This window comes from Rhinolophus sinicus, chromosome X (assembly GCF_036562045.2).
Source record: "Rhinolophus sinicus isolate RSC01 chromosome X, ASM3656204v1, whole genome shotgun sequence".
Taxonomy (NCBI): domain Eukaryota; kingdom Metazoa; phylum Chordata; class Mammalia; order Chiroptera; family Rhinolophidae; genus Rhinolophus; species Rhinolophus sinicus.
Genome location: NC_133768.1, coordinates 18,746,144 through 18,818,232, shown reverse-complemented (window position 1 = coordinate 18,818,232; position 72,089 = coordinate 18,746,144). Strand labels below are relative to the sequence as shown.

The 72,089-nt window shown below is 38.1% G+C and overlaps 1 protein-coding gene across 6 annotated transcripts; it reads right to left on the bottom strand.

Annotated features, from left to right (window-relative positions):
• Positions 1–22,179: 22,179 nt before the first annotated feature.
• Positions 22,180–66,250, bottom strand: ZFX (zinc finger protein X-linked). Of its 6 annotated transcripts, XM_074324329.1 has the most exons (9): positions 65,602–66,112; positions 60,941–61,043; positions 48,378–48,466; positions 44,880–45,431; positions 30,096–30,245; positions 29,751–29,894; positions 29,233–29,385; positions 28,555–28,695; positions 22,180–27,766 (listed from the first exon to the last, which is right to left on the bottom strand). In XM_074324329.1, the coding sequence occupies exons 3-9, from the start codon at positions 48,436–48,438 to the stop codon at positions 26,583–26,585; spliced, it is 2,385 nt and encodes a 794-aa protein (XP_074180430.1). In that variant the 5' UTR covers positions 48,439–48,466; positions 60,941–61,043; positions 65,602–66,112; the 3' UTR covers positions 22,180–26,582. The 6 variants fall into 6 exon arrangements, with proteins under 6 accessions (XP_074180430.1, XP_019569364.2, XP_074180429.1 ...); XM_019713805.2 differs by lacking the exons at positions 60,941–61,043; positions 65,602–66,112 and adding an exon at positions 66,121–66,250; XM_074324328.1 differs by lacking the exon at positions 60,941–61,043.
• Between the last annotated feature and the right edge of the window lie 5,839 nt (positions 66,251–72,089).

The window sequence follows — 72,089 nt, the reverse complement described above, 5'->3', positions numbered from 1 at the left end:
TAAATATATGAAAAGATTTTCAACTTCACTAATAACCAGGGGAATACAAACTAAAACAACGAGAAATCATTTTTCACCCACCAGACTGGAAAATATGACATTTTGGCAAGACTTAGGGCAAATACGCACTTTCCTTACTGCAGGAAATCTAAAGAGGCACAGCCATTTCGTCAAGCAATTTGGCAGTGTCACTAAGACGAAAAAACGGGCATATTATATGACCCCCGCATCTCCCTTCTGAGGTGTCTGCCCTAGAAAACACATTCTAACATAGACAGGTAGGAGATGTTCACTGCAGCATGGTGTATAATAGTGAAAATCTGGAAACCACCTAAAGGTCATTGTACGAGATAGATAAGTAAAATGTGGGGTTTTCATTTCATAGCCAAGAACGAACTAGATCCACATGTATCAACAGGGATTTCAAAACTGGATGAGATGGCTGAGTGAAAAAAAAAGCAAGGAGGAGTAAAAAAAGTCAGTGATATTGCAAGAGAGTATTATTTTTGTAAAAACAAGCACATGCATGTTAATATAAATGTTTTAAGTTCTGGAAAGATTTACTCCAAACTCATAACAAAGAGTGGAGAGATGGGGAGGAGAGGGGCCTAGATCAGGTTACTATCGAAGAGGACTTTATAATGTGCTCATTTTCACCAGGAGGAGAGTGTGTTTATGTTTTTATTCTTACAAGTGTAAATTAATAATAAAAATAATGCATGTTATTCTGGAAAGTTATGCTTACCTGAAAATGCTCACTCGCCTGGTGTATGATGAAGACCTGCTTTTTGTGGCATCCTCTTCATAGGACTATAGACTGAGTGGCCCCAGAAGCTTCCAGGAGGACTCCCCTGGTGATGCAAGGTCTAACAGGCTAAGCAGGCAAGCAGAATAGAACGTCTTTATGAGGTTTATTAAGCCAGATTCGAACAGGAAACTTCTGAAGCTTTTGAAATCCATCAAAATAGTGAGCCAGCATTGGCTCTTGAATTAGTTACCTACCACTGCCTAGCAAATTATCCCAAAATGTAATGGCTCAAAACAACAACATTTATTTTCTCACAGTTTCTATGGGTCAGAAACTCTTGCAGTGCTGTCATCAAGGTGTCAACTGAGGCTGCAGTTTCATCTGAAGGCTCCACAGGGGAAGGACCCGCTTCCAAGCTTGCTCATGAGGTTGTTGACAGGACTGGGTCTCTCACAAGGTGTTGGACTGAGGGTCTCAGTTTCAACGCAGGTCTTGGTTTCTCGCTGGTCATTGGCCAGAGGCTGCCCTCAGTTCCTTGCCATGTGGACCTGTCCATGGTGTAGCTCACAGCAGGGCAGCTGGCTTCAACAGAACAAGCAAGCAAGAGGCATCAGAGAGAGACAGTTTGTGACCAAAACAGAGGTACCGTCTTTTGTAACCTAATCTCAGAAGAGACGTCCCATCACTTTTCTCATATTCTCTTCACTAGAAGCAAGTGACTACTGCGGCACACACTCAAGGAGAGACGAGCATCATGGGGGTCCAGTTTAGAAGCTGCTACCACAGCCCTGTGGGGATTCTGTGCTCTATTTATGCTGTGTTTAAATGGGGCCAGTTAAGTGGGGGGAGAGAGGGAGCGACCCAGGAATGGTAGAAATAGTGTCCAAGAGTCCCGAAAGAGAATTCTTGGTGTTGTTAGAGAGAACATTAGTAAATCCAGTGGATGGCACCCTTCCCTATGAGCCGGTACCCATTCCCTTGAGAACAGTACCTTCTGACACAGACTACCCTGAGAATAAAGAGATTTCAGCAGCCAAAGAAATATTCTTATTAATAGGGAACTTTCAGATGTGCCATTTCCAAAGAAAAAGAATATAATTCTGCTACAATTCTAAGTGATTTCTGTGATTTTCTTTTTAAAATTTTGTTGCAAATTTTGACATGTGTGGTGGCAAATTATGTCGTAGCAAAGTGTAAAGTTTTTACATATAAGCCAGGATCTGAGTATTTATTACTAAGAGAGCAGTCATTTTAAACTAAGAGCACCTCAAGTTAGCCATCACAACTGACAAATTCAACAGCTCGAGGCTATTTGTGCCTAACAAAATATTATTGCACTTCCAGAAAAATGGCTGTACCATCGACTTTTAAACCTTACTTTACATGGTTAAAATCTCTGGGTTATTATAAATATTAAGGGTCATCTCGCAGTGTTTTTTAACCTATAGCATGTGACTTATTAGTGGATCAGAAGGGACATTCCCATGGGGCTGAACAATCTTCTGGGTGGTTAATTTGAAGACTACATTTGGAATGTTCTCTCTCTCTCTCTCTCTCTCTCTCTCTCTCTCTCTCTCTCTCTCTCTCTCGCTCTCTCTCTCCTCCCCTCTCCTTCATTCCATCCCGAATGTTCTCCAGGGGCTTGTGCTAAGCAATGGACAGCGGCAACATGTACTCTCTGCCTAAAACTGCCCCAGGAAACTCGCAATCCCCAACAGAGATAGAGGCAGCCAAACATCCCCCACTCCATTCCAAGCCCCATAATCCTCAAAACAAGCTCCATAATCAGAGCCAGCATCACAGCCGTACAAGCAGGAAGTCTCAATCACAAACATGAGCACGCAAAAATCAGACTCTCTGAGGAAATCCGTTGCCATGAAAGACAGGCACCAAGCTCAACCAATACAAGGAATACCAGGGTTGGTATTTATGGAGGGATAGGTGCGTGTGTGTGTGTGTGTGTGTGTGTGTGTGTGTGTGTGTGTGTGCATGCGCGCGCGCGCTTCCTTTCTACCCCATCTGAAGGAGTCTGAAACATCACAAGGCTGAGATAACAGGAAGAGACTTTAAAAAATATAATTAAAAACTGAAAAGGAGACATGAACTCTTTCAGCATAATTAGGCTCAAAATATCCTCGTACATCAACAGGAAGTTATCTTCCACAGGATCGGATCGTCTGATTGCTTTGTAACTATTTCTCCCCAGGGCCACAGCACCACGATGAACTCTTCCACTGTCCACCTCCACCTTCAGGACCTAACGTTTTCTCCTCCCCATCCAAGAGGGCAACTGGACAGAGGACAGTATAACTGGCAGCCCATGACAAAGGGGATAAAAAGATCAAGGAATATGGGGAAGGGGCGAGGAGGTTGGAAATAGTTCAAGGAGTTTTGCTCTCTACTTACTAGCAGAAGGACTGGACACAGAGGCACAAGATGAGTCGAATGGATGAGGACAACCTGCCAAGTTCTTCTTTAGACTCCATATGGCTTGGATTATGAAGTAAAGAACCAATTTTGTATGTTTGCTTGGCTGACGGTGTGGGTGTGCTACATCTTTGACCTCTCCAATCACTCACAAAACTTTGCTTTCTTCCCAGTAGAAGACAGAGAGGAAAAGTTCAGGCATGGGAGAGTTACTGACTGTTCTGTTCCTTCCCCAGCAAAGTGGGGCACATAGAGCCTGGCCTCCACTGTTGGGTGCTATAAGCCATCTTTGGGTTTTAAAGTATGATATTAAGTTGGACTTCAGATTTAAACTTTTGTGTTAAACCTGAATAAAAAAAGAACATTTTCACCATGAATGTCAGACTATTGGAGCAATGATGTTAAAGAAGAGGAGTTGCCCAGGCCCAAGCTGTGGTAGACCTGACATTAACCCCTGAGAGCCCCAAAGAGGGATCGTGGGAAGTCTGAAGTCAGAAGGCAAATTTGGGAAAGGCTATGCTATCAGAACTGTAGATATTGGAGAGAAAACCAAACATATGCAGCATTATGTAAGTCTACCAAATTGAGAAAGTCTGAAGTTGTAAATCAGATGTCATTTAAAACATAACCTCCAGAGCTGTCCAGTTGCTTAAGAAATTAAAGCTGTTCCTGGATGGAGAGAGAGGTCTTGTGAGCAATATGCCTGCGTTCACTCAAGGCCCTCCTAGGTTTCACCTGTGCCATCAGGCCCCTGGGACTTAGCAGCCTCTGTTAGCTTGGCCATAATGTAGGCTTTGAAATCACTAATGAGGAATACTTGCTACCAGAAACAAGATCAATTAGTGAGAGGTACCTTTTAAGGTATCAGATCAAAAGACTTTGATCTGTGATTAGAGAGGCCAATAAAATGGGACAAGAGTAGAAACCACAAAAACAACATCAGTTAAGTGACCCTCATGTTAGGGTTGTTCATGGATCTAGGTCACCAAATTATTTGTTTGTTTGTTTTTGAGAGCTGCCTCATAGCTCCAGAGAGAATAGCAGAATAGATAGTGGCTGCAATTCATAGGCCCAACTTATTAGCACATGTTGGTGACAGGGGCAAAGGGCACTACCTACTTCTTCACACTGGAACAACTATGGCAGGAGACCTGTCCTGGGGAAGAAGACAACAAGGCTAGAAAGGCGAGAAACTCATTTTCATAGTACATAGGGCAGAAACTGGAGTGTGCCACTCCCTAGCTCTAAGCTTTGTGCGAAGGAATCCTGATGAACTCATGGCTCAGCCTGGCATCGCCTCTAAGATGCCCAAAACGTCATTAAACTCACACCAGCAGGAGAAGGATGGAGACTGAACTGGAGAAGTAGTCTCTGGGTGCCACTATTAAATACCAGGATTCTCTTTACAGGAATCTTCAAACACTTCTTTGGGAAAAGTATAACAGGGACAAAATTTTTGTAGTATGAGTATTCACAATCTTCCCTCACTATGTTCACAGTTTCTAAGGGAGAAAGATTCTTCTTCATGTTGAAGGTCTTTGGTTTTCCTGTGCCACGGAAAAACCACAGGTAATACACAGGAGATTGTTTAAAAATGTAAAGAACATACAGATTCCAAGTTGGAAGAAGAAGAACAAAGAAGGAGGAAAAAGAAGAAGTTGTATGGACTAGCTAGCAGAGAGAATTTGAGAGGGTTGAAAAATGATAGTGGGAGAGATTTTCAGAGATCTATTACCAGCAGTGTAAAGAGTATTGGGGAAGCAGCAGTGGAGAGGAGTAATATTTAAGATGTTAGGTAGGTATTAAAAATGAATTTCCTCTTTGGTTTTTCTCAAGAGACAAAGTAGAGCTGTAAATTACTCATCATGAATGTTGGCTGCTGATCTAGATTTCTTTGGATGGATGCCTTGCAGTAACTGGATCACATAAGGCCCTGACTTAAATTAAAATTATTAAGAGTAGATGTAGCACACAGAAAATGACTTAAAATTAATTATTAATATGTGGAGAAAGATTAGAGAGGCTATCACATTTATAAAACAAGAATTGGCTGTTAAGAAACAAACTAATTAAAGATTGGAAAATAAAAATTTTAATATAAAAAAACCCTCTCACTGAAGAACAAGTTTTTCTGAGTGATTTTGTTAGAACACAGTGCAAAAGGGGAACAAAAGAGCTAAAAATATGAAAGAAAGTTACGAGAACAAGGACAGATCCAGAAGTATCAGGATGGATCTAATGAAAGTTCCAGAGTAGCTAAGGAGAATAGAGGGGAGAGTAAAATAAAATAAATGAGAGGAAAATTCCCCAGTGGTGAAAAAAAGACACAGTTTTCATATTTAAAGAGTCAATCAAATGCCAAGTGGGATAAATATAAAATTTTTATCTGAACCTGTTATGGTGAAATATGAGAACACCAAGAATAAAAGAAAAATAATCCTTAAAATTCCCAAAGAAGAAAAACATATTGCCTTCAAAAGAACTAGACTAATATTATTCTCAGAATTCTCATTACTGCCTCTAAATGCAATAAGAAAGGAAATAATACAGCTTCAACTATCAAGAGTGAGAACAGAATAAAGACATATTCAGACATGCAACGACTCAAAGTTTACCTTCCCAAACCTTTTCAGGAATTTAGAGGATGTGTTCCAGCATGTGACTGTGTAAGCCTAGAAAGAGGAAGACATACTATTAAAGAAACAGTAAATATAACCAGGAAAATAATAAGTAGAAATTATTCAAGGAGAGCAGCTGCACAAATAGACCTGGAGAGAAACCAAGCCAGCTGAAACAGGGGAAGGAGGCTCCAGAGAAAAATTGTTAAGAATAAAATTCAACCAACGAAATGCTGAATCAAAATAAAGAGCTCAAAAATGGCACAGCAATGGTGAAATGACTGGTGATGAACATTGTATCCATATAAATTTAGAAATAGTAATAAACAACTGAAAATTATGATTATAAAACAGAATGCAAGTTTCAAACACTTTGATGAAGTAAAATAAAGCAACCAACAACAAAAAATGAAATGTAGATTTTCTATTTCTGTCAATAGTGGACTAATTTGTTGCATACTGACACTCACCAAGTATAACCAGAAAAACTAGGTAAGATATTTTTTCAAATCTGCTTGAAGGTAACAGAACCAATTCAATGAGGACTTTGAAAGCCAAGATTAAAAAAGATGAGAAACACACAAAGATGAGACCAACATTCTGCTGACTGCTTTTCCCTTCAAGGCGTTTACTGATTCTAAAAAAAAAAAAGAAAAAGAAAGGAAAAAAAAAAAAACAGCTGAAAGGCTGAGAAGCTTAGCAGAAGCAATGACTCATATACTGAGGAGTTGAACAGTGCTTCTAATAGTCTCAAAGGGATAGGGGGAAAATTAAAAGTTTAGGGTCCATGAAGGAAAAGAGGCCCTAGTAAACACTCCATATTTTTCAACTGGAATCTCAGAAGGGCCATATATTAGGAATAAGGATGAATCAGAAACGAATAAGCTCTCAAAAAAACTTACTCCCAGCTTCAAATCAGTTTAATTCCTGATTATGTTAAGGAGAAGTGCCTCTCTTTCAGCTGCCAGCCTGAAGCTAAAGTAAAACTATTCTGTAAGAAAATAACACTTTACAGAGAATCAAATTATCTCTATAATTTTTCATACACAATGTCAAACATTCCATCAAAAATTATTAGGAGGATTCTGGCCAAGATGGAGTAAGAGGATCAAATTTACCCTCCCATTTGAAACAACCAAAAGATTTAAAAAATATATGAAACATTGGGTTATAAAACACTGGAGATTAGGCAACAAATGACAGTGATGGGGAAAGGTGGAGAACAAACAAGGTGAGCCATAGGATACCCCACATTACTGCCTTGGGTTTTGAGGTAACAGTACAGGGAACGGGGAAGTCGGGCATAAACTGGCAACCTCCCCAAATTGAGGAGACAGAGCTAAAAATCTGGGGAGATCAAAATCACTGGAATTTGCAGGAATGAGTTCCAGAGAGCAGAGAACTGCAAGGAGAGAGAGAACTCCAGCTATCTGCAGAAGATCCCTCTGGAGTATTCAGCAGAGCGCTAATCAGCACTAGCACGTTAGGAAACTGCCCAAGGCCAGGGAAAGAACCAAATGAAGAGATTAGAGGGAACAGTACTGAGTTTACACAGGGCCAAGAATACTGCCTGTTCCCACTAACCAGACTGGACAACCTCAAAATTCACAGGGAATTTGGCAGAGTACTCAGAAGAATCTTGGGTCACTTGTGGGGATAATTAACCCTAGACTAAACATTGTTCTGGTCCTGTCTAACAAATCTTAAAAGCAAAACCTGAAAGGATCAAATTGTTTTCCAAGTAGCTTAACTGTGTTACAGAATAGAGCTCAAGAATGTTTATCGGAATACAAAACTATCCAGCACACGACAAGGTAAAATTCACAATGTCTGATGTCCAATTAAAAATTACTGAGCATGCAAAGAAGCAGGAAAATACAACCCAAAATGTGGGAGGGAAATTAATCAATCAAACTAATCCCAAAATGACATAGATGTTAGAATGAGTAAGCAAGAACATTAAAACAGTAATATCAGTATTTCATATACTCAAAATGTTAAGAAATGGAAGATATTTTTTAAAAGACCCAAATCAAGCTTCAAGGGATGAACATTGCAATGTCTGAGATGAAATGACACTGATAGTATTAATAGCAGATTAATAATAGCCAAAATTTTCCAAATATGATGAAAACTATAAACTTACAGATCTTAGAAACTCAATGACTCCCAAGCACACACACACAAAAAGAAAAAAACTATACCAAGTCACATCATAATCATATTGCTCAAAACCAGTGATCAAGAGAAAGTCCTAAAAGTATCCAGAAAATAAAAAACACATTGAATAACAGAGGAACAGCATATTTCTCTTTTGAACAATGTAAGCAAGAAGACAGTTAAGAAACATCTTTAGAGTATTAAAAGAAAAAAAACTAAACCTAGAATTCTATACCAAGTGAAAATGTCTTTCAAAAATAAAGGGAAATAAAGACTTTTTCGATTTTACAAAAGCTGAAAGAAGTCATCACACAATGAGCAAAGGATAGTTTCTTCAATAAATGATGCTGGGAAAACTGAATATCCAGGTGCAAAAGAATAAAATTAAAGTAATGAAAAAATAATAAAATTGGACCTTTATCTTAAATCATACACAAATATTAACTTGAAATGGACTAAAGATTTAAATGTAAGACTTGAAACCATAAAACTCCTAGAAGAAAACATAGGGAAAACTCTTTGACATTGGTCTTAGCAATGATTTTTTTTTTTTTTTTTTGGCTATGACACCAAAAGCACAGGCAAAAAAAGAGCAAAAATAAACAAGTGAGACTAAATAAAACTAAAAAGCTTCTGTATAGCAAAGGATACAATCAGCAAAATGTTGCTACCTATGGAATAGGTGAAAATATTTGCAAATCACATATCTGATAAGGTGTTAACATCCAATATACATAAGGAACTCATACAACTCAATAGCAAAACAGCCAATAGCTCAACTTAAAAATGGGCAAAAACCTGAATAAGGTGGTTTTTTTCCAAAGAAGACATACAAATAGCCAACAGATTCATGAAAAGGTGCCCAACATCACAAATCATCAGGGAACTGCACATCAAAACCACAATGAAATATCACCTCACACCTGTTAGAATGGCTATTATAAAAAAGATGAAAGATAACAAGTGTTGGCAAGAACGTAGAGAAAAGGGAATCCTTATACATTCTTGGTAGGAATGTAAATTTGTGCAGCCATTATGGAAAAAAGTATAACAGATTCTCAAAACATTCAAAATAGAAATACCATATGATCCAGCAATCCCACTTCTGGGTATATATCCAAATGAAACAAAATCAGTATCTCAAAGAGATATCTGCACTCCTGTGTTCATTGCAGCATTATTCACAAAAGCCAAGATATGGAAACAATCTAAGTGCCCATAATGGATGAATAGATAAAGAAAATGTTATACATATATATAAAAGAAGAGATTGTCAATTTAGATGAAAATAGCTGCCAACCTAGAATTCTATATCTAGCAAACACATCATTCAAGATCAAATTTTGTTCTGGCAGAACAAAAATGACAACAGAGGAAAGATCAGAGATGCAGAAAAGAAGAGCAAAGAAAACAGTACATACATGCGTAAAAATGGACACCAACTTATATACTAAAACTAATAATGTCTTAGAAGGTTTAAAACACACAGATAATTAAAATACATGACAACAGTAACATTTAAATTGGGGGAACTAATGTGCTTAAGGTGTTCTATAGTCCTTACATTTTTCTCAGAGAAATGTAAAAGTACCAATTAACATTTGACTTTGATAAGTTGAGGGACTATGTTGTAATGCCCAGGGTAACCATTATTAAAATAATAAAAGAAATTTCTTTTAACCTGCAGACTAACAGAAGGAGGAAAATGGAGTAGAAAAAGACAATAAATCCAAAATAAAGCAAGTAGATGAAAGTAAACATGCATCTAAATTTACTCAATCATCTTAGCATCACTAAAAGTGGGAAAACCAGATCTTACATGCCTAATGATGTGATGCAATATGAAGCACACAGCACCACCTATTATGAAGTCGTCTTGCAAAAAGAATTGAATATGAATCTAATCAAGACTTGAGATCTTGCTACCCATTTACAAGAAATATGAGCGATAGAAGAATAAGTTAAATGATATCATGAGGAAGCAACCAGCCAAATACAGTCTGTGAGACATTCCACATAACAAATGGCCTGGTTTCTCTGAAAAATCAATTTTATTAAAAAAAAAAGGGAGGGAGTGGGTGAGTGAAGAACTCTTATAGAATAAAAGAGTCAATTACGGAAATTTGAATATGGATTGGATAATATATGGTAAGTAATTATTATAAAAGTTTCTACATCTGATGGTGGTGTGGTAGTTATATTTTATTTAAATGTCATCTGTTTGAGAAACACACTTGGGTATTTATCATTAAAACTACATGATATCTAGGATTTGCTTTAAAACACTCCAGCATAAAATGGGAGGGGAGAGACAGACGAAAGGGGTTTGGCAAAATGTTGATAATTACTGAATATGAATAATGGGTAAATGGGAGTCTGTTATCCTATTCTGACTGCTTTTGTTTATGCTTGAAAATTTTGATAATAAAAATGTAAAAAACATGCATATACAGCAGTTTAGATAAATAGCTAACATATCACTGATTAAAACAATTACAGTTAAAAGACTAAAATTGTCATACTGAATTTTTAAAAATTGCTCACATACTTTTTACAAGAGATTAATCTAAAGCATAATGATACCATAAGGTTAAAAGCAAAAAGATTTTTTTAAAAGGAAAATGTTAAGAATGATATATTTGTCAGCACATAAATCCTCAGAATATATAGTATATGGACATTGCAAAGGACCAAGAAAACCAAGATACCCTCGAAGAAGAACAAAATGGGTAGACTTGTCCTAAGAAATATAAGAATTATTTTTAAACTATAGTAAGTCATGGGACTGGTATGTAGAATACATAAGGAACTCTTTCAAATCAATAATAAAAAGACAGATGACCCAATTAAAAATGGTCAAAAGATTTAATAGACATTTCTCCAAAGAAGATATACAAATGGCCAGCAAGCACATAAAAAAATGCTCGACATCCTTAGTCATCAGGAAAACGCAAATCAAAACCACAAGATACAACTTCACACCCACTAGAATGGCTATAATAAAAAAGACAGACAATAGAAAGTGTTGACAAGAATGTAGAGAAATTGGCACCCTATGTACTAGTGATGAGAATATAAAATCATGCAGCTGCTTTGGAAGATAGTCTGGCAGTTGCTCAAAATGTTAAACATAGAGTTACCATATACGACCCAGAAATTCCACTCTTAAGTATATACCTGAGAAATGAAAACACACATACATGCAGAAACTTGTACACAAATGTTTATAGCAGCATTGTTCATAATAGCCAAAAAGTGGAACAACTCAAATGTCCATCAACTGATGAATGGATAAAGAAAATGTTGTCTTCCATACAATGGAATATTATTGTCATAAAAAGGAATGAAGTACTGACACATGTTACAATATGGATAACCACTGAAACATTATGCTAAGTGAAAGAAGCCAGCAAAAAGAGCCCATATGATATGATTCCGTTTATTTGAAATGACCTGAATTGCACATCTATAGAGACTGATAGTAGATTAATGGTTGTCAGAGGCTGGGAGAAAGGGGGGACTAGGGAGTGACTGCTAATAGGTATGGGATTTCTTTTGTGGTGATGAAATATTCTAAACTTAGATCATGGTGATGGTTGTACTACTCTTTGATTATACTAAAAGCATTGAATTGTACACCTTAAATAGGTGAGTTATATCTCCATAAGGATTTTTTTTAAACTACAGTAATTCAAATATGTGGTATACTTACAGAAAAAGACAAGTGACAAATGGAACAAAACAGAGAATCTAGAAGCAGGCCCACATATGTAGGACTATTTTATATATTACAGAGCTAGCTCTGAAAATCATGAGGAAAGTATTGTTTTTTTCTATAAAGAGTTGAATTTGTATCAAAATGAAATTGAAAAAACTTAAATTGGAGGCGTAAACTCATATATATCCTAAAACCAACCCTGTGGATTAAAGACAAGTGTGAAAAGTCAAACTATAGAGCTTTTAGAAGATAACATCAAAGAATATCTTTATTACTATAGGGACAGGGAGGCTTTCTTAAGACACATAAAGTACTAATCATAATGAAAATATTTCACTTTTACTACTTTAAAATAAAGAACTTCTCTTCATCAAAAGAAACAATAGAAAGAATAAAATGACAAGCCACAGAGAAAGAGAAGACATTTGCAGGTATTAGTTAAATTACATTTAACTGACAAATGACTAATATAAAAAATATATAAAGGCTATGTATGGGTCAATAAGGAAAAGACAGAAAATCCAACAGAAAATGGGCCAAAAAAAAACTATACAGGCATGTCACAAAAGATGATACACAAATAATCAATAAACATGAAAAGATACTCAATAGCATTCATAATTAGGGATACGTTAACTAAAGCCTCAATGTAATTTTTGACATGCACAAAACTGGCAAAATATAGTTCGGTGAGAATGCATAACAATGGGAATTCTCATACATTGCTGCGCATCCTTACCAAAACTTAGTAGTATTTTTAGATTTTACTGTGGGGAGTGTAAATTGGTCCATTATTGAAACAAAGCTTGGCACTGCGTGTTAAATATGAATATTGTGAGAAAAAATATTCGGGGACAATGGCTGCTACAATAATGCTCTCATTCTTGTTAGCTTAACAGGATTCATAATATACCAGGAAAGGAAGACATGGGGAACTCTTACGCAGCACTGTGTGCTAAACATCAAGTTAATTAATACTTTTTCACATGCTTCCTTATTTAAATTAGAGGCAAAAGGAGTACCCAGAATGCTGTTATTCTATGACAGGAAACTTCTGACTGAAGTTCCTTTTACTAGAGACAAATAATTCAGGAGCACTATTACTCCATCAGGACAAGCTACACATTTACAAACATCACCATTCTTGCGTCTTTCTTCAAGAGACATTTAAACATTTAAATCATTTCAAACATTTAAATTCTTCAGCACAATAATGACCAAACACTGGGGTGTGGGATTAAAGGGATTCTTTTTTCTTGGTTCCATTTTATGATGACAAGACTAATCCAGATCTTGTATGGATATAATGTGAATGCCCAAAGAAGCAAAATGCCAGTAGAATAATTATACACACAATATAAGAAAATTTCCTTTAGCTGAAGAAAGACTTCACTGATCAGGAAGAAAGGGCTCAACAAATAAATCCCAGACATGATTAAAAGAAAACACACACACACACACACACACACACACACACACACACACACACACACACCTAGGTAGATCCTAGTGAACTTCCTGAATTCCAAAGATAAAGGAAAAAATCATACAAATTTCAGGAAACAAAGGAAAAGGCAACATACACAAAAGAGAACCAGACTAGCATCAGATTACTCATAACACTGAAGTTAGAAAACAGTGAAACACCACCTTTAAACTGTGAAAGAAAAGGGACTGTGACCAAAAGTTTAAACCTCCCAAACTAAGATACCATTTGTCAAGGCAAAAGCAGATATTTTGAGGTAGTAAAGGCCTCAGAAAGAATATACACCCACATAGCAGACAAGAAGACAGAAACAGGTGTACATCAATCAAATGACAATTTATTCAGCACAGAGATATCAAATGGGAAAAGATGGAATGAATAAGAAATAGTAGTAGCAATAAATCTTGCAATGTACACTTATGTCTAAATAGATTATAACATGGATGAGATTTGTAATGTAAGAGATAAGAAAGAATTGCTGAAAACACATATCAGACAAAGCTGAATTCAAGATCAAATGTTAAACAGAACAAAAGCAGATGTCCTGTAAAACGTACACTTATGAAGAAGATATAGCAAATATTTATAGAAGTCAAATACATAAAGCAAAACTTGAAATACAAGGAAACTGCATAAAACACCCTTATGATGGAAGATTTTAATATTTTTTCAAAAATTAAAAAATTAAGTACTGAAAATGAGCAAAGATATAGAGGATTTGAAATTATAATCAACAAGTTTATATAAAACTAGAGATCAACATTAAAGAGATTAATAAAACTTTTACTACTTGGAAGTCAAACACTATTGTAAAGAGGAAATCAAAACTGATACGTAGAAACAGAAATCTGGGAGACAACCAAGGTGGCGCAGTATGTAAATGCTGTGCTTACCTTCTCTCACAACCACATCAAAATTACAACTAATCTACAAAACAACCACTATTGAGAATTGCCTAAAATCAAGCTGAACTGAAGCTTTTGAACTGAGGACGTGCAAAAGCCATCTACAGACAGGTAGGAGGGGCGGAGACACTGAATGAGCTGGTCCCACACCCGCATGTGACCGTTTAAGATCTGAAGGGATATTTCAGCTCCCCCCACCCCCCAGAGGAGCGAGAGGTCACAGCCCCACTCCAGCCCAGGGTTCTAGTGCCAGGGAGAGAAGTCACCATAATTTCTGGTTGTGAAAACAAGCGGAGATTGTGACTGGTTGAGATGGAGGGCGGCTGCACTCCCAGGCGCTCCTCTTAAATGGACCACGCACAGACTTACCGACCAACAGAATCACTGGCTCTGAGTTCCAGAGCTGGGGCAGTGGCTGGAGAGGTGGCAGGAACAAATGGTGGGGAACTGAGTTGTCTGGCTTGGGACAGGGGACTAGAGAGGTGGCTTTCTCCTGGATTGGGGAGCTTGTGGAGGCCACTGTTTCTTTGTTGAGCCCTCCCCCGTCCCGGTGTGGGAACACAGGTGGCCGCCATTTCTGAGTCTCTGCCCTTCCTTCGCTACATCCTGGCGATTTGAGACCTGGCCCCTCCCAACTTTCAGGGACACCCAAGTTGCTTTCAGTGGCTTTTTTATGCAAACCGCCTGCCTTGGTTCAAGCTGCAGACTTTCCTAGGGTCTCTCAAAGGTTCACGGAACCCAGACAAGCAGCATCTGGCTTGAGTGTGTCCTGTACCTCTGGCTGAGCAGCCCTAAGCCGGCACTAGGGGCAGCTGGCCTTGGTTCACGGTTTGGCCTCTCAAGGTGCTTCCAAGCACGGTATGGGTGGTGGCCACCTGTGGAGTGCTTTGTGGCTCATGCCAAGTGGCCCCAGGTGGGACATGGGCTGTGGCTGAACTTAACCTACAGCGGATCCCCTTCAAGGTGGTCCTGGGGCTGGCGCCCCCAGTGGCCAGCTTTAAAATGAGCTGGAGCATTACCAGCCACCTCCAAGTACAACATACACAAGGGGCAGACTGGGCAGGCACCAGAGTCCTGCTGAGGCAGATCCTGCTCTGTAGGATCATCCCCTGCACAACAACGCTTCCACTGTAGTCAAGCCCAGTCCTCACAACCAGTGAGCCCAAGGGTCAGGCCCTCCCATTGATGTCAAATGATCAGCCAAGGCTCTACAAGAAGAGGGCACACACAACCCACACAAGGGACACACCTGGAGTGTGTGGCTCAGGTGCTGAGAAAGACTGCGCCACTGAACCCCACAGCACACCTACTACATAAAGCCACTCTACTAAGACTGGAAGACATAGCAGCCCTACTAATACATAGAAACAAACACAGGGAGGCAGCCAAAATGGGGAGACAAAGAAACATGTCCCAAATAAAAGAACAGAACAAAGCTCCAGAAAAAGAACTAAGCAAAATGGAGATAAGCAATCTATCAGATGCAGAGTTCCAAACACTGGTTATAAGGATGCTCAATGATCTCAGGGAGAACTTCAACAGAGAGATAGGAAGCATAGAAATGGAGATGGAAACCATGAAAAAGAACCAGTCAGAAATAAAGGATACAATAATGGAAATGAACAATATATTACAGGGAATCAACAGTAGATTAGATGAAGCAGAGGATCCAGCCAGTGATGTAGAAGATAAGGTAGCAGAAAACACCCAACCAGAACAGCAAAAAGAAAAAATAATCCAAAAAATTGAGGAGAATTTAAGGGGCCTCTGGGACAATATCAAGCATGCCAACATTCACATTATAGGAGTACCAGAAGGAGAAGAGAGAAATCAAGGAATTGAAAACCTATTTGAAGAAATAATGACAGAAAACTTCCCTAACCTGGTGAAGGAAATGGACATAGAAGCCCAGGAAGCACAGAGAGTCCCAAACAAGATGAACCAAAAGAGGCCAACACCGAGACACACCATAATTAAAATGCCAAAGATTAAAGGCAAAGAGAGAATTTTAAAAGCAGCAAGAGGAAAGTAGTTACCTACCTACAAGGGAGCCCCCATAAGACTGTCAGCTGATTTCTCAACAGAAACTTTGCAGGCAAGAAGGGAGTGACAGGAGATATTCCAAGTGATGAAAAGACATACAACCAAGATTACTCTACCCAGCAAGGCTGTCATTTAGAATTGAAGGACAGATAAGGAGCTTCCCAGACAAGAAAAAGCTGAAGGAGTTCATCACCACCAAACCAGTATTACAAGGATTCTTAGAGGGTCTTCTTTAAGATTGGAGGGGGATTAAGGATGGGTGTAAGGGGAAGGGATTAAGAAGAACAAATTGGTTGTTATACAGTAGTCATGGGATGTAGGGTATAGCATAAAGAATGTAGTCAATAATATTATAATAACTAGGTATGTAACAGATAGGTACTAGATCTATCAGGTTGATAGATGGGAATGGGGTTGGGCTCAGGGTGAAAAAGGTGAAGGTACTAAGAAATACAAATTGGAAGTGAATATAGTAAGGGGAATATAATCAACAATGTTGTAAAGATCATGTAAGGTGCCAGATGGGCACTGGACTTGTCAGGGGATCACTTCATAGACTGTGTCCAATGCACTATACACCTGAAGCTGAAGTGGAATAATATTGAATGTCTAAATATATAGGTATATAACTAAATATATAGGTATATATAGTCATGGGATATGGAGTACAACATAGGGAAGATAGTCAATGATATTGTAACAGCCATATAAGATGTCAGAGGGGTAGTAGCTTGAGGGGTGGGTTATCACTTTATGAGGGGTTTAAATGTCTAGTTATTATGTTCCTTTGTACACCTGAAATTATTTTTTAAAAAACCTGATATGTAGATGGGGTGATCACTTTGTAAGGTATATAAATGTCTACTCACTATGCTGTACACCTGAAACTAATATAATATTGTATGTCAAGTGTAACTGAAAAAAAAAAAAATTTAACTGATATGTAGAACTATCTAGAAAGTAATGAAAAAGAACAATATACAATGGGACACAGCTAAAGTTGTATACCAAAGGAAATTCACAGCTTTCAAGTTCATTTTAAAAGAAATTAAAATAAATAATGTGTAAAACAGAAGCCATTTTAACTAGATAACAAAACCAACCAGAAGAAACTAGGAAAAGAAAATTAACAATAGTGCATGAGGAATTAATTAAATAGAAAACAAACAACAACAAAAAAAAACAAATAAAAATATTAAGAGCTGTTTCTTTGATAATATCTGTGAAATAGCTATAACTCTGAAAGCCTTTTTAAAGAAAAATGAGAAATAAAATAAAAACATTCAGGATAAGAAAGGAGATATAACCAGACATACAAAAGAATAAAACAATTGTAAGAGAATATTGTGTGCATCTTTATGGCAATAAATTGAAAATCTAGAAGAGTGGTTCTCAACCTTGGCTACACATTGTAATCACCTGAGGAGCTTGGAAAATCACTGTTGCCTGAGCCCCACTCCCAGAAATTCAAATTTAACTGGTTTGGGGTGTGGTCTGGACACTGGGATGTTCAAAGCTGCCCCATGTGATTCTAATGTTCAACCACAATTGAGAACCACTGAATTCCTATAGGGTTTGGGCTGTGCAGTCCATGGACTAGACTAGTAGCATCAGCATCTCCAGAATGTTTGCTGGAAATGCCGAACCGCGGGTCCCATCCCAGACCCACTGAATCAGAATGAGCACTTTTCCAGTATCCCGTAGGTGATTTGTATGCACATTAATATATGAGGTGAACTGATCTAGAGAAAATGGATGATTTCCAAGGGAAATATAGATACCAAAATTTATTTAAGAAGAAAAGTTGATGGACCAATTAATATAGAAGAGATCAGAAAAGTAAAGACCTACCGTTTCTAAAGAGGCATAAGACCCAAATGCTATCACAACTGGGTTCTGTCTAATCCTTAAAAATCAGACATTGCCTCTCTCTGGTTTTTAAACCATTCCGAATTAGGGAAAACTCTCCAAGTTTATTTTATGGAGCCAGCAGTACATCAATATTCAAACCTGATCATAGCAGTACACAACAAGAAAACACCAGAATTATGAACATAGGTACAAAAATTCTCAATAAAATACTAATCAATTTAAGCCTCGGTATATTGAAAGAATAAAAATTGCCTAAGTAAGGTACTTCTATCCTGGAAATGTGAATGTGGTTTAACTTTAGAAAATCCATCACTGTAATTCAATATACTTTATTATTTATTTATCATATTTTTTTTTTAAATTTAAATTTTTAATTATACTTTATTATTTATCAACAAATAAAAAAGCAAATCAAGTATTTATATCAATAGGTGGTAAAGGACATTTGATAATATTAATTAGTCATTTCTAATAAAATCTCTAAGTCAAATAATAATGGAAGGAAACTAACATTGGTAAATGTTATTTTATAAAAGCAACATTATACTAAGTGGTTAATTAGTAAAGTATTGCCATTAAAAGCAGGCATAACATAGAAATGCCTGCTATAATATATATTAGTCAGCATTGTTTTAGAAGTTCTAGCTAACGTAAGACACAAAAAGGAAATCGTTGACATCTTTTTGCCATATGACTGCACACATAGAAGTTCAAAAGACTACTAAAGCACAATTAGAATTGGGAAGATAACGTGGAAAAGTAGCTAGGTTATGTGGTAAACAAAAATCCAATAGATTTCTCTACAACCTAGCAGTATCTAGGTGGCTAAAAATTATAACGGACTTATGGAAAGTATAAGATCTATATATAAAGTTATGACATTTTATTAAAAGATGTAAAACAAGATCAGAATATGAGTAAATGGAGAAACATGGATGGATATGAAGACAATATGATAAAAATGTCAGGCTCACCTTAATATTAAAAATTCATGCAATTTGAATAAAAAATCTCAATGGGTCTTCTAAGGGAAACTGGGTAAAATGATCTTAATGTCCCTATGGAAGAACAGATGTCAAGAAAACTATGGAAAAGGAAAGGACTTGCCTCCTAGATATTAGAGTTCACCACAGAGTACTGTGAGTAAAACAATATATCGGCACAAGAATAACAAATAGATCAGTAAAACAGAATAAACTTCAGAAATAAATCCAAAGTTATATATGAATTTAACAATAACAAAGAATCATTTCCATTCATGGGGGTCCAGGATGACTTGTTCAATAAATAGTACTGTAATAATTGGTTCTCAAAAAGAAAAGAGAAACTAGACCTCCTACCAAACAACATATACCAAAATAATTTTAATTGTATAAAAATCCAGGGGTGGCCGGATGGCTCAGTTGGTTAGAGCGCGAGCTCTGAACAACAGGGTTGCCGGCTCAATTCCCACATGGGCCAGTGAGCTGCACCCTCCACAACTAGATTGAAGGACAACGACTTGGAGCTGATGGGCCCTGGAGAAACACACTGTTCCCCAATATTCCCCAATAAAATTTTTTAAAAATTCAAACGAAATTAAAACAATACAAATATCAGAAGAAAATCGAGGCATATTTTTGTAGAAGCTTGGGGTAAAGAAGACCTTTTTAAGTAGGACAAGAAACCCCAGGAATCATAAAGGGAAAGAAGGAAACATATTTGATGATACAAATTTTTAAGATTTGTGTATATCGAAAGGCAACATAAACAAAAACAAGATAAATCATGGACTAGAAAAATGTGCAGCAATATATTAGAAAGCTAATTGGCCAAATGTACAAAAGACTGTAAATAGAAAATGGAGCATGGGATTTGAACAGGTGATTTACCAAAGAGAAAATTCAAAGGGCTATTAGACATATGAAAGTATTACTTAACTCCACTAGGAGACAGGTCAAAACAGATTGAAACCATGATGGCACGGAGAGAGAGAGGTTTTCTTACCTGTGGTACTGCTCTAACATCCACTGTTTGTAAGACCGAGGATAATGGTCCCTCCCATATATTTCTGTGGGAGTGTAAATTGCTACAAGCCTGAAAACTTCCACATGCAACAAATATTTCTTTAGCACCTGCTACATACCATGTTGTTCTAGGTGAACAGCAATGAACAGACAAAAATCTTTGCACTCTGGGAATTTACTTTCTAACAAAAAATAATTTGCTAATATCTAGTAATTTTTGAAATAGCGCATATCCTTTCACTTGGCAATCACATCTTGGAGGAATCTACCCTACAGAAATCGAAGCACAAGTGTGTAAGGATTATATGCACAAAGATAGTTATTCTAGCATTCTTGCAGTGGCAAAAAAACTGGAAACAATCTAAATGTCCATCAAAAGGGGAATAGTTGACTAAATAACGGTGGGCCATCTCTGGAAAGTTATTCAGCTATTAAAGAGAATGAGATAGAGCTTGGTCTACTGTCACAGAGGGATGGATACGAAATAAGTGACTTCCAAAGATGCGTAATCTCATTGTAGTAAAAAAATTGCAAATGCCCCCAAGAATCCTCTTGCTATTTCCATATCTTTCTTAGTAGTTTTGTATGAGCATGGAGGGAAGGCGTAGTCTGTTAACTATGATTACTTCAATGTAATTAGCTTGGAGGAAGTGTGGAGGCAAAATCATTGTCTTTATATTTATTTTGTGTTGTTCCAACATTTGTTACATGTATTTCGCAATTGAAAAATCGAACAAAGTTCAAGTTCAGTAAAGATTTTTAAAAGGATAATGTTCTGTCTGGCGGGATTGAGGCGGGAAGGCATTTTACTTTCTTCTTTGTACCATTCTGAATTGTGCATATTCTCTCCAAAAAAAAATGTGCAGAAAAATTTTAAGGCAACCAACAGATATGGAAATACTTGATGTTTGGAAAGAAAATTGCTGAACATAGAATCAATGTTGTGGTTACAAGACAGTTAAAAGATTTATGTGTATGGACTAAGATTGGAAAAGAACAAAGATGAACAACCCCTTTAATAAAGAAGTCAAATTGTGGGTGATCATTTTTCCAAACTTTGGTATGAAAACATGCAATAAAAATAATCCACAAGGTTTCCATCTTTGCAAAGTTAATTTGCCCTTTAAAAGTTTTTTTTTTGAACAAAAATTAAAGCATACTGGCCTGGGAGAAACAGGAAATTAACCTTCAAAATTCTGTCACAACCACAAGATGAGACAGTAAAAGTCAACAGGGGGAAATGAACATGTATACGCAAGACTAAAGGTGAAAACCTCACTTTACTAGTGGGCTAACGCCAGAGGGCCACTCAGAATTGGACTAACCTTTATTGTTTTATGAGGATGGCATAAGGGAAACTCCTTCACTTTCCCGAGTCCCAGCCTGGGAGGGCTGGGGAGGCTGCTGCAGCCATTCTCTCACTTGCTCCACCTTTCTGGTGGGACAGCAAGCTGTCTCTCTATAGCTCACACCAGGTAGGGTGGGCCCCACACCTTCCAGGGACTGCTGCATCAGTCAAGGCCTAGACTGGGGGAGAAACAGATTCGGCCTCTGGGTCTCCCAGTCCAGCTTTACTAGATGAAGTCACACTCAGTTTGTGGTTTCTTGTGTCTATTTTCAATGTGGTTAGAACCCAGAGAGGACAGGTATAATTAGAACCTCCAAAACCACAACAGATGGCTCTGCAATACTTCCCCTTATTTCAAAGCTCAGGCAAAAGAAAATGGGTTCTGCTTTTAAAGCTAAACACAAGCATGAAGGAAAAGCAGAAACTGGCTTCTCTTGGAAAGCAAAACAATATAGGTCTAGTTAACTATTATTCTATTTTCATCAATGAGTTTAGCTATTTCTGTGACAAATCACATCGTGAATAAACAAATGCCATCTATAATTCCTAAGTAGGCTTTCTGCAGACAAGTTCCCTAGTGGCTTTACATCAGCAGGTCACTACAATGCCAAATCCTGTGTTCACCGATACCAATAACACAAGAGACCAAGCGAATAGGAAAAACCAAGTAAAGGAAAATCGTTCTGGAATTTTACCTCAAACTTAATAGACTAAGAATTTCCATCTTATACAGTGTTGGGAATTTAACTGTCATTTGTTTCCTCATCTCCGTATATGTGTGTGTGTGTGTGTGTGTGTGTGTGTGTGTGTGTGTGTGTGTGTGTGTCTATAGCCAACACTCCACTACGGTAACTTAAAATAGGAATTTATTTACAATAGCAAAGATGTCAAAAATAACAGGAACAACATATAACAAATCCAAGAATTATTTTATGAAAAAGGCAGGCAATATATACACAAAAGGTAAAACAAAATCCAAAAGGGCAAACTTAGTTTTGACCTTACCTAAACAGCCGTAGAATGTGGCAAAATGGTTTTTCAGATATGAATTACTTAACATTTGGCCAATTAATCATACACACACTTTTCAGCTCTTCTGTTTTATGTGCTTAACCTTCCTCTGAGTTCTATCTACCTTTGAGAAATGTAACTTAGGGGAAGCCACACAAGATTTATGAAGTACAGGCTATTTACATGTGTACTAAAGGATTTACTCATTGACTGGCAGGCTCACACTTTAAAAGGGTTAAACCCAAGGTATAATGTGTCTGAGCCCCATTTCACCTTCAACTGCTTATTTCTGGCGCGAGTGTGTTCGTGTGTGTGCATTTGTGTTTCTCGTCCACCACACAAAATGTTGCACCAGTAATCTCTGAAGTTCAAGTGCTCTAAAACAGTGTTTCCCAAACTTGAGCACACATCAGAATCACTTGGAGGACATGCTAACTGAGACACCACCAGATCACTGACTGGGTCCCAAGCCGTTTCGCAATCCAGTGCGTCTGGGGTGGGGCTGAGAATTGGTGTGATTAACAAAGTCCCCTGCTGCTGCCAGACACTGAAAACCACTGCTCTGAAATAGCACCCCTTTAAGATTTGGACTGGTCATGCTTTTTACATGAATCCTAGAACTTGTGGGAAATAAAGGAAATTGTTAATACTAAGTACTAAGTAAGATTCCCAGAGAACAGAGCAATACATGACCTGACTGCCTGGGATCAGACTGGTAAGGTGTTGTCTGTCAGGCATTCTGTCACAACTTAGTTTCTCAACAGGCTGATTTTGTCTGCTCTGCGGGTCCGGACAGATGCTCACCATGTCCTCTTGATCAAGTTTTGATTATTCACTGTTTGAAGGATTAGGCGAACACTTATTCCTACATAGCTGAAGCTCTGCAGGATCTTCTCTTTAAAAATCAAAGATGCCTCAAATCTATCTTGTTCTTTTTTAAGGACTGCTGGTAACTTTGATCTAACTTCTGACTTTTATTATGACAATGACCATTCTCTAGTATGTTAATGTCAACTAGAGCCCTCCAAACTGGGCACAAAGGGCTAACTCTAGGGCAGGGCTTCTCCTGTGGAGGGGGGGGACAACCCCCACTGATTAAATGTGCTGTGGACTGATACTGAAATGAACTTTAAGTGCTCTCAAAAACCACTTTATGCAAGGGAAATTTATCTCAGGGGAATTAGAGATGCTAATAAATCCTTTATGAAGATAAAAGAAAAAAAATGAATTCCAAGGACATGCTCATCAAAGGACTCACCAATCACCTCTTAACTTCTCTGAAATATTACTTGTAACTTAGCAGGGCTGAAATATTATCAGTATTTGCATCCGGGTCAACAAAATTCAAAGCAATCAAGCATTTTGCATTCCACTGCTGCATAAAAGGAATTAAGAAATGGGGAAATGAAAATAATCCACTGCTTTTGATGTTTATTAGGTTTACAAAAACTGTACATATTTTTTTAAGAAAAAGCATTAACTTAGTACTGGTATCAAATAGACTAAACATTCATTAACAGGAAAATATTCTGATTTTTATTTTTGCACGTTATTCTCAAGTACACAATTACAATAATGTCACACATCCCTATATGATTTTCTTTTTATGTATTTTACTTTTTTTACAAAGTGTACAGAGGGAGGGACATACAATATTTAATAGGATATTTCTACAGAACAATAACTTATATTATGTCCTTGTAAAAATCTGTACCTCTTTAAAACATTTAACTGAAACATCCATTTTTTTTAGCTTTGCTAATCAAAATTGTTTTAAGAATTAAAACTAGGTTGTAACTAATGTCAGTATATAATAGTGACTACAATTTAATTTTCTCTTTATACAGACAAATACATTTTATCATATTCACTTGACCAAACCCTTAAATACCTTTTAAAGGTTTCAATATTGTGCTTTAAAAAGAAAAGAACTGTGTATGATTCCAGAATATGTAAGAGAAATATAAAGTGTGTAAAATGTTGTGTTCTTTATCTTTCAGTTCATTTAAAAAAATATAGTTAAATGACCAATTATTTATACTTTCAAATTTTACAGAATGTTTTAAAATTAATAGATTTTTACTTTCATTTATGTGTTCTTAATTATCTCTGGGAAAAATAAAAAATAAGGGAGATTTTAAAGGTTCTCACAAAAAAACAGACAGAGCTTTCAAGAATAGTACTGCGGGGCAATGAATCACACAATTTTAAGTTACCTTTTTTAAAAAAGCACGTAATGGAGGCCAAGAGGGCACAGGAGTTCCCACAGGGATAGGCCCACGCCTTGGTTTTGACTGGCATTCAGGTTGGAGTTCATACCAGCCCAAAGTACTTGATTTAGACGGGGGCTAAATCAATCTAGCACTTCAGAGGCTTGCCAAACACCAAATAGTTAGATTTCTAACCCTATAAACTCTTGAATACAAATATCAACGGCAAGAGAAAGATGAAAGGTAAAAACCTAAAAGCACGAAGGGGACGGAGCACCATAATGAAGTGGCAAGGCAGCTATCAAGTGGGATAAAAGTCCTAAATCTCCCACAATGTGCCAGATACTCATGTGCTGATAGCCAACTTAAGGACCCCCAAAAATGTTTTGTTCTCCAACATTTATCTTAACCTAACCAAATTCGAATTAACTGAGTTCATTTTATTGAATGTATTACTCTGATTCAGAACTATTTGTTTAAAAATGGCAACTCTCAAAGAAACACAAAACTGTGAAAGACTCGGTGATGTTCCAAATAAGGCCTCAGATTTTCCTCATGCACTGAAAACATACCTTTATCTTCTAATCAATGCCAACTTGAGTGTTAAGTTTTTTAGTTTGCTAACTGTAACTAACAAATAACAGAGCAGACTGAACTTGCCAAGTATAAATCATAATTAGCACCCAATCTCTGGTACGTGGAGCGGTAGCTTCCATAGTCCCCCTCGTTTGGTGACACAGAGTTCCCTCATGGGCTTCTCAGAGAGAACTGAGGGAGGTACATTTGGATACTCAATAGCTTTTCAGAAAAATATAAAGGCATGGAGCTGAAGTTGTATGAAAACATTCTATCTAGAAACATCTTAACTTCTATTTTTTCAATTACCAAAGATATTTAAAAGAAAATATCTTTACTCTTTAAAAATACTAGTGTCCTTATTTTCCTTCTAATTCTTCACCTGAGTAGTCTCTCTGAAGAGCATGATTTACAAAATGCTCTCTCATACATCCCTGCATCTTTCATGTTATTGTAAATTTAATACTTTTCATTATAGATTTTAAACTACTACTTGGGGTTGTGTGTATAAATATGTAAAATAAGCAATACACACAGATACATGTTTTATATATATATATATGTGCATATATATAATTCAGGGTACATTTACATATATAAAGTTGCAAAAGATTCTATGAGCCACAAATTACCTCTAGGAGATTCCAAAATGCAGTCCTCAATAAGTCTCATTGGTAGCACACAACCATTCCAAGACAAAGCAGCACAGACAGAATGATCAAAATACAACAGGATCAAGCAAAATTTTTCAATAAAGTTTACTAAAAGTTTGCTACACTGACAAAAGATGTAAATACTCCAAAGAAAGCCCCCCCAAAGTATATTTCATCTGCTAAACAAAATGAAAAGTAAACACAAACCCAGCCACTGTTCTTTACTCAGCAATGCCAGGGATGCAAAAGCGCAAGTGGAAACTTTCATTGTCACGTAGTCTGAAAAGATTAAGCAAGACAAGTAAATGACAGCCATGTTAGTATAATTAGACCTGGCGGTAATATCTCCCATTTTATGTTAGTAGATGTCTCTGACAATTTTATTGTGAGAAAAATATAGGGGGAAAAAATGAGTCAATATGATTACTTTCGGAGTAACCAATCTAAAGTTACCTTAACTTTAAGTTAAATGATCTTAGAAGAGTACCATCAAGGTAAGCAAGGTAAATATTTAAATAAATATAAAACTTCTAAGATAGAAAACTTCAGTATAGAATCAGGGGTTAATTTATTAAAAGCAACTTTGCTTGCTGCTGCTTTTCCCCACTGATTAAACAAACTGAATAGAAATCAGAACACACTGTTGAACAAAATGTAAAAAAAAAAAAGTCAACTAGAGGCAATAATTCTATTTGTACACGGCATAAATCAATATACAGTATTTTATGTGAAAGAGACTGGCTTTAAAATTAATTTTCTGCTTCAAGGCCAACATCTCTGCAAGTGTCTGGAGAAGTATTGTTAGGGCAGGCCAACTTCTTTATGATGTCGCATGATGTGCTGGTTCTTTTCGGAAGGTCTTCGGAACCCTTTCTTGCAGTACTCACAACGGTGAGGATAGTCTTTTGTATGAATGGAAATCACATGCCGTTTAAAGCCTGAGGCATCTGTAGTGCTATACTCACAGTACTCACACTGATACACTTTCCTGCCACTGTGTGTCTTCATATGCTTTTTAAGCTCATTCTGTTGCCTAAATCCCTTTCTACATCTCTTACACCTAAACGGAAGATCTTTTGTATGAACTGAGAGAATATGGCGACTTAGAACAAATGGATCTGCAATCTTAAAGTCACAATGTCTACACTGGTGCATTTTTTTACCCTTGTGGGCAGCCACATGCTTCTTGAGTTCTGAAGGCCTGTGAAAGCCTTTATCACACATGTCACACTTATGGGGGTAGTCCTTTGTGTGAACTGAAATTATGTGTCGTTTCAAATCACTTGAGTTCGAACTCTTGTGGTCGCAATGCAAACACTGATGTGTTTTGCTTTCTTGGTGGATAAGAGCATGTTGCTGCACCTCTTTGGTATCTGAGAAAGTCAGAAGACAAATGTCACACTTGAATGGCATCTCTTTACTGTGCTTAGTTTTTACATGCGTTTTCAAGTTAGAAGAGTCTGCAGACCTATATTCGCAGTACTGGCATTCGTACGGCTTCTCCCCGGTGTGGATTCGCATGTGCTTTTTGAGCTCTGATGGATGACGAAAACCTTTACCACACTCCACGCAAATATGAGGAAAGTTCTTGCTGTGGACCGCCAAAAGGTGGCGATTCAATAACCCTTGTTCAGCTGTCTCGTATTCACAAAACTTACACTTGTGCATTTTGTTGGCTCCTTTTTCCTTATGCACCATTTTGTGAGTAAACAAAGCCCCAGCATGAGAGAAATGCTTCCCACACTCATCACATTCAATGGCCTTCTCTGCCTTGCTGGTCAGCTTGTGGCTCTCCAGGTGGTTGTGTAAACTTATCTTCTTGTTGGTAGTGTAATCACAGTCAGTACAGCGGTACTTCTTCTTGGTAAGGTGTTCAGGATGGTTTTTCATGTGCCTTTTCAAAAAACCTCTTGACTTAAACTTTTTCCCACAAATCATGCAAGGATAGACAGTCAAGGGATGTCCATCAGGGCCAATAATTATTGCTAAGAAAGGAAAAGAAAGGTGCATGAGTGATCAAACCAAGTTCTGTTCTGGTATCTTCAAGAATTTAAAGTGTGTGTTCTGAACACTATTGGACAAGCACTGCTAAGTTAGGCTATTTGCTACTTAACATTCCTATTACCATTTTTCAACATAAGAGATATAGCAACCTCATCATAAAGAGGAATCTGGTCTGGAAACTTCATTCAGTAGGACTGTATCAATCTCACTCCCGCCAGTTTAAAAAAATACATGAATAAATATGTAACTTTCATCAACTAGTGATTGAAGCTGTATCAATTTGGAAATTGGTGGGAAATTATGCATGAGAATAAAGTTTCATAGTCACAATTTCTGCTTTGGTTATTCCAAAAAACAATTTATGTCCATTTACAGTAAAGCCTGAATATACCTATAAAATTTTTAATATGTAACTCGGCATATGAGAATAGATAGGAATATGTCACATGAACTGAAGGCCCTATCCTGCTGCTCTGTAAATTATGCCTGCTTTATGCTGACATAATCAGATTCTTCAAATCTATTTACTTAAAAAAAAAAAAATCATCAGTTTTCAATTTTTTCATCCATGTTTGATCCATTCCATTTTATCCAAGGAAATCATTCATGAATATCACTGAATTCTTAAAATTATATTTTCCAATTCAATACACAAAAGCTACATGTGGTCTAGCAGCTGAAATGCCATCACAACACCTCTGTGGATACATACTAGAGCTTCATCTGAGAGCTCGCAAAGCACGCTGCGTTGTGGGACTCGTGCCCTCACCTGTTTGGTACTGCCTGGAATCAGGTCTTCTCCTTTTCTTTGGTTTTTGTTTAGCCAGTCTGCCGAGCCCAGCAGACTCATCTATGTGCAAGAGGGCACTTGCAGTGCCATTCCGGTTTTCAATTCCATCAGAATTATTACCTAACAATGCGCATTAAAAAACAAAATTATACTGTATTATAAATTATAAAGAATTAGGGATTCTTTATTAACTACAACAACAAAATGTAAACCATGATACTCATGAATGACACAAATTCCCCATTCTAAGTAATGGGTTTCATGACCACATTTATTCTAGTGAGCCCGTAGGAAATGGCCTAGCTTCCAAATCTAAAAAACACATGTCAGCATTTTGCCCCATGGACTCCCTTGTTGTCTCCCAAAATTGTAAAGCTTGGGCCAGATATAATCAAGATGAAAAGTTTCAGCTTGAAAGCCTGTGTACTTCTTGCAGTATATCCTTCTACGTAATATACACATGAAGGAAAATCCTGTTAAAAATAAAGACAAAAAGTAGACTTTATAAAATCTTCCTCTACTCTTGTCCAAATCAAATAACCCTTACAAGGTACTGGTATTTCAGATTTCTGAAACCTAAGACCACAGAAACCATCTTTCAATCATGAATTCATGTTCAAGAACCAAGTCAATCCTAAGAGCTGCTATGCGACTTACCGTAAGCTGCTGCCCATGCTATTGGCATAAAGGTTTTGATTTCATTGTCATCGATTTGCTGTTCATGTGCGGCGGCGGCTGCCGCTGCGGCAGCAGCATCCTCTTCTCCTACAATCACTTCCATATAAACTTCATCAGCAATTTCAGCAACATCTAAGTAGAAAATCATATAAACTTTTGTGGCCAGGTTTACAGAGATCCCGGGAAAGATTTCATTTGAATGCAGTAAATAGATAAGTACAAAGAAGGTTCAGATGTTCTATACCTACAACAGCACTTTCACATAGTAAGCACCCAAGTATTTTAGTGAATCATTCAATTCTTGGTTTTCGCCATAATCTGTTTGTAAAGCAACATTCTAAGCATACATAATGAGTCACTGATGTTTACTCTGGAATATGGCAGCGTAATAATCTCTACAATAATGCTACTTGTTTCCTTCAATTACTGGCTATATTTTTTTAAAAAAGAGCTACAGGAACATAAAATTTTCTCCCACAGAAAGGCCACCTACTTACTTAAGTCTTCATCTTCTTGCTGAGAGTCATTGACAGTCATATAAACCATCTTTTCCCTTGGCACACGAATACTGCTAGTCTGATCAAGTAGTTCAACTCCATGATCATTCTCAGGCTCGCTCTCCACAATGTCTACGGTGCCACCTATCAGGGAAGATGACAGCTCCAAGAATTCACGTGAAAACTTCATTTCTACCTGTTTTACTTATTACACTTGACATACTTTGCTATTGCTACATTGGAATCCTTGCTTACAAGTCCTCTTCACAAAAGATTTCAAGTGTTCTCAATCGAAACCACCCAAAAGTTATCAGGATGTATACTATGCTGAAGGTTTCCTCTTACCTAAGTCATCCTCTCCAGGGTCAGCTTTAAAAATGTACACCTTGATGACTTCTGGGCAAGTGCCATCCACTTTACAAGGATCGATTTCTGACTCCGCGTCCAAGGTCATTCCAGAGGAACCGTCGTGTTCTATTTTGCCAGCATCATCCACTAAAAAGGCAGGAAACACGTTACAAATAATAGTGGATACTTAAAAGGTTACTGTTTTCAAGTCTTTTTCATAAATATAATCTTTAGCCTGATTCACATAAAATTGAATGATTTTTAACTCAACACGCAGGGCATGCTGGGAAATGTGGCCAATGGTTAAGACAAAGCCTGGTCACGGAAGGCCTTGTGCAACCAGGCAGAGAAGCTCAGACTTGATCCTGGTAAGCTGGAGGTTTCTTAATCTGGTCAGGTGTCAACATCTCTTAGGGAACTTAAAAACACTGGCCAGTGCCAGCAGTTCTACAGGATCAAAATCTATAGGGATGGGGCCTGATATATAGACAGACTTAAAGGTTCCCTGCACCAGGGATTCTGATCAGAGGTTTGAGAACCTCTGCTATAGATGACGGGACACTTTTAAGCCAATCAGTGACAGGGTAAGATTGCCATTTTTTCTACACTATACTGGCCTTAAGAAAGGTAGAGCCAAAGGGATCAAGACGTAAAACAAGGATACCACTTGTGAGTCTACAGAAATAATGCAGGCGACACATGGCAAGGCCTCGAATCAGGACAGACGTAGTACAGACAGGGAAGACGGCTGGACTTGAGGCCTATCCTAGGACTGAAATGGTAGGACTTGGTGCCCAACTGAAAACTGAACGTGACAGAGGAGCCAAGGATAACTATGGGATTTCTGATTTAGGTAACTGAGTGACTGTGGGAAGAGATGTTAAGAGAAATGAGGAAAAGGATCTTTCTTCCTGCATGTTTAATTACTTTAAGGTCCCTAAAAGCTCTCAGAACTGGTGCCTGCCCCTCTCCCTCTGTGCTCCCAGCACCCTTTGATCGTTTCTCTCCGAGTATACAATTCACTGCATTGGCATCTGGGTTTCCCCCACTATCTTTCCACACTCATAGAGCAGAACCTGTATTTTCATTATTCAATCTTTTAAGACAGTCTGGTGGTAGATGCTCAGAATACTGATGAATCAATGATTCAATAAATGACTGAGATGCGAAGTCAGCTGCTGGATATTCCAGTCTGAAAGCTAAAGGCCGACAGATTTGGGAGTCATCAGCTCCGTGGTAACTAAGCCTTGCAATCACACAGTGAGAACCTTTAGTGTGAGGCAAGTGTAGACTGAAGAAGTCCTGGGAGTTGTCACAGTTTAAGGAAGGGACAAAAGGAGTTCACAAAGGAACCCGAGAAAGGACAGCTGGAGAGGTTGGTGGAAAGTCATGAAGGAAGCTAGGGCCTTAAAAATTCCAAGAATCCCTAGTAAGGTGCATGGCTAATGCAGCATGCACGCGAGTCAAGGAGAGATATCTGCACTGACTGGAGTAACCCAGAAGCCACTGGTGTTCCTGGTGAAAAGCAGTGCAGTGAAGGCTCTACGGGGTCAGATTAAAGTGAGGGGAGCAATCGGTGGAAGGTGTGAATTTCTTTAAGAAGTCTAACTTAGAATGGAGAACAAAGGGGCAGTAACTAGAATGGGTTGCAGGGTCAAGGCATTTTCTGTTTAACTGATAAAAATAGTCGTGCATGCACGATCTGTGGGAGAAAATATACTAGAAAGTGAAAGGCTGAAGCCAGACACAGTGAAATTTCTGGATCAAGATGTCAGAAGAAAAGGGAGATGAAGCTAGGTACAAAGATAAAGGAATTTTCCTTGACTAGGAGGAGAAATATGCTATCCTTCTGAGACTCGCGGAGGTAAACGGAGATGAGAACATAGCTACTTTGTGTTTAGAGAAAGCGGAAATGCAGAACGTCGGACAAGTTCATGGCTGGTGGCTTCAACAGCGGATATGAAATAGGACGCAAGGACTTTGGTAGTTACCAGTGAGTTAAGAGGTTGGGAAGCTAGAGAAAACGAGCTGATCCAGGACAAGCTTAATGATAGGACGAGTCAAAGAGATCAGTTGGTTAAACCCTTTGCGGTTTAAAAAAAAAGAGAGAGGTTCTCTGAACTCTGCACATAACTACCTAAATTCAAGTTTCTTGATTATGCTTTATAAAAATGGTTTGTAGGGAGAAAGAACCAGCATATGTCCTTATTTCTGGCCCGATGTATACTTACCCTTTCTCAAAGCTAAATATTTTTATGACATACTCAGCTGACGGAAGCAATGTTATTTTCTTACAAGTGGCTTTGGAATGTTAAACCGAGATAGCATTAGAAGGATGAAGATCTCACCAAACTAGCAGGAGAATCCTCAGTAAATCTGTTGTATCTTCAGAGAACTCCTCTCTGACAGTTGATATTGTTGATGAAGCTTGGCCTCTTTTGGCAAGATTTGTCAAAACTGATTCTAACAAGTATTAGAAGATCAAATGTCCTTGTATTTACAAAGAACAAGGTCAGACTAGCTGTTTTTGTGTACATTAGTTTGTCAGTACTAATAAGATAAAACCTTTGATGACTGGAAAATCTAATCACTTTGGAGCTTGCAAAATGTCATGTATTTAACTGTAACTTGGAGTAAAAGAACTTTCTGTTTGCTTTCATAAATGTGTGGGAAACACATTTCAAATATACAGGCTTATCTGAGCTGAGCACAGCTATTCTGTCACTTGGCAAGAGGAGAATTCACCTTTAGAATTTGCCCCACCAACTCAACCTATGAAATTATTCCAACTATGAAATATACATTAGTGATTTGTTTAAAAAATATTTTGATGGTCCTGTTAAGTATACAAAATTTCACTGTGATTTTAAAGCTACCATTAAAAATGAATTTCTAAAAACAAAGAAGGCTTCGATAAAACTGAGTCATCGTACGTATGATTTCTGTGTGTCTTCTTCTAATGTAGTAATGGAGAACTAGAGCTTTAGAATAAGGCGTCTCCAAAATAGAAGACCATAATTTCCTGAAATTAAGATTACTTCTAATAACAACTACCATTTACATGGCATTTCACAATTTCCTTAGCATTTCTATGTACTTTTATTTCACTTGATTCTCACTTTTTCCTGATAAAGGCTCTGAGATGGTATATGACCTGTCCAAAGTCAGTGAACTAGTGAGGGGTGGGAGACAGAGTAAGGAGGTGCCTGTCTTTAGAATCCAGACCTTTATTTTTATCTTCTGACGTTTTAAGAAATGTATGTTCACTATGTAAAATTTAGTATTTTAAAAAATTACAAATAGTCCCACCAACCAGATTCCATCATTATGTTAATAAATTTCCTTCCCAGTTTTTTTCTATTTAAAAAAACAAAACAAAACATGGCATCACACTTTCCTCAAGCCTTATAATTATCTTTACATCTCATCTAGCATTTTAAATTTCAAAACTGAAGAAAACTTTGACTTAGCAACAATCTCATTAGCAATAGCAAACCCATAGCAAAATATAGGCATATTTTATGCTTCAAAGGAGCTTCAGTAAAATCCCCTGAAGACCGAAAATTAGGGGATGGTTATTTGCAATGCTAATAGATACTACAGTATCTAAAAATATAGTCCATTAAGATTTCAGAAAACCCAGTAGTTCCTGGAAAAGAAACATTACTTGGAGGGGAGGGGGGGAAATACACCACTTCAAGTAAATTGCTTGTTAAAGGAACATTGATCTAAAATTTAAAAATCAGCAAAAACTAAGCTTATATGGAGAACATTTCATGGGGAATCTATACAATAAGGAACAACGGTGATTGTGACAGATAATAACACCAAACATTCACCCACCACAACCACATGCCAAGCATGATGCTAAGCCCTTAAAACATACCATTTACTCCTCATAACGTTATGAAATAGGTGATATTGTTTTGTTATTCTCACCTCTCTAAGCTTCTAGAAAAATTTCATTATAATTTTTGCCAAGATAGAAAAATACGCTACTGGATTGCAGTGTACATTAACATCACAAAGAGATCCCACTACACACCCTTAGATGCTGCCCTCGGTCAGCTTTCCCAAAACAGAGGTCCAGGCACCTTACTCTCTAGCACAGAACGGTGCCCCCATTTCCTAGCAAGTAAAATACAAATTCCCATCTAGCAACTGACCTCTTACCAAACTGCCTTCAGTTCTGTCTCCCCAGCAGCCCCGACTACCCCATGTACTCTCAACTTAAACAATGTTTTTACTATGCATATTTATAAATAAAAGGATGGAAGTATGAACAGTTTTAATGAAAAGTGGATACTGTAACATGCTAGTCTTAAACAAAAATTATTACATTAGCATTTACTCGAACCCGTGGTCAATCCCATTCCCATTCCCTGGCGCTCTAATCCCTTGCCCCACCCACCCCTCTTCATTTCATCACACTGGCTTGGCCTAACCACAAACTTGGCTAAATGCAATTTTCCTCTTTGTCTCTGCACAAGCACCTGTGCAGCTCAATCTGGTTGGAAGCATTCTTTCCCTCTTTCTCTCTCTCACCCCCCTCCCCAAACAGTTTTACTTTGAATTCATGACCCTGAAGCTGCAGTTGACCTTTTCTGCTTTCCCCCGTTTTCCACATTCTCCTTTCTCCTCAAATCTCTATTACCACCTCCCCATCCTCGCTCTCAGGTGATCTTACTTCACTGGAAACAGAAACAATCAGAAGACCTATTGCCTACAGCATCTACCCACCTACCAGCAGCTAAAGCCATGGACTCTAACTGTAGCCAAACCAGCTGTGTTCCTAACTAAAGCCCCTTCCTTACTGCTCCAGCACCTCTCCCCTCTCTACCCCTCCACCCTCCACTGGATCACTTTCATTGGCATACAGCCAAAGCTATCCCCCACCACCCCCACTTAAACAAAAACTCTCATCCCATTTCTTTGCCACCTCCTTTTCTCCAACTCTTATTCCACATCCTCTAAACTCACTTGAGTCAGGCCCGTGACGTCCCCAAAACTGTTCATCAAGGTCACCCGTGCTCACCCTCATTTCACCTGTCCCAGCAGCACTCTCCTCTGTGCTTCCCTTTCCCCACTCGGCTTCCAGGACCCAAGCTCTGGGTTTCATCCTCCTCCGTCCTTTGCAGGAGCCTCTTACTGTTGCAAACCCCAGGGCCTTAGTCCACGGTCTTGGTTTATCTCCAATCCCTTTGGTGATCTCATTCTGTCTCAGAGTTTAAATTTCATCTATATGCCAACAACGCCCAATTTTGCATTTCCACTGTAGTCGTTTCCCAAATTCAGATTTGTACATGTCTTTGATGTCTATGAGACATCTACCTCACAATTAAGTCTCTGCTCAAATGTCATCTCAGCAAACCCTGACTACTTCTGTAGCCCCAAATCTGTCTTATTCTCTTTTTTTCTCCCCAAGCAGTTATCATTTATGCCCGTGTACCTCTGCTAGAATATAATTCTCAACAAGGAAAAGGACTGTCATCTATTTTGTTCACTGATGTATTCCAAGTGCCTACAATACTGCCTGACATATAGAAAGCACACAATGTTCACTTGTTAAATATATGAATACTGATCTTGAAGTAAATGTTTAGTCATAATTAGTTCTTAACCCTGTAAAGAAAACTATAAAAACAAAAAGTCACATTTTGCTTGTCCTACATGACTTAATTTTAAAGCCAAGTATCTACTGTCACCCTGAAAGATGTGGAAATTAACACATTTATACCCCTCCACTTCCCAATATTTTAGTTTTATATTAAGTGAATTCAATACTCACTACAAATCCTTTTATCACAATTTCTCCATTCTAGAGTTCTTTTTATTGATTGATCCTTTGGTTCACTAGGTTCATTATCAAATAAGGCTGTCAAGAAGGGCTAATGGATACTACAGTCTCTGAGTTCCTAAATATTTAAAAATGTCAATCTATGACATTTTGGCTGAGTATAAAATTACTGGGTTACATTTTCTCAGAACTTTGTAGACGATGTTCCACTGTATTCTAACACAGTCTTTGTGTGGATGTCCCTATGATGTTTTAAAGTTCACTAAACATTACTATGATTATGGCTTGGTGGTTTCATCATTCTGTCAATTTCTTGAAACAAAAAAGATTTGATCTCTATTTCAGGAAAATTTCTTCCATTACAAATATTTTTCTAGTTCATTGGTTGTGACCCTTTCTTTTGGATTTTTCTTATATGTCTTTGTCTCCTTTATCTGTCTCCTATACATATTCATCTTCTCCATAATCATTTTTGTATCTATTATTTTTTAACCACTTCATTTTCGTGATTTCATGAAGTCCAATCCTTCTGCCCCTGGTTATACTGAGTTTCTCCGAAAATAAGACCTAACCAGACCATCAACTCTAATGCGTCTTTTGGAGCAAACCTTAATATAAGACCCGGTCTTACTTTCAAGGAAACACGGTAGTAGCCCCTAGAATCATTAGATTCTAAGCCATTAGACTGTATTGATCTCCAGAATTTATGCAGTAAACACAAGGGATTGGACTTATTCATTCAGTCATTCCCGGAACCACTTTTTATTGGATGTCTACTATGACCAGGGTTGTGCTTAATTAGAAGCTAACATCAGACCAACCGGTCAAAACACCTAAACTGACACCTAAACTGAAAGCTGAGGCTTCCACACTCCACACCCACAGGGGTGCCATTCACACTGCAGCTGGCCAGTTGACAGCTGCACACAGCAACCCTGTAGACAGATCTCCAGCACGTCCAAATGTGCTCCGCCTCTAGTTAATGGGCTTGCCATCTGCCCAGCTGCACAAGCCAGAAACCAGACAGGGAGCTTCACACCCTCCCTCTTCCTCAACCCTAAATTTAATCCAAATTCTACTTCCAAAATGTGTCATGAAGCAGTTTCTGCCAAACTCTATTGATAGAAGCTACTTTCAAATTATCATCATCTGTTGCTTACCTAAACGACTCTGTGTACTTTTTGTTTCTGATTTTACTCCAATGTCCACTCTCAATACTGCCACTAAGATGACCTTTCTAAACCATAAATCTTAGTATTAATCTGCTTTCAACACTTGAACAGCTCCCTACATCAGAAAGGTAGAGCAGGCTTCTTAGTGTATTCAAGGGCCTTTATGATTTGTGCCCTATTTTGCCACTCTTACTTCTTATTGTTTCCTCCATTCTCCTCACCAAAGACATGTGCACCCCAAATAAAAAGTCTCTGAACAAAGACCTTTCATACCTCGTGCCTTTAAATATGCCCTCCTTTGTGCCCTTCCTCCCTCCTCAGCCACCCACTGAACATTGTATTCCTCCTTCAAATTGAGTTCACCCCAAATTATTTTAAAGATGTAATAATGGTATTATTGGTTTGTTTCAAATCCCTGTCTTTGAGAAATATATATTGAAATGCTTATGAATGAAACAGTATGTCGAATTTGCTTCAAAATACGGGAGGGAGGAAAAATAAAGAGGAGGAGAGATGAAATAAATTCATTTATGTCTTCAACCAAGGTTCCACGGAACTTTGGTTTATAACACTTTCATAGCATTTGGCTCACTCAAGTGTACCAAAAATTTCCCACCATTTCTGCCCTTAGTGCTTCCAAAATACTTTGTATATCCAGTTATTGATCTTTTCACACTCAACTGTAATTACCTGTTTCTGTTTGCCTTTTCTCCAAGACTGTGTACTCTTAACAAGCCAGAGATTTTCACTGTTTATCTCTAATAGCTAGCAAGGTTCCTAGCTTATCGTGGCTGATTAATAAATGTTTTTGAATGAATGAAGACGTAAGAAAAGTAAACATGGACAATAGTAAAAATAGTTTCTATATGATTTCCTCTTTTTCATATAAACATAAATTGGGGAAAAAACATTTTTGAGATAGAAAAACAATGGAATAGGGTATATAGAGGCTGTATGGGTGGCTTCTGCTATAAAGAGTTAACTAAGAAAATGTTTAACTCTCCTCCAAATTATTTCCTTTGTTGAAACTGGGTATTCAGTAATATTGTGGATTTTAGTAATCACTGGACTTCTATTGGGCTCCTCCATCCGCCAATAATCACTATGTATCCCAAACTCTACTGCTTTGTAATATTCACTTTAAACGCACATACATATAAACACACACACACAAAGAAAGGCAGTATGTGAGTGGAGAGTAGACACTTTGGAATAAGACACATTTGAATTCGAATCTTTATCCTAAGGCTAGCTGACTGTGTAACCTTGGACAAGTTACCTAAACTGAGCCTGAGTTACCCAATCTGTAAAATAGTGATAACACGAACACTATAGGGTTGTTGTAAGGAAAACAATATATATTAAGTTCTGGTAGAGATACTATTTATTAAAGGTTTACTATTACCTATTTTTATTATTACCAACTTGTTACAAATATCCAACTAAATAATCTTTCTTGGGATAAGAAAGACTTAAGTCTTTAAAAATTTTTTTAAATTATCCATATTGACTTGACAGCAATCAAACCACAAATACAATCCTAAACATTTTTCTCCTGAAAAAGAGAGCTTCATTAACAACAAATTTCACCAAACTAAATTACGTCTTCTGATAGAAATGCCAATTGCCTCATGGGTCATTAGAAGATGGATCTGATGAGTCTAAAAGCATTCTGCACACATTAGCACCTGAGCTCTTCCTTTGAAATATTAATTCAAATGGATTTAAATTATATATATGCCACCACCCTAAAAGAGTTTAATAATAAGAATTAGTTAAGAACTAAGCAATCTAATGATTTATTAACATTCAGTTTTTATAAAAGTAGTTGCATATTGTAGAAAATAGTGTTTTAAATATAACTTTATCTTAATGAAAAAGTCATTGGCCTTAGAATATAAAAACAGCTAAATGGGGAGAACACAGTTATATTATTACTCCACACTCACTGTCATCAAAAAGTTTTATTCCAGTTATGGTCTGTACAAAGCAAAATTTCTAATTTTATAATCAACATGTTAAAAGTGGTAACATACCTTCACTTAACCGAACTAGTTTAAAGGGTTCTAAGCTTAAATTATTTGCTATGATTTTTGTTAATTTGTCTCTTTTAAAACTGCTTAAAATAACTGGAAGCAATATTTTATTAAAATGTATATTAGAAATGAAGCATCATATAGGTTTACATTAGAATAGAGGCTCCTGGCCAAGTGTTTGGTTTTTGGCAGATGGGACCCCATGCTCCAGAGGCCTCTGAGATGTTTTCTCTGACGTTACCCTTGTCTTCCATAAGAATGCATTATGTTGCTACCACATTCATTTTGCTAATTTTTTAAAAACTGAATTATGCATTTAGCCTGGACTTTAAATTTTAGACTTTAATATTTAGGGTAGTAAATTTTGTAATCCATTCCTCACTCCTGACAGCATGAAATTAGTATAGGCATATAAATGGCATGGAATTAAGAGTCCAGAAATTAACCCCTCATGTTTACAATCAATTATTTTCCACAAGGGTGCCAAGAACATTCAATGGGGAAAGAACAGTCTTTTCAACAAATGGTGCTAGGGTAACTGAATATCCACATGCCAGAAAGTGAAGTTAATTACGCACTGCACACCATATAAAAAAAATAAAACTCAAAATGGATCAAAGCCTAAATATAAGAGCTAAAACTATAAAAATCCTAGAAGGAAACAGGTATAAATCCACATGACCTTGGATTAAGTAACAATTTCTTAAATATGACACCAAAAGCACAAGCAACAAAAAAAATAAGAGATAAATTGGACTTCATCAAAATTTAAAACTTTTGCGCATCAAAGGACACTATCAAAAAAGTAGAGAGTTGGTCAGTTAGCTCAGTTGGTTAGAGCTCGATGCTAATAACACCAAGGTTGCCGGTTCGATCCCCGCTTGGGTCACTGTGAGCTGTGCCCTCCTTAAAAAAAAAAAAGGAGAGACAACTGACAATAGGAGAAAATATTTGCAAATCACGTATCTTATAAAGGACCTGTATCTACAATATATAAAGAATTCTTTACATATAATACAGAATTCTTTATATAAAGAATTATATATACATAATTCTTTTATATATAACAAAGACAAATAACTCAATTTAAAAATGGGCAAAGGATCTGGACAGACACTTCTCCAAAGAATATATACAAATGGCCAATGAGTAAATGAAAAGATGCTCAATATCATTAGCCATTAGGGAAATGCAAATCAAAACCACAACAGGACACCACTTCACATCCACTAGGACGGCCATGATCTAAAAGACAATATTAACAAGTGCTGTGGAGGATGTGGAGAAATTGGAACTTCATACATTGCTGGTGGGACTGCAAACTAGGTAGCGCTTTAGAAAAGCCTGGCAGTTCCTCACAAGGTTAAACATAGTATTACCATATGACCTGGCAATTCCACTCTTATATGTATTATATATAAGAGAAATGAAAACATATGCCCACAAAAAGTGTACACAAATGTTGATATTATAGTCATAACAGCCGAAAAGTGGAAACAACCCAAATGTCTATCAACCGATGAATGGACTAAAATACATACCCATGCAACAGATTATTCAGTAATAAAAAAGAATGAATAATAAATTTTTTTAAAAGGAAGAAAAGATGTGGACCCAAGAAATACTGCAAAGACGAAACTAATAGGTCATGGTTACTGATTGAATAAGGGGAATGATAAATGGGGACGATTCAAATAAAACTTGGATTCTTCAAGAAAGGAAATGTGGTGCCAGTAACAGAGGGAAAAAAAGGGAATGAAGCGCTGACACATGCTACAACATGAATGACTGTTGAAAACATTATGCTAAGCGAAAGGAGCCAGTCACAAAAGACCACGTATTATAGGACTCCATTTACATGAAATGTCCAGAATAGGCAAATTCATAGAGACAGAAAGCAGACTGGGGGTTGCTTGGAATTGGAGGGGATGGAGAGGGTTGATGGGAGTAATAGCTAAAGGGTATGGGGTTTCTCTTTGGGGTAATGAAAATTTTCTAAAATCGGTTGTGATGATGGTTGCACAAGTTTGTGAATATATAAAACCATTCAGCTGCACACTTTAAATGGGTGAACTGTATGCTGTGTGTGTATAAAGCTATTACCAAAAAAGTTACTGCAACACTTGGGCTGAATCTAGGATTAGAAAGGAACACCTAACTCCTGCTCACCTTCTACCGGTTCTAATTAAAAGACGTGGGAGATGTCAGTAAGATCTAGAGTGACATCTCATTGATCATGTTAATATCAGAAGCACTCAAAGACAATTTTGTTTCCTGCAGCTATTGGAAGGCAGTGCCTGACTCATCATCACCAGATCTTTTCCAACTTTCCCTACTGTACAAACTGATGTTTCACAAAATAGTATCTTGACGATGCAGCTGCAAAGAGAAACTCCAGAAGGTTGAAGACCACTGCAAAAAAATTAGGGATGTCTGGTAGCTGTCTCAGGTGAAGAAGAACTAAGAAACAACTTGAATAAATAAACAAGGACACGACCCAAACACTTCACCTCTCAGAGAACCAGAAAAATCCTAAGCACTGTAAAGCAATACTACCATATCTAGCTCGACCAGAACCAAATAAGAGCCAACAGCTACAGGGAAGGACGAATGTACCGTTAATACCTTGGGTGAGGCATGTTGCCCACAGACTTTCACCTATGGCATTTATATACGCATTTATTCAATACATATTTCACAACTAATATGCATAGGGTTTGATCACAGGTGATACATGAGTGGCTAAGATGCAGTGGACAGTTCCTGTCCTCAAGAAACATACAATTTAGAAGCAATCATAACATCTAAACTGCAGACTAGATAAAGAGGTCACCCTGACCTCAAAGGCAGCTATCCTTTAACAGCGACCATTTGTGTCAATATACACTACTGCCATATAAAGAATGAAGACTGCTACTTCACCATCATTTTAAATGAGACCTTCAGAGGGAAGAAATCTGACAACATGGACACTAAAAACTTTATAAAAGCTGTTTATTAGGCTCTTAGATTCAATGACTTACTGACATTTTTAAAGAGAGAAGTATTTGGACATCTGTTCATGTTCTTCTTTGTCGATGAAATGATAAATAAATATCATAGGAATTCAGAGCTACTGCCATCTCCCATCACATTATGGAAAGCATTCCGTTGCCTGTTACCAACGGTATCTCAGCATTCTCTATAGCAGATGAAATCAGGACACAGCTCCGCTACGTGCTTACCACAAACCTGTCAATCCCAAACTTCTGAAATCACTGTAGGTTTTAGGTCAAAATGCAGCATAAAAGAAGTACCTTTACCAAGAGGTAGAAACAAGAGAAATGCTAATTAATCCCAAGATCCCAAAGCATTCAATTGGTTTGATTCCAAAGCCAATAGTAAATTAAAAATTTTAACATGATCATTACTTTGAAGGGAAAAGGGATGATGGTGCAGAGGAAGAAAAACGAGGGAAGAAGTACCTGCATAATAGAGAAGACCAAAGATACTACCAAAAGTCACCATTCCTAAACCCAATTTAAAACCAATCCAACCACCATTTCATTACAGTAAAGCAGGGGAATAACATAACCTGTGTGTATTCTCCGTATTCTGTGGGCTTAGATGTAACAGTCTACTTTAAAAGAAAGGGAATAAATTATAACTGTATTAAAAAAGGTATATTATATACACATAAAATATACTAAAATACACTACAACAGTAGTTTGTGTCCTCTTTATTTTTTAGGAACGTTAAAATCTATATAAATTAGCAGAAATCCAGGGCCTAAAAGAAAGATGACTATAAATAAGATTTTTAATGAAAAATTTACAAATCTGGGTTCTGCGCGATACAACAATCTGGTACACTATGGCAACTGTTACTAAAGCAACTTTTTGGTTTTTTGATGACTTTCTTGGAGGGTTGAACTTCTAAGAGTAAGAAAGGCAAGAGATAGTGTGCAGCTAAAAGTCAAACCAAAACAATGCATTTTACTCTTTAGCAACCAAGTTTAAGAAGACAGAAAGGGCAGAAAATGGAGAGAAGGAGAACCAAGAGCACTTTCTCTTAAGTACGTCACCAGATCCTCTTCCCTTTGTAAAGCACAACAAACCCGACTCCCTACTTTCTCCAGACTTGCCCCTGGGTTGCCTGGTCTTGCAATAGACAATCTGGCGGTGGTGTTTAAAAATAGCATTTTCATAGCAAACAGAGCGTCTTTCATACAAACGTAAAAGACTCCCATCCCAGCTGGCCCCTCGGTGTAATTCTCACTAGCTCTTAGCTTCCTGCCCTGGCCCATCCCCATTAAGACAGAGGCTTTTCAACCCTTTGCCACCACCCTTCAGCTTTCCACCCAGCCACTGCAGGTCTTTCTATATCAGCAGGTGAATTTGCTGCACAGAGAAAACAGCTCCCAACATTCAAACACTTCTTTTACTTTTTTTTTTTTTTTTACCCTGGCTCTCCTATTTCCTCCTCTCGGGTAATGGCATGACCAGGTACCCATCTCCCAATAACCTATCTTCAATAATCTAATATGAGTCTATCATACTTGAAATCATGTTTCAGAATCATTTGTGTTTCAAAGCTATGCCAGAACTCTTTCCCGTACTGTATGTTATATAAATAATGTTTTATATATATATGCACATAAGTATTACATAAGTAGTACTGTGCATCCATATACAAGAATATAGGGGGCCGGTCCGGTGGCTCAGGCAGTTGGAGCTCCGTGCTCCTAACTCCAAAGGCTGCCGGTTCGATTCCCACATGGGCCAGTGGGCTCTCAACCACAAGGTTGCCAGTCCAATTCCTTGAGTCCCGCAAGGGATGGTGGGCTGTGCCCCCTGCAACTAGCAATGGCAACTGGACCTGGAGCTGAGCTGTGCCCTCCACAACTAAGATTGAAAGGCCAACAACTTGACTTGGAAAAAAGTCCTGGAAGTACATACTGTTCCCCAATAAAGTCCTGTTCCCCTTCCCCAATAAAATCTTTAAAAAAAAAAAAAAAAGAATATAAGTAGTTTGGTTATACATTTTTCCCCAAGTTGAAATCCTTTTAACTTTCAAGAGGGTTCCCAATTTAAATAAAGGCTGGTAACAGCCTAATCACATCCTTCATGATTTCACAAAGTTCAGTTCTATTCCTTTCCATCTTTGTCGTTCTAGACTGAGCAAATCTCATCTTTCTATTGCATCCTTAAAGAGAAATCACTCTTTACCTTGTACCATTTCACTTTTCTTAATTTTGAGTTATCTTACAGGCTCCAAACTGAAACAATGCAGGAAAGTCTATGACATTTACTTTCATTTTATGGAAGTCAAGGAAGTTTCACCCCTGGTGTAAGTTAGGAAAGACAGCCTTCAAAAATTCATTGACAGGGCGGCCAGATGGCTCAGTTGGTTAGAGCGCGAGCTCTGAACAACAGCGTTGCTGGTTCGATTCCCACATGGGCCAGTGAGCTGCGCCCTCCACAACTAGATTGAAGACAACGAGCTGCCGCTGAGCTTCTGGAGGGGCGGCCGGATGGCTCAGTTGGTTAGAGCGCGAGCTCTCAATAAGGTTGCCAGTTCAATTCCCACATGGGATGGTGGGCTGCGCCCCCTGCAACTAAAGATTGAAAACGGCAACTGGACTTGGAGCTGAGCTGCGCCCTCCATGACTAGACTGAAGGACAACAACTTGGAGCTGTTGGGCCCTGGAGAAACACACTGTCCCCCAATATTCCCCAATAAAATTTCTAAAAGAATAAACTACTATATCGACAATCCCTGCACCCCAGGACTTACAGGAAATCATAAGGTAATCCTCACAGTTGCTTTTGTCATCGTCTTGCTGGGCCACAGGGATCCCGTTGGCATCTATGACTGCTTCAGAGGCACAATCTGCTACCAATACTTCTTCTGAAACTACGTCAGTTGTCAGAGGATCAGTGACGATTTCTGCCTCTACTACACTATCGTGAACCACGTGTTCAACGTCAGACACATGGATGGATTCGCTTGTCAGGACATGTTCTGGGATAGACATTGACGCTGAAGTAATGTCGGAAGCTAAAACATCATCTGGGACTGTGCAATGTGCTAAAGAAACTTCTTCGGTTACATCTGAGTCCAGCACTTGCTCAGGAATGATGACCGTTTCAGACACGTCTGCTTCTTCCATGATATCTGGGCACTGCACATCTTCTATAACAACGTCCTCAATAACATCTTGGATTACCACTGAGTCTGGGTCATCAGGGACAAAGTTATGCACAGTTATGTCTGAATCCACGTCTGAAACGAAAACAGTTTCTTGTACTTCCACAACAATCTGATCACCATCCATGTGTGTAGCACCTTAAAAAAGAAAAAATTAAAATCACAAATTTCTGGTCGGCATTCATGATTACCTCAATGAATACAAATGTTATTTAATTTCTACCAGGAAAACAGACTAGCTCCTCCGTTTTCGCAAACAGTAACATAAAGAAATAAAGAGGGAATCTATTTTTGAATCATACCAGATATGAACATTTTTAACACAAGAACTTTTCTACTCTTCCCAAATCAATTAATCAATAAGGAAATAAGAGAAAAACAAAGCAATTGAGGCAGTCACAAAAGAAAAATATTCATGAAAGTAAAATTCCAGGCTCACTAAAATTAAACCCATATGCATAGGTATTTAAGGGATGATTACAAAAAATTATTAAGTAAAGCAACTTCAGGTGGCAAATATACCATTTTCCTTCATTATATGTGTTTTCATTTCTTTTCCTTCTTGCTCCATTTCTCGCTCAACTCATACTTTTTTTTATTTCCATCTCTCCTATGTATTTCTTTTATTTTCCTTCTTTTTTTCTCCTTTCTCCCCTTGTTCCGGTACAATTGTCCACCAATATCCTCCATTTATGACTATGGCAATTTAGAAATAATCCTCTGAATCTAGGTTAGAAAAGGATTGGGGCCAATATGAAAAGAGGGCTAGAAGGCCACAGTTAAAGAAGAAAGGCAACTGGTTAAGGAGCCTCTGTGGATAGATAAAATGAAGGCAAGTGCAGCTGCTCTGGAGCGGTGAAGGGTGAGCATAGTTGAAGCGGGGCCTGCCCCAACTTCCCCAGGGTACTGCTTCCCTCCCCATACTTCAATCTCCCAGGCAGTTCCTCAGAATATAAGAAACGCTACTCTAGTCCACTCTGCAGTCAAGAATGAAGGTACAGGGTTGAATCCATGAAAGCCCAGTGAGATTAAATGACTTCACCAAGATCACACAGTTTGCACAGATTATGGTGCTCAGTAAATATTACTCTGAATGAATGCCACAAATGGCACTCACAGTCAGGTGTCCTTGCCAAAAACGTAACGTAAGATAAAATAAAATAAATCTGGTATCTTGGCTCCTGGTCCAGAGAAAAAGCATACGAAGTTTTATAAAAGTCTTACCTAAAAAGCTATTGATTTGATTAGTGTTTCTGGATGAGACTCAGACCAGGCTGAGTCCAAGCAGCTGCCTAACTCAATGACTGTGTGTCACTGGCCAGGCCCTCAGAAGAGACACATGGCTTTGTTTAACAAACACAAATGATCAACAACAGCCAAAGAACCTTAAAAAACGTAGGAAATCTTAAAGCCAGTTAATATCCATTTTAATTGCATCTATAAATAATGCAGTGTGTGTGTGTGTGTGTGTGTGTGTGTGTGTATATGCTTTAATTTCTAGAGAACTTCTACAAAATGCTTTATATTCATTTGTTTTCAATATTGTCAACATTAATATCAAGCAATAGATCACTGTGATCTCCATTTTGCAGACATAAAGATGAAAGCATTTAGTGGCAAGAGCAATGGTTAAAAAATCTAAAGCAGAGAGCAGGGTTTGGATGCTTAATAGTTTTGTGACCTTGGGCAAGTCATTTAACCTCTGAGTTTTAGTTTCCTCCTCAGTAAAATGAGGACAGTAGTATCTGCCATGCATACCTCACAGGACTGTTGTGATGATCAAATGGGAATATATGGGAAGTGTTCTGAAAAACTGTAATGAGAGGTTTCATTATTATTAGGACATATGAAAATGGAGGCCCTGGCAGATTAAGTGACTTGCTCAAAGATAAACAAACACCGTAAGTGTTAATAATCAGGGCTAAAATGCAATAGCCTTTCAATCTACCACTTAGCCCACGATCCAGGCTTGCTTGTGGCGAGATTAAACTAGCAAAGACTGTGTGTTTTTCCTCAAAGAGCTTAGTCTCTCTTTCAAGCACATTAGTTATTCTTCATATTCTAATGAAGAATTATAACTTTGCATTTATCATTATCAAACTGAAATTACCAAACCTGAGTCAAAAGACTATCCTAAATTGTTAAGAAAAACACACATACAGCCCCCCGCCCCCCCTCCCGGTGGATTTAGAGATTAAAGAAAAGTTAAAATTAAAAATCACTAATATTTAATTTCCTGATACAGTTAATTGCAATTTCTTTAATATACCATAATATGATCATTTCAACTCCAATGGAAAACTCATTAATATTTTATTTATAAGGGTAGCTAGCTAATGTGACATAAAACCATCTTACCTCATAAAATCAAGCACAGTCACTTTGCAATGTTATATAATTGGAACCATGGATAACCTAAAATCGGGAATAATTTTTTTCTATTTTTAGAACTTCATGAATTTAATTTTCCTTGTCCAGTTTGGGGAGAGAGGTAAGACTCCCTCTTCCTGAAGCAAAAGGCTTCTTCTGTCAACCTATGAGAGGGGGTTGTAAAAGTAGGATGGAATGAGAATGTGGAGGGCCTCGGGTTTCTACCTGATGTTCTGGGGAAAGGAAAACAGAAATGACATGGGCCACGTGTTATTTCATGATGAGTACTCTGACTGGTGGGCTATATAAAAGAGACTAAGGGTAAGGAAAATAAGTTAAAAGTTATTGCAGACTAAGAATGAGGTGATAGAGCCTGTCTATGTGGTAGGAAGTAGAATGAAGAGATGTAAGCAAGGAACATTACAAAGGGAGAACAGGACTTAGTGCTATAACTGGGCAAAATGAGAATAACTAAAGATAACACTAAGATTTTGATACTGCTACTATACCTGACAAGAATATGAGAGTTGGTTGTGAGGGAGCCAAATTTGTAAGGAGGGGAATAATGTGCTCACTTTAACATTTACAGGCTTGACAAGATAACAAGATACCTAAGTGTGAATATCAATGTGAGAGTCTAGCAATTCCTCTACTCGATAACCAATTCCAAATTTGGTAGTTGGAAAGAAAGTGGAACAGCCCAAGTAGTTATACCTGTTGCATCAAAAAATGAGTTTGGCTCTTGTGGTTGTAATTCAAGTCCATCTTCATCCATGGCCTTTAATTCTCATCAGTCACAGCTCCTAAATTAGGGAAAGAAGTAAACCAAGTATTACTTTTTTTATATCATGTATCTAAAATGTCACCATGATATTTACATTTCTGAAACACTCAGAATTATATGACAGACGACTATCTATCAAAAACATTATCTAAATAAAATAAAAGAGAACTTAATTGATTTCCAATGATACATGGGCATCTATATGACAAGGCAAGGTAGATAAATCAGACAAGTCAACTCCGCCTAGATTTTTTTCATTGAGATACTGGTTACATACATCAAGTGCACACATTTTGATGAATTTTGACACACGCATAAACCTGTGTAATCACTGCAACACCCACGTCAAGATACAGACCATTTCCAGCACCCCAGCACTTGTCTCCTCTCGGCCCATATACCCCACAATCCCCAGGGATAACTAGTTTTATTAAGGCTTAACTTAAACACACTCTGTACCTTACTGAGAGGAAATTTCTGCATGATATTTGTATTACTTCTCTAAATTTAATGTAGTCTGCTATCTTTTAACCAATACACTAAACATCGGTAAAAACTCAAAGTACATAATTATAGTAAACACCCTTTGGGATTTCTGCCTAATTTACAGTGAACTGTCTTAACCAACCCTCCGATCTGGAGAAGTAAATTCCCACAGTGTATTTATACTCTCCTGGCCAAACAGTTGATTGGCACTAGCTATAAAATGGAAAAAATAAGTTCATCTTTGAGCACAATAAAATCAAAGTCCTATGACCAAGGGTCAGTCTGTCTCAGTCTCTCCCTTTCCCCTAGTGGCTGGAATATAGGAAGGAGCTGAGGAAGGCCATTTTCCAACTTCCGCTTACACTAGTGAAATCAAGTTTACAAATGAAAAATAAACAGAATCCAGTGATTGCCCTGAGAAACAGAGAAGAGGGAGTGGGGAAGAGAGGCTTACCAATAGCTTTCCAGTTCCTGGTTCTAGACCTTTCTCAGGTCCAGCTACAGAACCTTATCTGCCTTGAGTTTTTGCAAGACATCCCCATGACCTAATGCTCCCTTTTCTACTCAAGCCAAAAACTTACGACAAAAAGAACTTAACCCATAAAAAATACACTAAATACTAACGACTGTTTCAAAAGAGCAGACATCAGGGATTGTGGTTTACTCATGTTGTAAGTAATTGCATAAACCTCCTCCCTCATTGGTTTCCTTATGTCTACTTTTTCACTTTCTAATCTAACCTTAATGGTACTATTAGACACATCTTCCTTTTACCTTTATCATTCTTTGCTGATGACACAAGCGCTGCATGCTTATTAACATTTCAAATAATAGAAGAGTCATTTTTCTAAAGCATCGGCTAGGTGATGTCATTCCTCTATTAAAAAATGTTTAATGGCTCCCTGCTGTTTCCAAATACAGTTCATACTCCTGCCATCTTCTAAGTCCTGGCCCCAAACTACCTTTCCATCATTTCCTCTAATGTTCCTTCAAGCGCCTGCCCTCACCTCACCACCACGGGCACACATTTCAGCCAAACAAAAATGCCCAATGTCCCCATAAGACCTCGACTCTGTATCTGGCTCAGGGTTTCTTCTACCTGGAACACCTTTCCTCTATCATCTCTGCTTGGACCTTTACCCAAAATTCCCTTGCCCACAAAAAAAAGTTGAAAATATCTCTTTCTCCTCTGAATTTCCACAGCAATTTATCCTTTTTCCTTTTTCTCTGATTGTACTTGTTTGCTATAAATTATGGTTATTTATGTGTCTTATTTTCAGATGCTAAACATATAGATGTGTGTATGTGTGTGTGTGTGTATTCCTTAAAGATATACTCACGAGAAACATTAATAAATGGAATTTTCAACAAGTCAACTCTGAGACATACTCATTTTCAAGAAAAAGCATGCTTCGTGTTATTTATTCAAACAGCTTCAAGCCAACAAACCAAAAAATTTTCAACTATGAAAAATGGAAGGAGTACATGTCCTGAGTAAGTTGTCACGGCTTTCTTCCCACCAAAATCATCTCTGGCCGTAATACTTTTTCCCCTTTTAAAAATCTAATTACAAAGTGATAAAGGTGAATTAAGCTTCTAAGCATAATGACATACTACGCTGTGAAATTAAGCCAACTAAGAAGGCATGAAATGTGATTAAGGTATCTGAAGACCCGTCTCCCCAATTTCCCCACATAAAGCCAATCCCCATTGGCTCTAAGAATTCTCCACCTGCACGCTAACTCCTTTTCTTGGCGTTCTTCCTCCTCGGCTTTTTCTATTGGGGTTTGACAGATAATCGATACCCTCAATTTTGAAATTCTCTCCTTCCTCAGTTTCTTTAAACTGAGTTCTAGTTCTCTTCCCACCTTCCCGACTGCTGTTTACTCTGCCTCTACCTCCCTTGACCCATCATTGCAGCCTGGCCCCGGGTGGGTCACTCAGCCCTCTTCTCTTCTGCTTGCTTTCTCTTTATTCCATGGTTTCAACTACCACTTACACTAAGCTGATTCCCCAAACCCATGTATCAGGCTAGCACCTAACACTCCCACCAGACTGTCTGCCGAACACTTTCATCGAGAGAAAACCCTGCTTCTCCTGAATGACTACTATGGCCTTTTGCTTTTTCCCTGCATATTCAGTCAGGTTGGCAGACCTTGTCCATTCCTTGTCCACAAGTTCTCAGGAACCTGTCCCTTTCTTTTTATTCTCACTGTCACCATTCACTCTCAGCTTCGTATTTCCTAATCCCTAGAGGACAAAAATAGCCTCTCAACTGGCCTTTGCTCCTTTCTGCCACCCTCACACAAATGACTAGGAACCGTATTACAAGTAAGGGCTGGTGCCAAGTATGGAGGCAGAGTAACCCTCTAAAGCACTGCTGTGATCATGGCACTCGCCTGCTCAGAAAGCGTCAGGAGTTCCCCAATATTCAGTGTGCTTTAAAAAATGTACCCAAGCTACCATAACAGACGTATTTGCTATTACTCCCATCATTTTACATCAGATCTATTTCCTAACAAACATAGCCCAAACGGAAAATGTCCCCTCACCTTATTTTGACTCAGGTGATCAGTAATTGTTCAACAAACAGGTTCTGACTGGTCATTTTTCCTTCTATTTTGTCATTATACAAACTCAAATCAGAAAATAACCAAGCAGAGATGACTATACTTCAACTTTGTAACCCTGGGGTTACAAGTAACTCCTCCGACACTCAGAATGAAACCAATGTTCTTAGAATGGAACCTGCTCAGCAGAGTTCTCAGGATTGTGACGAAGTAAGGGTGCCCCTGCCTTTGCTGCAGGAACCAAGCTCAGAGACCAGCTGAATCTGAAGACAAACAAGCAGAAATAATCTAACAATTGGAGTGAACACATACTAAATACTTCGTCTGCCTTCAAAATACTTCTAGGACCCCTCTTTCACCCCAAGCTCAATAAAATATTCCCTTCCCACTTACAGGAATCATGATCCGGAAAATGCTGTGGAAGAATTCAGTTTTTTAAAATGTAGTTTTAAGGGAAATGGAAGGAGAGAATCTCAGGAAATTCACAAAAACTTTCTTCCATTCATTAAAAGAAGCAATAAAAATAGCACACCAAGTTAATAGGTATAGAAATGGCATTTTAGCTATCTTTTAAAGTAGGGATAATGAATATAATTTATTTGTTTTATATCTCTTGATGCCTAGATACGTTCATGATCTCCCTCTTGGGCAAGTTAACAGGGTGCTTACATGTTCACTTTGCTTTTTGCAGCTAATATACATACCATGTTTCCCTGAAAATAAGACCTACCCCGAAAATAAGCCCCAGTTAAGATCAGCAGCCAGACGGATGCATTTAGTACATTATGACGATGTTCCAGAAGAAGATGACATGACTGTATTTGAATAAATGTAGATTGTTGTACAGGAAAAATAAGACATCCTCTGAAAAGACTCCCCGATGCGTCTTTTGGAGCAAAAATTAATATAAGATCCGGGCTTATTTTGGGGGAAACACGGTACGAGAATCACTTTTCTGCTTTTAGTTTCCCAAAAATTCAATGTCTTTCAATTTTATGACTCAACTCTAGTCCCTCTCCTTATGTCACGCTCAGAGAACCAAATTATATTATACACGGTAGATGGAATTGCTCAAGCTGCAGGAAAGGCAAACAAAAGCTACATTTCTTTCCCCATTTTTTTCCCACACTGCTCAATGTAAATCATCATTTCTTGATTACCTAATTTTTAAATCTACAATTGTATTTTGCTTCCCTTACCAATTCAGCCCTTAAATTTACCTCAAAGCCAGCCACTCTTCAATCTGTCACGTCCTCTTTATTGTCACGACTACCACGCTAACAAGCTCTGGTCCTCTTACACCCAGAACCCAGTGGGCCCTTCCAATCAAAAGACTCAAGCCCTCTTGAACTCCAGGAACTTTCTTCCATTTTCTCTGTTCGTTCTTCCTAAAATTTCTATTAGAGGATTGTGAGGACTCCTAAATCTACCCTCATAGTACTTTAACTTTTCTGCCATATTTTCTATCTTTGTCTTTCTACTACATTCTCAGAATCCCTAAACTTTCATCTAAGCTAGCTAATTTGGTCTTCACTCCATTACTGAACTTTTATTTACAAGATCATATTTTAATTCCAAAGTAAACTTAGTTTCTTTTTTACAGCAATCTTTTCTTTGTGGATACAGCTTCCCAAATGTCTGAGGATTTCAAGTTTATTCTGTACCCTATATTAAACTATCTCCCCGGCTGTTTCATTATTCCGTTGACTGAATTTGGTGCCTCTCTTTCAGAGTGCTGGTTTTCCTCCAAAGCATGGTTCTTTTAGGTTGTGCCTTCATATTTGTAGATGAGGGTCTAAGCTGGAGTTACATTCTGACAGCTGGGATGTATTTCCTCAGCCCACATGAGAATCCCTGTTTGCCTAGCATGCACCTAAGTTCTGGCCACAAGAGCCCTGTCTAGCATGAGTCTATGGGAGAGAAAGGAACCATGTAACCAGCCAGGCTTCCCTTTAATTGTGGATGAGTATCCCATCCTCCAGGTACCAGAGGTCCAATATCCTTCAGGATAGCTAGCGACAAGCTACCCCAAGTACTGCCACTACCTTTCTCCCCACTACACGTTTTACTTCCTTGTATTTTTTCTTTTTTTGTCTTTCTTTCTTTTTTATCCTTTTTCCCCACTACACTTTTCAGATGCCTTTGTATTTAAGACTGTTGCTTGATATTAGGAAATGCATCCACTTCCTAACTAGTTTCCAATAAGTAAAGCAGTACAACCTTAGTGAGACACTGCTATTTAATGCCCTCAAGAATTTATCAATCCATGTTCATTAAATTAACACTCTAGCATATATCACAATGTATAACAACTCACCTCCTTGGATCATTCTTTGTTGATTTTGTAGTGAAATTTTAAAAAATAGTAGCTTTTGTTGCGATTTCGAACAGAAATCCTATTCACATACCTATTTCCTCAAATGAGGTCTTCTGCCTTTAGCTGAAGGTGTACTGGAGCGCAGTGTTTGAAATGATGTGATCCAAGGATGAAGACAGTGTTTTGACATAATATGAAGTGGAGATTAATTTAGACTATATTGTACACAGAATAAACTAAATGAAACTGTCAGGGGAAAACTTTTTAAAAGGGTAATTTCTGGCAAATGTAGTACATGAAGAAGAAAGGTCAGTATTATCTTACTGAACTCCTTAATGAAAAATATGTCTCCTTGTATTAGAAAATCTTTCTTATAATGCATTACAATTATGGGGAGAGGTGAGGGTTAAAACATTCTCCCTTTCATGTTATTTTGCCAAGCTAGTAAGTGCTTTCCTTAGTTTTTAGTAACTGCTTATAAAAGTCATATACTGCAGCATTTACAGTTTTTAAACTATTTTAAATATTCTTAAACTATGAAACTTCTTTAAATTGCTGTCTTGCTTTATCACCAACACAGTAACTTGACTAATACTGCCCCTACTCTTAACTACATGAACACATGCTTCCTATTACTGCTTTTCCTAAATACGTTACTTTGGGTGTGTAAGGATCTGTGTGTGCCGACTAACAATGTTCTCTGCACATCTTAAATCCTGACAACAATATAATATCAAGCTTTTCAACAACTGTAACAAAATTTTTAAATTCACAATTGCAGAGTTACGGAGTGTTTTTACACTGATCTACCTATAACTTAATAAATACTTTAATCATGAAAAAAAAGAAAGAATAGGTTTGACAAGACAGGGGCTGGTTTGCAATACACCAGCTTCTTACATGACCAAACAAGGGGTATGTTCCAGTGAACATCAGCTCCACTGGTTATCAGCGACATTAATTCCATGATCATTCTTTAGAGAGGGAGCCAGCTCATTTGTACCCAAAACAAAAAATTCCAAACGTGATTTTTTTTCAGGTGTTAGGGATGATAGTAAAATACTACTAGACAATAATCTAAAGGGGGTGGGGAGACACAAACATACATAATTTGAAATGAGAAAGAAAAAAACATAGATACAAAAAATAAAAACTTGTAAGAATACACATAGTCCATAATTCTATTCTAGCACATTGAGGGGAAATGTAAGTTACCAGTGTTAACTCAATAAGAGATAGAAAACCCAATCACCATAAAATTGAAAGAGAAAGTTATCTGTTACCCATTCAAAAAACTCCAGGTTTTTCCCAAAGCTATCTGAACTATGCCAGAGCACAGAGGAGGAAAGCGTTCTCAACTCCGTTTACAAGGCTAATTTACCATTTTTTAAAAACCTAACAAAAATAATGTAACCAAACTGCAAATTTGGTTAATTATGAATCCCAAGTCAAGTTTTTGCAACTGTGATCCATCATGTAAAAAATACATACATATATACACACGTATACACACATAGACCTTGACAAAGTAGGTTATTCTAGAATTCAAGGATGGAGCCAAATAATAGCCAAATTAACAGGTCAAAAAAGTAAAATCCTGATTTTTCTCAATAGCTGCCGAAAACTTGAAATTCAACATCTATTTTTTATTTAAACTAATAGGTCAAATTGGAATAGAAAGATATTTCTTAATAGTTAGAAACATACAATAAGAAACACTAATACATGCTACAAAATGGATGACCCTTGAAAACAAAGTGAAAGAAGCCAGACCAAAAAGACCACAAATTATAGGATTCCATTTACATGAAATGTCAAGAACAGGCAAGTCCATACAGGCAGAAAGTAGATGAGTGGGGGCGGGGGGGGCCGGTGAGCAAGGGCGGGAATATGATGACAAGGATGATTGCTACTGGGTACAGAATTTCTTTTGGGGGTGATGAAACGTTCTAAAATTAGTGGTGATGGTTGCACAATGCTGAATCTACTAAAAACCACTGAATTGTACATTTTTAAAGGGTGAATTTTGTAACAATAAAGCTGTTAAAAAATACACAAGTATATGCAAATCTTAAACTACTTTATGTTACATGTGTTCTTTGATAGGAGAATGATATGAGTATCTACAAAAAGACATGTATTAAAACTGAGGTAAAACACTAAAAGTATGCCTCCTAAAGTCAAAATTAAGGCAAGCATGCCCATTAACACTATTACCATTTAAGACTGTATGGAAACTGACAGTCAACGCAATTAGGTAAGATAATGAAATGCAAGGTACGATTATTATTTGAAAAAGTTACTACTTAGTTATATATGATCTAAGAAATCCAAGAGAATCAACTGAAAAATTACTATCAGTATGAATTCATAATGTGTGCTGGTGCAAAATTAATATACTTGAAGACAAATGATTTCTTATAAAACAAAGAATGGAAAACGCCATTGATAAGAATAACTGAAAACTCTAAGTGAGATAAAAAAAAAGACACATACATAGAGAAATCAATCTTGCTTTTGAATATGTTAGATCTGTAGTATCAATTCTTTCTTAATTAACCTCCACATTCAATCAAAATCCCAATACACTTTTGTTGTAAATCAATTGACCTTATATATGTAGGTCTGCTTTCAGACTCTATTCTGTTCCATTGATCAATCTGGCTTTGCATTCATTGTTTTAATCACTATAACTTTATAACAAGCTTTGATATATGGTAGTATAAGTCTTACAACTTTTTCCCCAAGATTGTGTTTGCTATTCCTGGCCTCTGCATTTCCACATAAATTTGAGAACTGGTCTATCCAAAAAAGAAAAGGAAAGGAAAGGAAAGAAAAAAAGTCCTGTTGGGGCTTTGATTGAGATTGCATTGAATCTCAATATAACAAAACTGACATCTTTGTTTAATATTGATACTTCCAATCCATGAACATCATATCTCTCCCCATTAATCTAGTTCTTCTTTCATTTCTCTTAGTAATGTTTTTAACTAAAGGTCTTAGTATGCTTTGTTGAATTTATTCCAAGGTACTAAGTGTTCTTTGACCTTCTCACAAATTATAGTGGCTTTTAAATTTGATTTTTAAATTGTTTTGTGTTAGTATAAAGAAACAAGATTGATTTTTGCATATCAATGTTCCCCGACTATAATGCAATAAATTAGAAATACACGTCACAGCGATAACAGAAAAGAATCCCATACACTTGAAAACAAAAGTTCCAAATAATTCAATGGGCAATAGGAAAATTATGAAAATCACAATATATTTATAACTAAATGAAAAGCAATTCATGTTAAAAATCACAGCATCTAATTATAGCTCAAAGGAATATTTATAGTTTTAAAGGCACATATGATAAGAGCAGAGATTAAATACTAATGAGCTAAATCTCTAACCCTAAATTTTTTAAATGTTAGAATGCAAATAAAGTAGAAGGAAAGAAAATATTACCAGAAAGGGTCAATAAGAACTATTTGAAAAGTCTTAATTAATATAAGCAAGTTACTGGCAGTACTGATCAGAAAACAAAAGGAACAAATTAATGAAATTAGATATTTTAAAGTCATTAAAGAAACATATACCTTATACCAGTATATTCGAAAATTTATATTTTTCTAGATTATTCATTTTGTATAAGTAACAAGAAAAAAATTCAAGAAAAGCCAAAAAGACTTACCACCATGAAGAACCTTACTAAATCAAAAACCAACTCACAAAGAGACAACAGGCAGCTTCACAGATGAATTCTATCTAACTTTTAAGAAACAGATTATCTCTACTAAATACAACTTGTTTCAAAAAGAAGGAATACTCCCCAATCCATCTTATAAAGCCTTGTTTGTTATCAAAACAATACAAAGCCTACATGAGAAAGGAAAATTACATGGCAATAACAAAGGGATACAAATATCCAAGGAATCCAAAGACAGTTTAAAACAAAATCTATGAATGCCATTCATTACACCAATAGATGCAGCAAAAGTATTAGAAAAATCAACTGCTGTTCATAATGAAAACTCTAAAATGATAAGCAGAAGAGAACGTAAACTAATAAATAACATTTACCGCCCCACAAAAAAACCCACTCCAATGTTATACTTAACAGTAAAATTTAAGCACTCCATTAAAGTTCGTAGACAAGGATGTTATCAATGCTTTTATTCAACACTGGACTAGAGACACTAGTCAATGCAGTAAAAAAAAAAAAAAAAAAAAACCAGGAAAAGAAAACAGGAGGCAAAAAAAAGGAATGGAAAAGAATAAAACTTCATTATTCACACAACTACTTAGAAAATATTGAATTATAAACTATTATTTCTCCCACATTTCATTGCATCTAAAGATACCACCAACTGTAAGATGCGTCCTTATTTTATATACAACCAAGAGAAAAACACTACCAATTAAACTGATGCCATACTTTATTATCTATAATTTTCATTGTAGACTTATCAACTATTTTAGACTTATTCAGACATTTTTTTACATCACATCTTGTCCACATATAAAAAGAAATTGGTAGGGTTCTCCTAAAACTTCATCATATTCAGGGTCCCACTATGGACTGCTTTTCTACTCAAAGCTATTCAATCTTTCCTAACAATAATGTTCTCTGCCAACAAGAGTGTTGGTGATGCAGCCTTTTTTTTTGTTTTTTAAATGCTCCATTATTATCTATGGGATTTTCTTTCCAGTCAGACACCCACTTTCCCATTTCTTCTGCCTTCAGCTGTACTGTTTGGCATGAAATAACAACACAACAATGCACATACTCATTTAAGTGATGACAAAATGAAGTCTTGAGCAAGTTTGTGCATATGCTGGCAATGGTAGCTACATCATGCCTGCTGGCTGCCTGGACAACGCTGATTACAGGACACCATCAAGTCAAGATCTATTCTGATTTCAGAGATGTTAAGATGTAAGGGGGGGAATGCATCTCAGGATCTATGGAATATGGTAAGAGTTCAGGAAGGTGACATGTTATTAGGTTGGTGCAAAAGTAATCGCGGTTTTTGCAATTATTTTTAATCCTTTAAACCGCGATTACTTTTGCACCAACCTAATAAAATACATGTAAGTCCACAGTGTTCCCTATACATCAGTGATAACGAAAGAGAAATAACTACTAAAGGAAAATCCTATTCACAACAATTAGTTACCTAGCAAAAAAATCTAACAAAAGTTGTGCAAGAGCTTTATGAAAAACAGTAGAGCATGCCCAGGTTCAAATCCCAGTTCCACTACTTAGCATATATCTATATGTATCTATTTATCCTATAAATTTGATGCAAATACAATAAAAATCCAAGTTGTTCATAGAACTTGACAAACTGACCCAAAAATAAACAAAGGGAGGAAAACAGTTTTAAAAATCCTGAAGAAAAATAACATTAAGATTTAATTACAGGGCCGGCCCGAAGGCTCAGGCGGTTAGAGCTCCATGCTCCTAACTCCGAAGGCTGCCGGTTCGATTCCCACATGGGCCAGTGGGCTCTCAACCACAAGGTTGCCAGTTCAGTTCCTCGAGTCCCGCAAGGGATGGTGGGCTGCGCCCCCTGCAACTAGCAACGGCAACTGGACCTGGAGCTGAGCTGCACCCTCCATGGCTAAGATTGAAAGGACAACAACTTGACTTGGAAAGAAGTCCTGGAAGTGCACACTGTTCCCCAATGAAGTCCTGTTCCCCTTCCCCAATAAAATCTTTAATTAAAAAAAAATTATTAAAAAAAAAAAGATTTAATTACAAAGCTATCACTATTAAATCACAGTGGTCTAGGTACAGTCAGACCAATGAAACCAGAAGAGAGAAACTAGAAACAGATATGTGTCTGTAAGAATATGACAAACCTCAGGAGTTGCATTATAAATCAGTGGGGAGAAAGGCTGAACTACTCAGCAAATTCATATTAAAAAGATAAAATTAGATCCCTACATCACACAATAGAGAAAAGTAGTTCCAGATGAATTAATGACCTAAATATGAAAAAGCACAGTATTGTTATGACCTTGGGGTAAGTGAAGAATTTCTTGCAGACACAAGAAAACGTAAGCCATAAATGAAAAAGAAAACAACAAAAAACTGAGAAAACTGACTACCTTCATATTAAGTCCCACACACACACAAAAATCCATAACCAAAGTTGAAAGATAAGCCACAGACTAAGAAATGGTATTTTCAGTGTGTATAATTACAAATCATTAGTATTCAAAATATAAAAATATCCATAAGCCAATGGAAAAAAGGCAACAACCCGATAGAAAAATGGGCCAAGGACAAGCACAAGGAAGTCACAGAAAACTCAAATAGTTAATAAGTATGTGGGAAAAAAAGCTCATCCTCACTAGTAATCTAAGAAATGCAAAATGAAATCAGCAATTAGATACCATTTATACGCAACAGACTGGAAAAAATTGCAAAGTCTAATCTTTTGGCAGTGGTCTGGAGAAACAGGCTCATACACAGCGAGTGGGAGTGTCAAATGGAACATAAAACTGCAAACAACATAATGGCCCCTTCATAATAAATACACAATATATTTATTTATACACTGAAATACAACTAAAATGAATGAACTAGATCAATAGTTTCCAAACTTCTTGGTCTCAGGACTCCTTTACAGTCTTAAAACTTGAGGAGCCCAAAGAGTTTTTGTTTCTGTGGGTTCAATCTATAGATATTTACATTAGAAATTAAATATTTAAAAATATTTATAAACTCATAAAAATCACTGTATGTAAAAATAACTTATTTTAACTATTTTTCAAAAAGAAAAACAGTGAAAAAGAGTCGCACTGTTTTACATTTTTGCAAACCTCTTTAAAGACAAGCTTACTAGAGGCCAGCTGGATTCCCACAACTGCTTCTGTGTTCAATCTGTTATGACATCATGTGTCATATAGCCTCTGTACCGAACCCGTGCAGTGGCCAGAAGAATGCAGCTGGAAGAATTGGAGAGATCCCTGGGAATTTCTAGAGCAACACTTTGAGAGCCGCTGAACTAGATCTACATATAACATAGATAAAGCTCAAAAACATACTTAGTGAGAAAATATATACAATGACAAACACAGGATACCATTTATGTAAAGTTAATACACACAAAGCAATACATACTTGTTTTCCGTACATACATATTGGGGCAGTGGTTACTTCTGGTAAAGAAAGGACAGGAATGGGATGAGGGGCACTCTTTAACTGGATCTGTGAGATTTTCTTTCTTTAAATAAACGAAAAATATCATGAAGCAAATATAGAATACAATACTAAGATCTGTTAAATCTGAGTGATACCTACTTTTCTGACATATTTGTAATTTGATACTTGTAATTCTTAAATATTTCATAATTTAAAATTGTAAACTTTTTTTTTTAATCCTAATAGCTGTACTTCAAGGCCACATCGTTTCCGTAAAGTGGACCTCCCTTTGAGTAAAATATAGTTCAAGATACCTGGATTTTTTAAAATGTTGTTTGGAGAAATAATTTGACAGGAATAAAAATACACTGGCCTATTAACCCCAAAGTTAAGCAATGGGGCTGGTGTGCCTTAATATGTATACTCCTTGGTCAAAGGACACACGGACTAGATGCTTGAAAACTATTTAACTACATAAAATTCTCTGCACTCAGTAATTGAGATCATTGTTTTGAGATAATGACCATGTGCCAGGTACTGCTTAGGGACAAGGATAAATGAGAAAACGGACTCTACATTCAAAGTTTAGAAAAGATGACAAAAATATAAACACACAGTTAAAATATAATAGGTTAAATGCTAAATTAAAGATGTCCACATTGCTAGTATATGAGACAGAAAAGAATGAGCCTGGGAAAATGAAGGTGCCATTAACAGAAAGCCAGAAGCAGTTGTTTTAGGGGCTCTGGATTAAAACAAGTTTTTTTTCAATAAATAGTATCTACTGTGTACCAGATAAATTTGGTTTCAACCATGTTGAGACACCTGAGTAGAGATGGTCAGTGGGCAAGCGGGCAACTGAAAAGGCTAGATGAAAAACTAAAAGAGAGGGTGGGCATGGTATGAAACACTGAAACCAGGGAGATTTGAGAAAAAAGGACAGAGGATTGACCTTGAGGGAAATCCTATGATAGAAGACAGAGAAGGCAGAGTTTCTGAAACACAGTGTGTTTTATGACACACCAGGTGACATGATGTGGAACAGTTACCCTCTTTAGGAGTAAATGGGATGAAAAGAAATAAAAGTACTGGCGAAAGGAAAGAGAAGACAGGTGAGGTTTTCATAAGATGAGCAAACCTAAGAATGTTTGTAAGAGGAGGGAAAGGCACCCGCAGTTAGCGAGCAATGATGCAAGCGACAGAATCACTGACAGAGCTCCTTGGGACGGGTGGAGTGCACAAGCACAGCAGCTGGGCCTGAAGGGGGCCGATTCTTCCTGCAGCAAAAAAAAAAAAAGAAAAAAAAAACCAGGAGGGAGGGAAAGCCTAGGTAGAGGCAGAGGAAGAGCGCGAAGGAGAAGGCAGAAAACTCAAAAGCTGAGATCAGATGAGCATGTATCCTTCTGACTTAAGTCAAAGATTAGGTAATCTCTGCTGAGGCGGAGGGGTTTCAAGGGCAGGCTGAGGAATTTAAGAGTAAAAAAGCCTGGAATCACCAGTGTGCACAAACAAAGATAATACAAATAAGGTCATCAGTGACAGTACAAGTCCAGATGGGGTTAGAGAGGAAGCATGTACGAAAAACAATGTGGAAAAAAATTCTTTAATGCATTGTAAACATGTTTTTTAAAAAGGAAACTAGAATCTCTTTGAAACAGCCACATAACTTAAAAACTAACACCTCATTTACCCAACATGGTAGGGTAATAAGGTGTTCCACTAGTTTTCCAGATCATCAAGGCCTACCCTTCCAGGCAAAAGCATTTTATAGGAAACTGTTTGGGATAGAAATCCTTCCAAACTATGCACTTACCCGTCTTAGTTATACAATTTGAGTCTAACTGTTTTTACCTTGAATATCCACTCTCGCCATACTAGAACATCTACTGTTGCTGTACTGTGCGTGCAGCAATACAATTCTCTCTCTTAGAGCCCTTCTATGTCTCTCCCAGCTGTCAAGATAAAAAGCAACTGGTTCTTCTAAGTGTATGTTTACAATTACCACCTCCACAACCCAGCCTGCCTTAGCAACTTGCTTCCAGTGGGCCTCCTACAATGCACTGTTTCTCAAACTTCTTTAAACCACAGCCCTTTACGCTAACCATGAGAATCTCCAGTTCCTTCCCATCCTCTCAGTGTCACTGCTCTGACTGTGGCAGTCTGGGAACGGCAAAACTGAAACAAGTTTCTAGTGAATACTTATGCTACCTATAGTTTTATGTCATAAAATTCTAGGACACACATTCCCCACACGTGGATAGTCAAACATGAATCAAAACACCAGAAGGCTTGGCTCAGCAAACAGCACGAGTTACCCTCTCAAACAAAAAGTTGGTTACTCTCACCAGGAGGAAGAATAGGGATTGCAAAAGGCCATCTGAAGACCGCTGCCATTTTAGTAATGAGCTCTCTAACCTACTTTTGAAAACTGACTTCTTAAAAAATTACCATGGGAACACTTACAGGTTCATTCCTCATTTCAGTCAAGTAATCCACAGCACTAGTCCTGTTTTTCACCATAGTAAGTGAAAAGTTAGAAATCCCTCCCTATTTGTTTACTAGAAAAATTACAGTAACTCTGAGCAAAAGGTTATTTGGAGAAGTTAGGATAGAAAAAAAGGAGCAGGCTGTATAGTAGATGGATTATTCAGAAAGCAGCAAAATTGGCTTAACTTCTGAACATTTCTGGTAATCATTCCGGTAGTGAAAACATTGATCAACTTGCTACTCTCATTATTTCTGCTTTGGAACTTCTCCTAGTCTAATGGAACTGCTACATGAATATAAAGCCCACTCAGGTGTATCATCACCCTGCTACTTGACGGCTACCCTGGCCTCCTCTTCGGGTATAAAGCCTTTCCACCGGACAAGCAAGCTCTTCCACCATCTACCTTTACTGGCCAGAATTCCCACCATTCCCCTACCTACACCATCTACCCCAGCCAAAGTGTAAATACTTGTTTTCTGAAGAAACTTCATCTTTGAAATGCCCTTTCCCCATCCCAGCTCTGCCTAAAGAAGTCCTACCCATCCTTCAGTCACCTCAAAATGTCACCTGCTTCACGAACACCTTTCCTGGTGCTCCAAAAGGAAACCCTGCCTTCCTATGAAACCTCAGTAATTGACTGTGCCCTTCCCGCAGCACTTTCACCTCGTCTCATCTACCTCGGAACAACGAACTTCTTGCAGCCGCACTCTGCATCACAAGAACCGTTTTAACCTTTCTTCGCAAATAGCACAATACATTGCTAACACTGAGCTCCGAATTTACAGGCGAGTTGTGTAGTATGCAATCAAAAGTACTTTAAGGGATGGAATTCCACCTTCGACTTTTTCAAATCAAATAGAGAATTGTAAATACCATGATAGGTACAGGAACAAAACAACCACTGCATCACATTATGTTGTTCTTAAGAAAATTAACTTTCTGGCCTTTTCTTACTCCTTAAAAACAGTTAAGTACTACCAACAAATCACTAATAGCTTAAATGCACCTTTTCAAGAAAGTTGTTTCCAAATAAACGAGTTCAAAAGACTCCAGAAAATGTTATTCCTCCGTTTTCATGCAGTGCAATTTGCAGTTTTTCTTCTATTGGATAAAAATGGTGAGAACTTATATCCTATCAAGTTTTATTTTTGTTTTATTCAGATACTCAAGAAGGCAATGATTATTGGAAAACAATTGCATCGAGGGCATCCTAATGGCCACGTATGCCTTTGCTTGAGTAATAATAAATTGTCTTGGGGTTCCCATTTGCCGTGGTGACCCCAGATGCCTGGGCTGCCATCCGCCCCAAGAGCTCTTAGGTGGTTAACAAGCGCAAGGGAAAGGCGCGGGGCCAGAAGCGCTAAGGGACTAGATGGCCCCAGCGGCGGGGCGGCGGTGATGGCCGCCTGCCGCAGCTCAGTTAAAATGCAGCGGAAGCAGCAGCCAGTCACGGGGCTGGGGGAGGCAGGGCAGGAAGGTGGCGCTGCCGCCGAGCGCCTGGAGCCCATCATGGCGGTGAGGGCAATGGCCGCCATGGGGAGCGAGCACGCCCCCTCCGCGCGCACACGCTGCCGTGCCGGGCCTCCGGGACCCGTCACCGGAGCCGCCGCCGCCGCCCGCTCTCCCACCCCCCCTCACGGGCTGTAGCGGAATTTTCTCTTCCGACACCGCCTTCAAGATGGCGTCTGCCCCTCCCGACAACCCCCTCAATCGTCCCCTGCAGCAGGCGCCGAGCCGCCGCCATCTTGTCCCCCATCCCTCCCCCCTCGCCGATATTTACATAGCGAAAATCAGCCCGGCCGGCCTGCGGCCTTCACCTCACGCCTGCAGCCTTCGCCTCCTTGCCAGGCCTCGCCCCCACGCGGTGCCCAAGCGGGCCGCGGCGCCGACCCCCGGCCCCTCAGCCGCCTCCCGGGCCACCGGGCGACCCTCCCCCAACCCCCGCCCGTTTACGGAGCGCGCCTCCGCCGCCGCTCGGGGCAGCCGGGCTCCTCCCCGGGCCTAACTGCGGCCTCCTCGGGGCCTGCTCGGCGCCGCGCGCCACGCCGCCCGGCCTAGCGCGGAAGGGCGCCTTGCGGGCCGCCGACCAGGCCGGGACCAGGCCGCTGCGGGCGCGCTAGGCCCCACGGGCACGGCGGCGCCCGGAACTCACCGGACGGGCGTGCGGGCGGGCGGCGACGGTGGCGGGTGCTGCAGGCCGGCCTTTCTCTGGAGCACTGGGCCGGGCTCCGGCTGGTGGGGCGGGCGGAGGGAGGGAGGAGGGGCCGAGCTCGGAGCTGACAAAAAGCGGCCCAGCTCCCCGGCACGGGCCCGCCGTCAGCACGTCACGTCACCGCCCGGGAGAGAGACCCAGGAAAATGCGGAAGGGTAGATAGGCCCCCTCCTCCGCCCGGTGGGTCCCCCTGGAGTCCCGGGTCGACGCCGCTTACGCCTCGCGACCGGGGAGCCCAGTGGCCTCTCTGCGGCGGGGTCTCCGGCGGCCGGAGTCTCCGTGACAGCGCCCCCCTTCTTTCCACCTCCTCCGCGCTCCCGCCCGCCGTCGCCGCCGCTACACACGCGCCGCTGCCGCCGCCTCGGCCATAAAGCCCGCGCGGGGCCCGGCCCGGCCCGGCCGCCCCCCACCATGTCTTGTGGGCCGCGGCCGCCCCCAGGGCCCTCCCCGGAGACCTACCGACTCTCCGCGCCCGTCCTGGCCGAGGCGCCTGCTCGAGTTGTTTGCAGGCCCTCAGACCCCCGCCCGCAGTAAATGTGTTTTCTTCATCCCCGTGGCTGGAGAAGAAGATAAATTTAGCAACCCCCGCCGTCCCCTGCTTTCGCTTAAAAAAAAAAAAAAAATCTTTGAAATAAAATGAAAATAGGCTTGCCAGTCTAAATGGGTATGTGGGCAAGAGGAGGGGGAGAAGGGTGATCCTAAAGCAACTACAGAAACGTTTATTTTTTTTTTTTTAATAAGCATTCAGCTAGAGAGCCTAACTGATTTTATGTTGCTGAGGGGGGCGGAGGGGAGTGAGGAAAAGGGTTATATTTTGAAACTGGTTTCGCACATTGCAATGAACAGAAATTTTTAATGTGTATTTTCTATATAAAAGAGTTTGGGAACCTATGAAAAGGAAGCTTTGTGGAATTGTTTCATAGATAATCAATTTTTCACATTCTCGAATAAATATGGAGAGAGGTAGCAGAATTGGGTAGTTTTACAAACTATTTAAACAAGCCTCTTAAAGTTTAAGACTTAGGAGAGAAGGGACAATATGTATTTGATTAAACAAAGCATTTATCAACTCCAAAAATGTGTATTTTGCGTTTTTATTAGTTTAAATTTTTATGTTCTTTCCATACTGAACTTGGGACCCAAAGTGTTTAAAAGTTACTAGTTAAATGTTAAAAATAGTGTGGTCTTTAATCAGGAAATCTGATATGCTTTGTTTTTTTAGTTCACTAAATGTTAAAGACATTTTTAACAGTACAGAACACAAAAGTTATAAAGCAAATAGCATACTGGTGTGAAAGCTCTTTAAATACAGAAGCCATATATTTTACTTTCCTGTCATAACTTTTAAAAACTCCCAGAATGCAAGTTGTTCTTTCTTCAGACATCTTACAAACCAAAGACACAGTAAGAAGAAATCTTACAGAATGTACTGGATAGTAATTTTCCTCTCAAGGCTTCAGCTTTGATTTTTTTCAAGCAATTAAATTTCCTTTCAAAAAATGATAAATAACAACATGTCTTCATCATTTATAGAAAACCCCATCAGGCTATGATAGAGACTATATTCACAGAAAGGTAAATAAAACATTGTTTTCAAGAAGGAAAAAAATGACAAATATAATAGCTTGTATACTCACACTAACAATTTCAAAAAATTGATAAGCAGCGTTTTAAGTAGTTTTACTTTCCAAGGGCCTCCGTTTAATTCTATGGTATGTAAAGAATGGGGTTTCATCATCCATGCAACTATAATCAGCATGAACAAAAACCTAATGTCCACATTCTTGTTAGCTCTTCCATAATTATGATAAAATACTTCAAAGTCCACCAGTATAAAGCAAGAAGATTGCCAAAGAGTATAAATGAAAAAGAGGTTTCCTCAATTTAAAAGACCTGAAGTATAATAGTTTAGGTATTGATACTTTTAAAGAGTTCTTTGCCTGTGCTTCCTTCAATAGCTCACTTGGTAGAGTGGAGGACTGAAAAGAGTCCCTTGCCTTTACTTTTCATACATAGAGACTGTTAACTTTGATGGGAAACAAGGAAAGGATGCCCTAGTTCCACTAATTATGTTAGACAAACCTTTATTGAAGTCCAACAAAGATTATAGATGATTGTACAGATGAGGTTAACTACACTGTTTTTTTTTGCATTTTCAAATAAGGGAAAGTAACTTCAAATCAATTTATGGAAGGCTATAAAGAACGGTGTATGATGAAAATCATGTAACTAGAAGTACCCGTAATATAAAATACTCATGATAAAGTGAAGGCACAAAGGAAGTGAACAGCAGAGATCAGAAATCATTCAATGTTACAAAAGAATGCAAAATACAGTTTATGAAAATATTCACAGTAGGACCTTAAGGACCTAAGATCACTGAAAGCATTTGGTAATCAAGCAGTGGGTGATTAACCTGACGTCTTGCACTTAAAGGACCGACTACAGCCTATCTTGCACTGATACTTTTGTTTATTGTTTTAGTATTAGGGACCTATAGAATTCTGGGCACAGGGAATACAAAGATGTGGCGCTTGCCCTTGGGGAACTCCAAATAAGGAGATTGCCTACGGCAGAATAAAAACATTCTTAAGTGCGGTTCATTTTCTCACTTAAATAAACACAATAAAGGGAAATTTAATTTAGGGAGACTGAGAACATTTCCAAGGCATATGCTGTGAATACAAAATAGGTGGTTTTCAAAGCAGTCAAAGGGATTTTGGTTATGTGCTAAAATTTATTTGTTCCTTCAGAGCTGTTAATATATATCAGATAGTTAAAAGCATCTACTCAAGGTTTTGACAGTGTTTTAATAACTTAACTAAAGATCCCTGACATGTTTATAGGTCCTTGAGCCAGAAATAATACAAGGCCTTTCAATCATTTTTCCAGAGCAAGATTAGTCAGAAAAGAAGCTATTTTAAAAAAAGAGAAAACGCTGTTGATTTCCACTCCACATCACTGATGGAAATCCAAATAAGAGAAAATAAATTATTGACTTATCAGAAAATATAGACCTTCTTGAATAAAGTTGTGATAATTGATATTTTATATCCCAAAGGTTAAAAAATATTTACTTTCCCCTAGAAAGGCCCTGATTTTATTGAACTAGGCACACCCTATAAAAAATAACCGTTTATCTGATACTTAAGTTATATGTACTTAACTTGAGCAAGTTGCATCATGTTGGAATTCAGCTGGCTATAATTAATGCCAAGAATTTTTAATCTAAGGGTTTAAGCCACATACCCCGCCCCCAAGGGAAATATTTTTAAATAAACAATGACTGACAATTAGGTGATTTTCAAATAGTATTTTTCACTCAGTCATTAGTTGAATAAGACATTGTTTAATTCCTGAAAATCACCAACAGCCAAATTCTACCTCACGGATTATAAATCACAGGACATAGCAAACAAACTAGCTCCACTAAAGAGGTGAAAATCATTATGTGAGACCTAGAAACAATGAACAGTAATAATGAGCACCCTGGGTGCCCAGATTGGGACCTCTGAGTACAGTTTTCCACTAGAGGAAACAGAGTTCTGGGAGAAATAACATTACTGGGCTAGAACAGAAAACTACAAGATGAACCAGGAATATCTCCTCATAACAGAAAGCATCAAAGCTTTCTAGGGGTGTGTCAAAAGGTCTTAGGGGCCCGTTAAAAGAGGTTCCAGTTGGCTAAAGTTGAACATCAAAAGAATAATTGCTATGGGGCGGCCGGATGGCTCAGTTGGTTAGAGCGCGAGCTCTCAATAAGGTTGCCGGTTCAATTCCTACATGGGATGGTGGGCTGCGCCCCCTGCAACTAAAGATTGAAAACGGTTACTGGACTTGGAGCTGAGCTGCACCCCCCACAACTAGGTTGGCTGCTCCCTCCACAACTAGATTGAAGGACAACGACTTGGAGCTGATGGGCCCTGGAGAAACACACTGTTCCCCAATATTCCCCAATAAAAAAAAAATTTTTTTTAAAGAGTAATTGCTATGGATTGAATGCATCAAGTGTGTTGGTGAGTTTATAATGGGATTTTTAAAAATGATGAACTAGTGGTGATGGTTGCACAACTTTGTGAGTATACTAGAAACTAGTGAATTATACACTGGATTTTATGGCATGTGAATTATATCTTGATTTTTTAAAAAGGATAACCTTTGGAGAATGCTAGAGAACCAACTCATTATTTTGAAAAGTAGTTAAGGGAAAGATCAGGCACGTATCCTGTATAAACTCTTTCTCAGGCTAAACAAATAGTTTATGGAGGGAGTTTTCTTTTAATAGTTTTTCAAGCAATACATGAAGAAGTCTTGAAAGAATTAGAATATCACCATTTTGCAACCCCTAATTAATTAATGGATCTAGGCAATGATCATCAATGGCTGCTAAGCAGAGTGACAACCGGACAGACATATGCCTCAAGACAGAAGTACACAATGCCACTAGCAGAAAAAATTATACCTGAACATGATCAACCCTCTTGCTCTCTCAATTTACAGGAAATACAGGGGACAATGAAGCATATCAATGAAACCACAGGAATGCAATCAACAAAATCCAGATGGTGGGAAATTCTATGGGACCTGCTTTCTCCAACAAATAAATTATAAGAAAAAAAATTGAAGGGGAAACCAATAGATGAGAAAAGACTTAAGACATATCAATTAATTGCAGTATATGAATTTATTTCAATCTTTATTCAAACAAGTGTAAAAAAAATAATGAGACAATCAAAAAAATGTGAACACTGGATTGTTGTCAACACTGACGAGATGTACGCTGATATAAACAAATTGTTAATTTGGTTTAGGTGTAATGATGGTGTGATTATACCTTTAAAAGAGTCCTTATCTTTTATCTTTTAGACATACATTATCAAATTATTTATAGATAAAATGATATACCATCAGAGATGACCTTCAAAATAATATGGGAGGGGGGTGGCCAGTTAGCTCAGTTGGTTAGTGTGGTACTAATAACACCAAGGTTGCTGGTTTGATCCCCACATGGGCCACTGTGAGCTGCACCCGCCTTAAAAAAAAAAAAAGTATGGGAGGGTGAGGGCAGAATAGGGGTTGAGGGTGTGTTGGGGGGAGGATACAAATGAAACAAGATTGGCCACGAGCAGACAATTATTAAAGCTGGATGATGGGCACACGGAGGTTCATGTATTATTCTCTTTGTTTGTATGTTTGAAATTTTCCATAGCAAGTTTAAAAAACAAACAATAAGAAACATACATAGACAAAAATACCTTCAAATTTCAAAGAATCTTTGGAGTGGGGCAAGGATTACAGATATGAGTTACTTCCTTTCTCACTTAGCTGTGGACTGTATAACACCACTTATTTTCAAAACAATTAGCATAATTAAGCAATGAAATCAATAAAACTAGACCACTTATGGTTAAAAAATGGCAATGGTTTTCAAATTTGCAAGGGAACAACACCTTGCTAAAGATGCAGATTCCTGCGCCTCAATTCCTAGAAATTCTGATTTTTTTACTAGGTCTGGGGTAGTGCCAAGGAATCTGCAATTTAACCAGAAGCTCAGGTGATACGTAGACAAGTGGGCAAACACCACTGATACTGTAAGAAACATTAGTACATCCTGGTAAATGCCTCTTTGCCCATATTTATAAGAGTTTCTCTTGGAGTATAAAGAAGTAAAATTGCTGGATATGGCACATTTTCAATATTACTCTCCAAAATGACTATACTAATATACATTCCCTCCAGCAGAAGAGAATTCCCAACTCCCCATTCCTTGGCCAGTTCCTGATGTGCTCATACTTTTTAATTTCTGCCAAGAACATAACTACCTTACAGAATGACCTTTCAGTTAGCAACATTTGTTAAGGCAGCTCTTGAAAAATCTACCACATTTTGAGCAAAGACTCCTTTTTAATGACTTTTCATTATTGTGATTATTTTCATTATTATAATTATAATGACTTTTCACCCCAAAATAGTTAAATAAATATACTCAACGAAGTGATAATTCAACATTACAGTTTGAAGCCAAATGTTCTCACCAATTACAGGACATAAGAATTCCTTGTCAGAGAATCTCATATGGAACAAATTTGAATTTTGCTGTGTTTACATGAACCACAAATGTTTTTTACTTGTTTTTGCATACAGACATCAAGCAAATAGAAACAACCCGAGATGAGAACAAAACAGGAAGAAGCAGCTGGCAGAAATGTGGAAAGTTTCGTAATTCTCAAAAAGGTGAGGCAAGCCAAGGACACAGCAGGAATCTGACTGAATAAAATTAAGGTTCCAATAAAGTGTGAATTGTGCATATGACTCCTAGGTGCCCTGGCAAGGCAGCCCCCACCTTATGGTAATAACATTATCTTGAGGGAAAATTCACACGAAAATGGAGTAAGTAGTTAAGGGTCAGAACATTACATGATCTGGCC

Excerpts from the sequence above, each read along its gene's own strand:
- ZFX (XM_019713805.2), bottom strand. The coding sequence starts at position 48,438 with ATGGATGAAGATGGACTTGAATTACAACCACAAGAGCCAAACTCATTT. Across the intron at positions 45,432-48,377 it reads CTCATTTTTTGATGCAACAG|GTGCTACACACATGGATGGT; the intron begins GTATAACTACTT and ends TTCTTTTTTAAG. Across the intron at positions 28,696-29,232 it reads AGCATGGGCAGCAGCTTACG|GTAATAATTCTGATGGAATT; the intron begins GTAAGTCGCATA and ends GCGCATTGTTAG.